We start from the raw sequence: 72,089 nt of genomic DNA, 5'->3' as shown, positions 1-72,089 counted from the left end.
GGCAATTATTGTTGGCATGTTCTCTGTGTTATTGGTGTACTTTACAATATTCCATCCTGTACCAAGGAGTTAGGAAAACAAATGCTAATTGGGGTGCAAGAAAAATGAAAATATAATTTATTGTCAGTGATTTTTTTAACTAATTTGTGTAGCTACTATGGATATCTGTGTGAAGAATTCTAAAAATGATAAAAAATGATATAATTAAGCTCTACTATACTTACAATGACACTTTACTATGCCTTGATATATGACCAAAGGAGTCAACATCATGTTAAACTGTTACTTTTGCAGCTGTGTTTATTGATGTTATTTTCACAACAGTTTGGAAATGGGTACTATCTACAATCACTTCAACCAATGAATAGAAAGAAATGTTGTAGATGTAATCTGTGGAAAATTATTCAATTGTAAATGACAGATATGAAATAATTACAAGTCAAATATTCTTAAACAGTACAGGCACAATGAAAGATTTCAAGTCTTGAAACAAATGTGTTAATTGATTAAGCCAAGTAAAGACAGTACTTTTCCAGCAAACTTTTTGAATGCCTTCTTGACCTCTTTGTTTCTCAGGCTATAGACCAGAGGATTCAACATGGGGATGATCATGGTGTAAAACACAGATGCCATTTTGTCTCTGTCCATGGAGTGACTGGAGTTGGGTTGTAAGTACATGAAGATGATTGTTCCATAGAAGAGAGAAACAGTGGTGAGGTGTGATGTACAGGTTGAGAAGGCCTTCTTTCGGCCCTCTGTTGAATGCATCCTCAAGATAGCAATGAAAATAAGTAGGTAAGAGTTCAAAATAACCAAGAGAGCAAAAACAACATCAAATGAAGCCAACATAAAGACTATAATCACATTTATGTGGGTATCAGAACATGACAGAGCAAGTATTAGGGGAATATCACAGAAAAAGTGATTAATCACATTGGAATGGCAGAAGGAGAGGTGGAAAGTAAAAGCAACATGAATGGAGGATTGGAGCAATCCATTGATGTAACAACAGGTAACAATTAGGACACATGTGGTCCTTGTCATGGAGGTTGAGTAATGTAGGGGCTTACACACTGCTGCATGACGGTCAAAAGCCATTGCAGCCAGGAGGAAGCTTTCAACAGTGGCAAAGGCTATCAAGAAGAAAATCTGAGTAGCACATGCGTTGTAGGATATGACCTTGTTTTGTGTGAGAAACCCTTCCATTACTTTGGGAGTGGCTGCTGAGGAATAAATGAAGTCCACCAGGGAGAGGTTGCTGAGGAAGAAGTACATGGGCGTGTGGAGTCGGGAGTCCAGTAGAAACAATATGATCATGCCCAGGTTCCCAGTCAGTGTGATCAAATAAATGAGAGTGAAAATGATAAATAAAGGAACCTGGAGCTCTGGGGTGTTTGTTAACCCCACAAGAATAAATTCACTCACCTTTGAAGTATTCTCCATGAAAGTAATCTGTGAGTTGATATGAAATATATCTAGGAGAAGATGTACAAATAAAATTTATATTAGCTTATTATTGTCAGATAAAAAATACAAAAAAAGTTCTTGTCTTTATATTTTTAATTTATATACAGAGCAGAATCTACATTTAAAATGATATCCTTTAACTGGGTAAGGTCAGGCATTTTGTTCATATGGAAGAGGTGCAAATGGTACTTCAAACTTTTTTGAAGGCAGTGATTGCCACAGGTGTTCTTTATTATAATTATGGGACTTAATTACATTTGCCTTGAATTTCTTTTATTTTCTTTCATTTGTCGAGACAGGGTTTCTCTGTAGCTTTTTTTTTTTTTTTGGTTCCTGTCCTGAAACTAGCTCTTCTAGACCAGGCTGGCCTCGAACTCACAGAGATCCACCTGCCTCTCCACCCCAAGTGCTGGGATTAAAGCCGCCCAGCCCTTGAATTTCTAACTATATAGTCTGCTTCTAAACTAAACTATCATAGACATGAAAACTACTTGTATTATCTACAAACATTCTTGTTTAAGATATACTTTGAAAACTTATCCAGCAAAGAACATTGTGAAGAACAGTTCATTAAGATTTGGAATTGTATAACTAATTTGAAAATATATTTCCTTCTTCACTGTATCCTTCATTATTTTAAATATAACCAATGATCTGTGACCTTCTCTTGAGATACTTGTACCTAATTTAATCTTCCCTAATTTATGAGGACCTTTGTTGGATCATTTTCTTTAAATATTGTCACCTTTAGGAAACAGTAGATCTGTTCCATACTTTCTGGGTTAAGTGTTGATATATTTATACATGTTAAAATAAAGGTATAGCGTCAGTGGTATGATATAGTAAAAGGAATCGGTGCCTCTGGTGGATGAACTGATTTGCTTGCATATTATTTTCTGACCTCACATATACCTTATGCCATGTTTGTGCACCACTAGTATACACTCAAATAAACATAATAAAAACAAAAAATAAACATAATAAAAAGGAATGAAGCAAAAACTGAGGGTTACGGCCATAGCTCAATTGTAGAGGGTTTGCCCACTTCTACAATACCCTTGGTTTAATCCCAGGAGACAAATTAAAAGAAAATTAGTAAAGGAAGAATTTTTAAAAAGATCGAAGCAAAGATTTGCTTATTTCCCTTCACATATATTTTCTTTTTTTTCTATAAAATAGTGTATCTTCTCCCAACAGCACCGATTTATTTACTTCATTTGAGTTTAAAGAATGAAAACAATAAAATGTAAAAGTCTCTCTTACACTCCCTCTATTCTTACTGTTCACAAACAAACCATATTTCAAAGTGCATCTGGCTCTATTCCCCTCCTTGGTGGATAAGGTGATTAGTGGCTGTGCTATTGTAACTGCAGTAGGAAAGGGCCTTTGGACCCTAAAGATAGCTTTGACTATTGAAATTTTGTCTTTTTTATTTTTCTACACTAATCATCCTTCTTAATCAAAGCAGGAGGCGCTGCTGCCTCACTTTCCTTTAAGGATACCTATCATCCTAGCCTTTTCAAAAGGCATCAGATTATCTGACCGTAGAAATCTGTATAATGTGGTGATATAGAATGGAATAATAAATGAGCCTGAGCCAAAAGACACCTAGAATTTGTGTGTCTGCTTGCAGGGTCTTAAAATTTCTGGACATTATTTTTCCTTTTTCCCTCATTAGTAAATTTTAGTGGTTGGATATTCTCGCTCCAACTACAAGTCTAACTTGCAAGGGAAAATTACTTATTTGCATTTTTTATAATTTAAACTTTTTTTCTGATGCTCTTGCATATATATTTTATGAATATCTTTATTCCCAGTCCCTCTTTCTACAACCCCATTAAATTTCCACTCCCCACCAATCTCTTTCTCATGTTCATTTCTATTCATTTTTTTCATGACCCACTGGGATTAATTGCAGTTAGTAGATATGTGGGTTTGCAGTAATCTCTTGAAGTTTATGGGCTAACAGTGGGTACAGAACTAAAATGTGCCAATCCTCCTTTTCCATGGTCTATCAATAGCTAGTATTTCAGAGGTATAGTTTGGTGTCCTCTAAAAACCTTCCCCTTCATTGACTTAGATTTGGTAGCCTTTTGTGGTTCAGGTGCAGGTAACTACAATTTTTGGTAGTTACCAATTTAAATAATTTTATATAGAGTCTAGAATATAAAATTTTGTATTACTTTAACCCATCTTTCTGCTCTAACAAACTTTCTGTCACTTACTCTAAAATAATCCTTGAGCCTCAGAGAAGGTATGAGTGTTTATCCTAAAGGATGCATGCTTTGAAATTACTTACCAATGTCCTAGGAACTGACAAGTGTTGGAAGAAGGGCTGCAATGGTGAAACACAGATATGTAAAACTTTCATATTTACAGTATTTATACAATGTCCACACCCAGGAAATCATCTTGTGGAGTCTTCTTCTATTCATCCAAATCTGTGAAACTTTGCTGTGAATTAAAATCTGGGTTTCAGCTTAAAAATTTCAAGTTCCGAGTGGTGAGCTTTGCAAGTATTTAGGGGAGCAATGCCATGCCAATTCTTGTTTTTAGATTCTCTTGCATATATATTTCATGAATATCATTTATTTTTAGTTCAACTCTCTAGAGGCCTATAATTCCACATTGTACATCCAAGCAAACACTTTAGAGGTCTATAAACATTTTTCTGAGAGTGTTTATGAGGGTGTTCAGGATTGGCAGTTCAGGGAATAGAGCCTACAATTATCACTTCAGATGGACTACAGACAATTTATGCAAAAAATAACAACAAGCATCATTGAAGTTTCTGAACACATCTTAGAATTATGATTTGCATTCATTATTATCATATTTTTCATCATTTAAAACAAATTTTCAGAGTTCCTCTGAGGAAGATAGTTTGTTTTCTTTTAAAAAAATTCCCACAGTGCAGGGAACCCTGACTGATCTTTGGACTGGAGAGGAAGGGGGAAGAGGATGGGGGAGTGCGAAGGGAGGGGGGAGGAATTGGAAATATTTAAGTAAAAATAAAAAATATACAAAAAATTCCAATTCAAATATATTTGATCATATTTTCATCACCTCTAATATATAGCTTTATCACAAAGCCTTGTTATGTCTCAACAAAAATTTTCTTTCAACATATATTTGTAAAGAAATAATTTAATTTTTTACCACCACAGATTATTTTGGTTTTAATTATATTCTTTTTATAAATATAAATCAATGAATTTATGTGCATTGTACAGTAAAATGACATGATATTGATATACATGATGAATAGATCATTTTGTAACTCTGATTTGCATAGTCCTTATCTTCTGCATCATTATATTTTAGCTTTCAGGTCTTTAATGTTTTTTCCACAATAGTATCCTTTGAATTCATTTAAATAATGCAACAAGATTTTAAAATTAAGCAGCAGGAATGAGTTCTTTCTTTGAAAAACTAAGAGAATTTATTGTTTTTCTGATCTCAAGTTCCATAGTGGAAGTTTCAACAGCTTTAGGTCCACAGCCCCTTAACACACTGGAATCTGCCTGGATAGTTCTTTCACAGAGATCTGTACCCAAGCAATACTGGACTTGTATCTTTGATAGAAAAATGTTTCAAGGAGAGAAAATATGATGCCCACTTAGATTTATGAAAACTAGAAAGAGAAGTTCTCTAAGAACTCTGTGTTAAGTATCGTGACAAGACAAGTGGGCATTTCTTGAAGGAGAGTAATAGTAAGGTGTATTTTTGCATTTATATAAGTGTGCACACCTATGTGTATTTATCCAAGGTTTATTTATAATGGTTACTTTAATGCTAATAGACAAGCACACTCACACCCAAAACCACCCACCCACCCATCCCCTCTTTTTTCTTCTATGCTCTCCTAAAATTTGATTTGTTTCAAGAATAAAAGTTAAAGAATTTTGTCCCAGTAAGCAAAGTTGCAAGGTGTATTTATCAGGAGTATCCTTCTCAAGAGTAGGGTTCTAGAGTTATTGGATTGCACATCATATTAACTCTTGGTAAGCACATTATTGTTGCTGTCTATGATTTCATTGATTGAAGTCTGTCTGTGAATGTATCCTTTAGATATAATGGATTTACTTGCTGCCTATCTGATAATAAGAAACACATTTAAAAAACACATTCTGAATTTGAGAGCCATTGGTCCTTAACAGTGCCATATAATGCCCCCTTACTTTTGTGAGCAGCAAAAGCAGATTAGATCATGAGACAGAACCTCTCCTATGTCTTTCAAGGTCTTTCCCCATTACTGCAATTTCCTATCTCTCTTGCTTGCCTGAGTAATTTCTTTTTTTATTAGTTACTTTTTGGCTGTTGTGATAAAGCTTCATGACCAAAAACAACTTATAGAGGAAAGAGTTCATTTGGGTTAGTAGTTCCAGGGGGTTAAAGTCCATAATGGGGGGATGGCACCAGGTAATAGGATCAGGAACATGGCTAATTACATGTCTTCCCCATGTAGAAAACATAAAACGTGAACTGGGAAAGGGTGAGGCTTTAAACTTTCAAAGCCTATCCCAAGTTCTTCACCTATACTGTCAAACCTACAGTTTCTAAGGCATCCCTAAATGTCATTACCATCTTGAGACCAGGTGTTCCAATATATGAGCCTCTGGGAAATATTTATCATTTAAACCACAGAAGGGCTTAATTGGAGTAAGATTCTTGATCTGTATGGTCAAGTAGCATAATTGTGAAACACAAATTGTGGATAGGTGTTCCTCAAGTTACTTATATCTACAGATAGATGTGTATTTGAGTGGGTATGCACAGAAGTCCAAATGAGAAGCAAACTGGGTAAAGACATTAGAATGAAAACCTATTGTAGATTCATCCATCAACATGGATAAAAATTTGAAATTTAATCCCAGATGGTTCATTGCCAGCACATTTAAAACAAAGTGCAATATGGAAAATATTCTCTGGGCAATATTAATTCCCATGATCATTCTAGCTCAAGGTGTAAAATAAAATTTAAGGAATATATACATGGGAACTTTTCAGAAGTTGGATTTGTCCGTGACAGTGGATTCTATTGCTAAAAGACCAAGAATTTAATGTGGTATCAACTGATAGCATAGATGTCAATGGGCAATAAAATACATGTGATATCTCACCTATGGATGGGTAATGGTCTAGTGAGAGAAGAGTCAGGAATAATCTGGGGAATGTGTGAGGTCTGACCCTGTAGATAAAAAAAAAGTTCACATCATTAACAACTTCTACCCTCAGCTCTCTGCATGGAATGCAGGTATTTGATTTTAACTCCTCCATTGATGAGACATCCCTGTGTGACTAACATTCCTGATTTTCTTAGTGCTTCTCTATGAGTACAAGGGAATGTATTGAAAACTCAACTATGCCATGTTTCTTCCTAACCCCATAACGGCTCCTTCAATCATGATATCTCTTTCCTTGCTCTCATATCTGTCCTTCTTCCATCTAGAGTATCCCATTCCCTCAAATTCTCCTCAACCCTCCCCTTCACCCCTTCTCTTCCCCTCTGCCCCTTCCTTCGGAGTATTTCTAATAAGAAAAGTAATGACACAAGAGTGCTTATCTCTCAACTCTTATACAATGTAAATCTTAAAGACTTACCAAAAACAATAGACATAAATGACTCCCAACAACTGTGGTAAAAATCCTAGAATTTAAAATACCTTGAGTATGTAATAGTATAAAAATCAACCAAAAATGCAACTCTTTTTCATCAGTAATAAAGAAGACATATAAGATACCAAAACGTATTTCCTTTTAATAAAAAAATAAAGAAAAAACACATAAAAATTAACATAGTCAATGTAGTGGGGAAATCTACAATGAAATTGTTGATCAATAAAGAAATAAATTATTTGGGAATTTCCCAAATAAGATATATATATATATATATATATATATATATATATATATATATCCAACGTGAAGATAATTTAAAACTTCTTTGGATATTGTCATCATGAATTAGATCAGTTAGAAACAGAGAATACTCATTAGGAGCTAGAGATAGAAACCCACATGGTAACAATAACATTACTTAGAATAAAAGAGAAGTTTACAGGCAACACAGTGTATGTTCAAAAGACTGTTGTAATATAAATATTAATCCTGATTCTAGACCCAGTTCAACCATTTATATCACACTGAAACAAAACTGTAAACATCAATAATCATCCTCTCACATCTCAGAAACAGGAGTATACTTACAAAAACTTTACAGAAACACAGTGATAGAAAATTTTGCTGTGAAAAAATATATTAGATGTGAATAAACATTTTTTAGAATGCAGGAAATGAAGAGATATTTTAAAATTGTTTTGTTTCTTGCTCTGTTAATAGTTTTCAGCATTTTATACATATTTTCTTTAAGAAAAATACTACTTAAATGTTGACAGTATTTGTATACTGCAACTTAGAACTATATAAATTATGAAGCATACAAATTAACCTACAAATTAATGTTTGTTGATTGCAGTCTGTATTTCCCCTCTAGAATTTATTATTAGTTAAATTTAGTTAATTTGCTTCTACTTCTGAAAACCCTATCACTGAAATTACTTTAACATAATGGTTAAAGATTTCTGTGTCACTAAAAACCATGTGAAATTAAGTTATTTGGGGTGAGAACTTGGAATTTGTCAGGGCAAAATCTTAAGATAAATTTTTATTTTACTAATACCCGAGAACAATATATATCATATAAATATCATGGAGCTATTTTAACTTTAATATTTATTGAAAAATGAGGTCATGAATTATAAAGAAAGGAATAAGAAGTATATACTATGAATAAAAGGAAAAACAAGATGGGAAAATTATGTAATCTACTCTAAAAAGAAGTAGTCATAATTAATAATGATAATAAAACAATTAAAAATATAACTGTTTTCATACACACATAAAGTCAAACTAAAAATATTATGTATCAAATTATGAAGTGATATTGCATGTGAAATTCTATGACATAATATTGATTTAAATATTAAAATGATATCTCATTTCTTGCTAGGTCCACCCCAATTTCACTATAAATTAGTTATATAACCAATTCATGAATTCAGATTTTGGTTTTATAAACTAACAATTCAAACCATACATACAAAATAATTACATACAAATTATTCCTCAAGGATACAGGTCCGACGTTTCACATTCTCAAGAAATACTTTATAATCAATTAACTAAATTCACTGAAGGCTTTAGTTTTCTAACAACTTTCATAAATGCATTTTTGACTTCTTTGTTTCTCAGGCTGTAGACCAAAGGGTTCAACATGGGTATGACCATGGTATAAAACACAGATGCAATTTTGTCTGTCTCCATGGTATGACTGGAGCTGGGTTGTAAGTACATGAATATAAGTGACCCAAAGAAGATGGATACAGTGATGAGGTGGGATGCACACGTAGAGAAGGCCTTCTTCTTTGCATCAGCTGAACGCATCCTCAGGATAGCAATGAAAATAAGCAGGTAAGTGTTCAATATAACCAAGAGTGTGAAAACAACATCCAATGTAGCCAAGATAAGGAGTGTGATCTCATTTGTGTAGGTGTTAGAACACGAAATGTTTAGCAAAGGAGGAATGTCACAGAAAAAGTGATTAATTATGTTAGAAAGACAGAAGGAAAGACGAAATGCAAGGGCGACATGGATGGAAGATTGCAAGATTCCACACATGTAACAGCAGGTGACTATTACAGTGCAGGTGGTACTCGTCATAATTGTAGTGTAATGCAGGGGTTTGCACACTGCTGCATGGCGGTCATAGGCCATTGAGGCCAGGATCAAACTTTCAATAGCAATAAAGGCTACAAAGAAGAACATCTGAGCAGCACAGGCATTGTAGGATATAATCTTATTTCCTGTAAGAAACCCAACCATTACTTTAGGAGTGATTGCTGAGGCATAAACACAGTCCACCAGGGAGAGATTACTGAGGAAAAAGTACATGGGAGTGTGGAGTCGTGAGTCCAGTACAATCAGCATGATCATCCCAAGATTCCCAACCAGTGTTATCAAATAAATGAGAGTGAAGACAATAGACAAAGGGACCTGCAGTTCTGGGACATCTGTTAGCCCCACAAGAATAAATTCTGTAATCTCTGAAATATTCTCCATCAGCGTCATTTGGGAATGATCATGACAGGTTCCTAGGACAAATAATAGAACATACTAGTTGAATAACAGCAGAATTCCAAACTATCATGAGATCCTTTACTCATTTATTTTTCTAGTGAATGACACTGTTCAGAAGATGGTGTACTACATGCTAGGGAACTGTGAGCCGTTTGCTCACATGAAAGTAATACAGATGGACACTGAACTTCTTCCTGCCAAAGATAGGTACTATATCTATGGAGCTCAATTACACTAAATAGGATGATGAATACTGCACCACATCATGATATTCATAATCAATACTTATAATATTTAAATGCATGTTTGTATAGAATAGACATTGGAAGTCTAAGGAGCATCAAACACTGTGAGGGCTTTTGAATATTAGCATAAGGTCTGGAAAATGAGTTTCACTGGTTTGGTATATCCTCCTATAACTGAAAGATTCATAGTAGTCTGGGAAGCAGATCTAGGCACACCCATATTTACTCTCTGACTAATGAGAACCCTTATTTAGTTCTTTTTCTCTGTACACATTAGCAATTATAGAAAATGCATGATATCTTCATATATTTAAGCATGATAAAATATAAAGAACCATATTTTCAAAATTGGTGAAGAAAATTGTACTTCATTTCTCTACATTTCAATCATGGTCATATAGACTGATGTTTATCCTTACTCATCATTCACCATATCTTTATGATTTGTGACTGGGGAGGACAGAGAGGATAATTAAAAAAAAATTGTTCTCATTCTTCCATAGAGTCTCTCTTTAGCAAGTGACAATGCATAGCATATCTGATTTACTTACCTCCGGAGTAGTTCCAATGACAGGTGGCTGCTACTGGGGAAAGTATGAAATGCCCATCACCTAAAAGAAACCCTGACTCTGAAATGTTGAGACATACTAATTCCCAGCAATAAACATCACTCTAATTCAAGGGAGAAGAAGATTTATAAGGATAGCCAAATTTAATGTGGTTTTCCATCTTTTTGGTATATCTTTTTGGTATAGCCATCACTGTAACATCTTCTAGGAGGAATCTTCTGATCTCCTGCATCAAAATAAGAATAATATAAAGCCCTGTGTTATGGTCAAAAGAGCAGTGAAGCAAAGGGTAGAAGAAAACTTGTGGTGTTTCTGTAGTATGGATATTCAAAATTTATTGTCATTACTTTTATTTTGTTTTCACTTGGAAAGTAAAAATCACTTGATTTTGTTTCGATTACAATTCTAAATTGCTATCACTGTAGATTTTAGTCCTAACCATTGTTTTGCGAACAGACAAATGTACAAAGGAAATGAGGTATGGAAAACCTCAAGCCCAGTGTTTGCCTACACCAACACACAGGAAAGCTTTGTTAAAAATGTTCTACTTTCCTGCCTGGACAAGCTTTACTGTAGAACACAACTTTGGACTGTGTTTTTAACAGTATCAAGGTATACATCTCAAGCTCCATATATGTCTCAGGAGAATCAGTCTGTGACAGTAGATATCTCAGGAGGATTGGCATCCCATGTCGGCCATTCATTCTGACCTTAAAGGTGACATAAAAACTTCTGAAGTTTAATGGAAAATCCTTGAGAAGATATGAGTAAATAGATAAATAGATTAAAGTAACTCTAATTATCAGCCCAGTACCACAAAAAATTCCACTGGAATACCAGGGCCAGGCTCCCAGCCCGGGTGTGTGGGCTTCATAACTTAGTTTTAATGATCATATTTGTTTCCCTCTATTTGGTTTTAATAAAATATCCGCTGTCTTAGCACCATAGTTCTCTTCTAAGATTTTTCATTTTTATTTATAAATTTATCACCATACACCAACTATATACATTCATCAAATTTTAAAGAAGAATGCTATTTTTTGTCACTTGTATTCATTGTGTAGCGATCAATGCGTAAATCAAGGAAATTAGCATGCTGCATATGTTATTTGTTGTTGGGAGAAAATACAAAGTTTCAATTTTTAGTTATTTAAAAATATACTATATTTCTCTTATCTTACATGATCTTATTTTGTATTATGCTTACAGTTGATTAGTAGGAGTAAGTACTTTCTTCTTGTTAAAATCAGAAACTATACTCAGAAAGTCTCACCACGACTGCCTAAATATGAACAAGGAAAACAGCAATAGCATAACAATCTGAATTAGGCAAAGACCATGAGGTGTCAACCCAATGCAAGAACTATGGATACCTAAGGAATGCTGAGAGTTGGGTAAATGGTCTTGTTCAGGAAACAGCACACAACTAGCCATCCAATACTAAGTTGCCAGCCATAAAAACATATATACAAGAAAATTAAACAGAAAAGATAATATTTTGGAATATATATCATATGCATGTAGCTACAATAAATGAAACATTGGCCATGAATTTGAAAGATAACAAGGAGTATATGGGAGGGATTAAATAAAAGAAAGCAAAGAGAAATAATATGATGATATTAAAATCTCAAATAAGAAGAAAATGATGTGTATATATTTCATTTTACATAATTACCACTGATTTGAAGTTCCATGGTAGAATTTCCTTTATTTTGTTAATGTAGTCAAGAACAGTTATCCATTTGTATTTGTCCTAGGGTTTACCTTCAAAGCATTTTCCTGTTTTCTATTGCAGTATTATCTTTACTGGCCATTAGACTCTTCCCAAGATGCAATGTCGCATTTGTGGAAAAAGTGCTAAATGGATGTCCATACTTAGTGATTTTTTTTTATTGAGAAAAGGAAAAAAAAGTATCCGCTTCCTCCCAGCCTCCCATTTCCCTCCCCCTCCTCCCACCCTTCTCCCCCTCCCTCAAACTCCTCTCCCCCTCCCTCTCCAGTCCATACAGCAGTCAGGGTTCCCTGCCCTGTGGAAAGTCCAAGGTCCGCCCCAGTCCATCCATGTCTAGGAAGGTGAACAACCAAACTGGCTAGGCTCCCACAAAGCCAGAACATGAAGTAGGGTCAAAACCCGGTGCCAATGTCCTTGGCTTCTCATCAGCCCTCATTGTTCGCCATGTTCAGAGAGTTCGGTTTTATCCCATGCTTTTTCAGTCACAGTCCAGCTGGCCTTGGTGAGCTCCCAATAAATCAGCCCCCTTGTCTCAGTGGGTGGGTGCGCCCCTCGTGGTCCTGACTTCCTTGCTCATGTTCTCCCTCCTTCCGCTCCTCATTGGGACCTTGGGAGCTCAGACCAGTGCTCCAGTGTGGGTCTCTGTCTCTATCTCCATCCATCACCAGATGAAGGTTCTATGATGATATGCAAGATATTCGTCAGTATTGCTATAGGATAGGGTCATTTCAGGTTGCCTATCCTCAGCTGCCCAAGGGACTAACTGGGGACATCACCATGGGCTCCTGGGAGCCACTCTAGGGTCAAGTCTCTTGCCAACCCTAAAGTGGCTACCTTAACTAAGAATTGTGGTTCTGTGCTCCCCTGTCCAACCTTCCTTTATCCCAATCCTCCTGTTTCCCCAAGTCCCCCCTCCTTCCCTTCTAACTTTTCTTTCCCCATCTCCCTTACCCCCATCCCACCCCACCCCCAATACAATGGAAGAAAGAAAGCATCTTCAACAAATGGTGCTGGCACAACTGGATGTCAACTTGTAGAAGAATGAAAATAGACCCATATCTATCACCATGCACAAAACTCAAGTCCAAATGGATTAAAGACCTCAATATCAGCCCGAACACAATGAACCTGATAGAAGAGAAAGTGGTAAGTACCCTACAACAGATGGGCACAGGAGATCGCTTCCTATGTATAACCCCAGCAGCACAGACATTAAGGGCAACATTGAATAAATGGGACCTACTAAAACTGAGAAGCTTCTGTAAAGCAAAAGACACTGTCACTAAGACAAAAAGGCAACCCACTGACTGGGAGAAGATCTTCACCAACCCCGCAAAAGACAAAGGTCTGATCTCCAAAATATATGGAGAACTCAAGAAACTAGACTTTAAAATGCTAATTAACCCAATTAAAAAATGGGGCACTGAACTGAACAGAGAATTCTCAACAGAAGAAGTTCGAATGGCCCAAAGACACTTAAGGTCATGCTCAACTTCCTTAGCAATCAGGGAAATGCAAATTAGTGATTTATTTTTTAAAAGAAGAGAATAAAAAGTTTTAACAAGGATGAAATGGGGAGGAAAATGTTAGGCCTAATGTTAGGCATTTCCCATAAGTACACAATAAATTAATATATAAATCCTACACTTCCTCTCTCCAAACTTTCCCCAAACACTCCAACATGTCCTCTTACTTTCTTTGAAATTTAATCACTTTAACTCCTTTGTATTTGAGTGCAGAGACATGGACCAGATCATGAGCATTGTACACTATGTTATACCCCCCAAAGAAATGATTCTCCTTTTGCCATCCATTGATGTTAACTGCCAGTATGTCTTCAATCAGGAATGAGATTACACCTATTTGTATGCCCCCATGAATGTGCATGCTCTTTTCAGGAGTGGGATGGGGGTGGTGGTTCATGTGTTACTTTGTTTGTAAGTCAGAAGACAACTTCTGCTATCAATCTCAGGAATTCTACCTACTTCCTTTGAGAAAAGAAACATCCTTCTTTCTTTGATAAATTTAATCAGATGGGAAATGATTCAAGAGGCCCAAGATTTTGTCATACGAATCAGGTATGGATCCTAGATGTTAACCCAAAATCAGTGATTCAAGTTCCTATACTTACTTGGGAGTTGATAGCAGAAATAATGAAGGAGTGAGAAAGGCATTAAGGAAGGAAATGAATGGAAATAAAGGATTTCACTAAGGAGTGGCTTATCTATGTGAACACCTGGGGCTTAATCGTAGTAGTAACCTCATAACTCATAAAAAATGTGACGTAGTGATATTAACTGATAGTAAAGACTGTTACATTTGCTCTGCTTCTTGAATTTTATTTGATAAAAGAACTAAGAAATAGTGATTACTAGTCATCTAAACTTTCTAGTAGTACATATTTAGTTACCAGAATTCAAGAATGGAAATTGAGAAAAAAAAGAAAAGGAAAAAGTCTAAGTAAAAATATTACTCAGAGAGAGTTCTGTTTTCAATGGACAAGAAGAGTCAATACAGATATGTATGCTTCAACAACGTGATATAATAAGCAACTGAGTTTTTGCACCCAATAAAGCATCTATATTAATCTCAACACCATTACATAGTTTCAGTGTATACTGTTGAAGAGGAACTATAAAAATGTAAGAACCAGATGATGGGAAGGAACGCTGTAAAATGATATCTTCTGGGTATGTCATGGCTAATATAATCATAGACTCAGAAGCTGCGACTACCTGCACAAAACCTATACAAAGCCAGTTTTGTTAGATGATATCCTTTTAGTCAGGAGCTATTGAAACAATAGTTGTTGGAGGAGAGAGAATCATTATTTTTTGAGAATGTGACATATTTCCCATTCTCTAGTGCATAGCTCCACATCCATACATATACCTCACTGAATTTAGTGGGTTATTAAAAAAATCAAAAGTAAAGGAGTGGGGAGAGTGTGTATTGAGGAAGTAATGTGGAAAGTTGGAGCATGATTTGGAAAATAGTTATGTAGATATAAAATTTTCTTGTACACATGTATTAAATTCTTCAAATTAGCAAGCAAATAAGCATTTCCAATAACTGTAAATGTATTAAACTTATTGCACACACATATGTGTGTGTGATAGTTTGACAAAAAAGGGGAGAGATAGAATGGAAGCATTATCAAGGATTTTCTATATGATTTGGACATGATAAACAAGATTTTTGTGCAGCTGAAATGTATCTTAATGAATAAAGTGTGACAAGAGTAATGAGTGCCCTCAAAGGGAATATTTACCCTGGAGAACTCTAAGTCTGCAATTTTCTCAAGATTCCTATATACTAAGGTTTGTAATCCCATCTTGATTCTATATTATATTACTTTAACTGGGCCATAGATGAAGCAGAATCCTTTTGTATTTAAGTGATTGCTAATATTTTGTCCACACAAACATCTTTCATTCTGAATTTTTATGGTGAGTCTTCAACAATGGCCAGAGGAAACTACCAAGGTATCAATTATACTGACAGATTATCATAAGATAGTGATATATTAAATTGTAAAATTTATTACTCTGTTAGATAGATTTCAACAACTATCTTTCATAAATTATTGGGGAAAATAACTTTATTTATTTTCCCATTGTGAAGAAAACATGACTAACCAAAGAAAATAACTTCTAATAATATTGAAAATATATATGGTAAATGCTATACATAAAGCAAAGCAGACTAAGTTCTTATTACGAATACTATCAATGTGTTTTATTTCTCAGAAGTCTTATAAATTTTACTGAAATATTTTTTGAGAAACAATTTCTCTAAAATGTTTGTATATTGAATCACAATTCAGTGTTGTATTATCCTTAATATTTGAGAAATAAAATATTATTTTCAATAAGAAAGCAGCAAAATTTTAATTGACATGGAAAAACTGGATCACCTAGATTGTTTACAAAATTTTGACGACTGATATGAATGATTGATTTATATATTTTTCCTGAAAGATTACAATAGTCACAGAATTTCAAAATGAAAATTATAGCAGTCCCTGAGATGCAGCGATATTTATGGAATGACAAACCTTTTCTTCTTAAAATAATCAGGTAAAACCTAAATTGGATGATGCTGTCATTGGGTTGTTGATAGATTCCTGATTTTATTGAAGCTTCCCCAGTAAGGGTGAATGGCATGTATTAAAATTCTAGAGGATCATCATTAGCACATAGAGGCCCTTATTTAATATTTGGTTTCAGATCTCCACAATTTCATTCTTCTGAGTCTTTTATTTTGCTAATTTTAGAAAATCACAAAGTGAAATGATTTTTAAATGAAAATAATTATAGATAGATTTGATATTTTTAATAAATTTTATTCTACATGTGCACTGTTAAGAGGACCCATTTCCTTAATTTTCTGAACTGTAACATGCCTACATATATATATATATATATATATATATATATATATATACATACATAAATATAAATACATGCATAAACTCATACATATATAGATTCGTACATATATCAACATTTATTTGAATATGTCTTCATACTTTTACATGTATATGTTCATATACAGTAACTCTCCTTCCTTATTTTGATAAACTTGTATATATACAACATTCTTCAAGCCCTGAATTTGAACAAGAAAGGAGAGGCAAATCTAAGATAGTTTGAAGTGAGGAAAGGGAAAGAGAAATGTTTTAACTATATTATAATCTAATTTTTAAGTAAAATAAAGCTTCACTATGTAAAAATCAATATTTATATAACACTATAACTATAAATTGGAGTGATGTGATTTCTCTGTATCAATCATCTAAATATACACACATTTTCTAATATATTGTTTCATACTTGTCTTATTGTGTCAATAGCTTGACAAATGGCCCTTCAAAAGTTCATACTCTAAGCCCAGGTACTTGTGTCTTTTCGCCTTAACTTGACTATGTAGTTGAGAGTGTTCTGGATAGTCTATATGGGACCAATGAAACAACATACATCATATATCACAGCACATATTTAATCAGAAAACATTCTTACTTTAAGCTATTCTGTGGGTGAGATACTGAAAAAATAAATAATTTAAGATCAGATATGTGGAATATAGTGCAGCTGGGACAAGAGAAGAAGAATGAAGGACAGTGCTCAAAGGGAATCTTTGAACACAAGCTAAAATATAAATTCAAATAATGAATTAGTTCAAGATAACTTGATTTTTCATTGCTCACAAGAATGACTAACATGCTCACCTATATTGGAGATGAAGGAATATTACCAAAATACTAGAAAAAGAGGAGAGATGAGAGGACATAGCATGTGGGTAATGGCAAATCATGATGCAATGTTGCCTGTTTTCAAAATTCACCTAGGTCTTGATGCCTTAGGCTCTTACCTCTCCTACCCAGGAAAAACATCATCTTCCATTCTAATAGTAATTATACAATTATTACTTATCAACCCATTCTCATTCATTATCTTATTTAAACCTTCCAAGAATCACCTAGATAGACCCAATGCAATCTATAAATTACTTATGAATAGAGAAGTTGGATGCAAACCAATATCTCTAGAAGTAAATAAAAAGGTAATAATTAAATATTTAAAACTTTTCCCTATCCTACACATTTTATATTTGATAGTATATCTTCTTTAAAGAATCATCTTTGTTGGTTGAACTGAACTGTGATGACATGATTATTTTAATAAATGTACTATTCAGATATTTGTAAAATATGCTATAATTTAGTTTAAGCATTTATCTTCGTATATCAAATGTAATAACTGAATATGAACTGCATGAACTTAAAAGCATCTAAATTCATAAATAGAACATCCTAAAAGTTAACTGCCTAACTTGTTTGGCATTCTGTACTCTCTGTGAATGAGAACTTCTATGATTCCACAAACTTCTTGATAGTATAGGTTCATATAGATATGGAAATTATATCTAACCAGCTTCACAGGATTGAAGATACTAAGTGTATCTCTGCATATAATTTTCCAGGCATTTGAGCCTTTGTTTTTATTTTTGTTCATTTCAAAGAACATTCTGTGGATCCAGAAAAACAGCCATGAACAACAACACAGAAGTGAGTGAATTCATCCTCCTGGGATTAACCAAAGCTCCGGGGTTTCACATTTTTCTCTTTATGATGTTCACATTCATCTATATCACCACTTTGGTTGGGAACCTTGCAATGATCCTTCTCATTTTGCTAGATGATCATCTCCATACCCCCATGTACTTCTTCCTCAGTAATCTGTCCTTTGTAGACTTTGGTTCTTCCTCAACAGTCACACCAAAGGTCATCACTGGACTCCTTACAGGAAACAATGTAATTTCCTACAATGCCTGTGCTGTTCAGATGTTCTTCTTTGTGTTCTTTGCCACAGTTGATAGCTACATTTTAGCTTCAATGGCCTATGATCGTTATGCTGCAGTGTGTAAACCCTTACATTATACTACCACTATGACAAAACATGTATGTACTTGCCTAGCTATTGCCTCCTATACCTTTGGCATTTTGAATGCTTCTATACAAACCGGAGACACATTCTCCCTCCATTTTTGTGTATACAATGTGATTAATCACTTTTTCTGTGATATTCCAGCAGTGAGGGTTCTAGGTTGCTCTGATAAACGCATGAATGAGATGATTCTTATTCTTATGTCTAGCTTTCACATCATGTTTGCTTTTCTTGTTATCTTGATTTCCTACCTACTCATATTTGTGAATATTTTGAAGATGCATTCAGGTGATGGATACCAGAAGGCTTTTTCTACATGTGCTTCTCACCTCATTGCAGTTTTCACATTTTATGGGACTGTCACCATAATGTACTTAAAGCCAAGTTCCAGTCATTCCATGGACACAGATAAATTTGTCTCTGTGTTTTATACTATGGTTATTCCCATGCTGAATCCTGTGGTCTACAGCCTGAGGAACAAAGAAGTTAAAAATGCAGTTAAGAGAGTTGTTCAAAGGTCAAAGTTATGTTTAGGTTTAGTACCTTACTGATGCACATTGATTAATCATTAATAGTCTTTGATTACTTAAATATTAATGATCATGTGGAAAACTTAAAAGATTTCAGAAGTATACCTAATAATCTCATTATGTCTTATAATTGATAAATATATAAGCACATAGACTTTGAGTCTGGTTGAATTTGGTGTATGATGTTTACATGTATTGCCAAGTGTTTTATAATAAAGCTTATAAAATAATAAAGGCATAAGACTAAAAATACATCATGGTTTATATATAAATTATATTTTATGAAATCCACATTTATTCATTGAACATGCAATAGATGTCAATATTGTAATAGATAAATAGGAAATGTTTAATGTATTACTGAGTTACTTGGTAATAAAATACATGATAAAATTTTGAAGTATTTGAAAAGGGTGAAATCTGAGTTATTTTATCCTTAACCTTGTAATTATTCTCTTTTCACATTTACTAAAACAAAAACAATGGAACTCCATTAAAAATAACAATAGCTTTATTATCTGGAATTTTGAAACGGTTAGTACCATTACTTTAATGGCAGTTTATGTAGACAATCTGTTAACATTGATATACATCCTACCCATTTCATTCACATTGAATCCTTTGTACTCATAGACAACTCTAGCATGCCTCTGCCTTAGAATCTTACCATCTACAGTTGTCTTTGCACAAACTAAATCCCTCATCATCTTTAGTTTGCTAATTAAATAATATCTTTTCAGAAACAGATCTTTGAGGCATCAATAAACTTCTACATGATATTCGAAATGCAAGTGCATACTTTGCCTGATGTACCTTTCATAACACCAATAATACATAATCATTGTAATTTTTGTTCATGAATTCATAACTCTTCTTAAACTGTGACAGAAGCAAGCTATGATTTGTTCAGAGTTCTATCTTCAGTACTCCCTACATTGTCTTTCACATAGATACTCAAATACTTCCTACATTAATAAATTAATTGTGGAAATTTTAGAAAATAAGTCATGTCAATTCAGGATCAATATAACTATGATTAAATATCATGTAAGTTTTATTTTAATATTAGTATAAATATGGAAATATAGTAAAAATATTTCTTTATGCCCAGTTTTATAGTAAAAGTGACATATTTTTAATATCCCACATTTTTCAATGTACTACAAAATGAGTACATTAATATACTGATATTGGAAAACATTAAATTTGCAAAAATAATATAAAACATTTGCATACTTCCCTCTCTCTTCTTTGACTATCACTTGTGTATTATACTGATTTGGTAGGTTTGTCTGTGATTCCAATACTAGTACATAAGTAATCCCAGACTGATTCTGATTTCAACTGCTTTTCTAATAATCTTCAATTTCTAGTTTAGTTGATAAAATGATCAATGAATTTCATGTTAATTTATGCTATCAATGCCACTGTTACATAAAAACTCATTTCAAGTAAAACAGTAAGCAAATATATATTGTGCTAGAGAGTGATATTTAGATAGAATTTGTGATTCATATCTAATGTGAAATTCACCATGTGTATCTTGCAATCCTACAAGATTTTATATATGCTTCACCCATAAAGTTATGAATAAATTTTTATTTTAAAAGTCATTATACTGATAATTAAATTAATTCTTGGGCTCATGATGAGATTATGATAGAACATCTGTCTAGTGTTTGCACAACCCTATCTTCAGTCTTAGTGGCAAAATTCAAAACACAAAATAGCAATTGAGGAAGTCCCTGCTTTATTAGTAAACATGTGGATATAAGGTATATAGTAAATTTTCTCCAAATATATATATATATATATATATATATGTGTGTGTGTGTGTGTGTGTGTGTGTGTGTGTGTGTGTGTGTGTGTATATATATTATACATTATTGGATATAGAACACATACATACATATACATATACTAAAGCCACAGAAAAAAGTCAACTAACAAAATGAGTTTAAGTTTTAAGAACTAGTTATAAACAAGCCTAAGCTATGGTCTGTGCTTTCGTAAGGGAGGGACATAAAAATCTATCTATACATAAATTCATAGAGACTAAGGTAGCATATATAGGCCTGCATATGTGTGAGCCATATGGAGTTCTAGAACTAAAAGAAGTAGGCACATGCCACCATCCATAACCCAGAATTTAGCTCCGATGGATAACCATTTTCAAATGAAAATTTATGTTTTACTCAAGTGAATAATATTGTGGAAAGAAATTATTATATAGTGAAAGACACATGCTCAGCAGTAGATGGCCAACATAAAATAAACTAAAGGCATCTCTGTAGGTTCCTTATCTTGTACTGTCCTGTCAGTTCTGTCTCTTTTTTGTTTTTATTTAATTTTCAAATTTTTTAATGTATTTATATTATTTATTTAACTTTTCAATCATTTTTATATACATTATGAATTCTAATTTTGTCTTTTGTGGGATTCCTAACTGTGCAAATCATTGTTTCTCTGACTGTATATCTGTTTTCTATTCCATGTCTTAGACCCTCTTCCACCTTATGGTTTATTTTATCCTAGTTCCATTTGTCTTATTTTGTGCTAGCTCTTACTTTCTAAAACACTCACTCTGTACACACAGTAAGAATTTATTTAAAGGTAACTAATTTCAGTGTTTGAAAATCAGGTTGAAGCAGTGTGATTGATCCCTAATTTAAACAAACCATGCAGGTAAAATCACAGCACTATTCTATGATATGTGCTAGGAATTTATGCTGCACAGGTAACATGCAACTCTTGTTAGAAAAAAAAAACAAACTCTACAAGTCATCACTGAATACTTAAAGCAATATTCAAAATTGTCACTGAAATGCCATAAAATGTTAAAAAAAAGTGTCATCATAGCAAACTGTATATGAAGCTTCTTTCAGAGCTGTCCAAATATATAGATTCATGGTTATAGTTGATTTTTAAAATACTATCAACATTTTGTTGACAATGAGATTACACATAAACAATTATCTATTAAAACTGCATAAATATCTTCCCATACCTATGATCATGAATACAATGTCTTTATTTTCCTATACAATGGAGTTGCAGAAATACAAGAATCTATTCAGGAATTTAATTGCATGTGGACAAAATGAGAAGCATTATTTATCTTAGAACTTTAAAAATAAATCATTATAAACTATTTTGCTATCAGCAAAATTTTTGTAAAGGCACTCTTGACTTCTTTGTTCCTCAAGCTGTAGACCAGAGGGTTCAACATAGGAATGATCATGGTGTAAAACACAGATGCGATTTTGTCAGTGTCCATGGAGTGACTAGAGCTGGGCTGCAGGTACATGAAGATGATAGTGCCATAGAAAATAGACACAGCAGTGAAGTGGGAGGCACAGGTGGATAGAGCCTTTCGATATCCAGCACTTGACTGCATCTTCAGGATAGTGATGAAAATGAATATGTAGGATATCCAGATAACCAAGAGAGCAAAAAAGATATTGAAGCTGACAACATAAACAAGAACCAACTCACTCACATGTCTGTCAGAGCAAGAGAGAACCATGACCGCTGGGATATCACAAAAAAAGTGATGGACCACATAGGCCCCACAGAAAGAAAGACTGAAAGTGTCCCCAATGTGGATGGAGGCATTCAGAAAACCACAGAAATATGAACCTATAGAAAGGCAAACATACACACTTGTAGTCATAGTGGTAGCATAGTATAGTGGCTTACACACCGCTGCATAACGATCATAGGCCATTGAGGCCAGCAGGTAATTCTCAACAGTAGCAAAGGCTACAAAAAAGAACATCTGCGCAGCACAGTCATTGTAGGAAATGACTTTGTCTCCTACAAGGAGCCCAGTCATGACTGTGGGCGTGACAGCTGAAGAGTAACAAAAATCAACAAAGGAGAGATTGCCTAAGAAAAAGTACATAGGAGTGTGGAGTCGAGAGTCCAGGACAATCAGGAGGATCATCCCCAGGTTGCCCACGAGAGTGATGGTGTAGATGAGGAAGAAGGTGATGAAAAGGGGAATCTGTAGCTCTGGCTCATCCGTGAGTCCCAGCAGGAGAAAGTGTGTCACTTCTGTCCTATTCTGCATCAGTGTCATCTTTCAATCCATAGCCACGGAAAAGAGGAGCATGATGATAAGGAAGTTGAGTAAACATACAAAAGCGTAAGTGAGGACACGTGCATTTGTGAGGAAACAACCTGTGCCTTGAGACTGTCTGGAAAAATGAATCTTTTTCCCAATCAAATCTAATGGCGGTTATTAGACAGAGGATTATATGCTACTAACTGCCATATTATACAGTAATTGCTCAGCCATCTTTTCAGTAGTGACTTATCAAAGTCAAGGGATTTGGTAAAGGCTTTTAAACCATAGTGCAAGGTTTTTGGCATAACTGCTTTGTGAATAAAGTGGCTGACTTGTTTTATAGACCACTGCTGTAACTAATTCCCTTTCTGTTACATATTTGAGGATTAATTCCAGATTTCAGAACAGTGTCCTATTGCCAAGTCTTGTTCCTCTATCCTACGTAAGCACAGAGATCTGCCTTCCTGCTATTATTTTTATCAGCAGGCATTTGATCAGAGCATCCCATTTAAAATATTCACAGATATCCAAGGGCATAGAATTACTACTCGCCCAAGATGCTGCTCTGGTTTTACATCACTTAAAAGATTCTTAGCTTCTTAAGCTCACTTTTCCCTCAGTTTACTGATTTTATGTCAGGAAATTTACTGCTTGTGTTTTACATTCAAGGACAGCAGAAGAGACCTGGCTCACAAACTCGTGTTACTCACGATCAGAAGAGCTGAAAAGAGAGTCTTGGGTCCCTTTTTTGTTTCTAATGCCTAGAGCAAAACTCCAGACCTAGGGCCATAGAAACGGAAGCTTTTGGAATGTGTTCTATCTGGTCAAGAGGCAACAGCGTCCCCCAACTGTTTACATAGGTTGCCTAGTTACCAGGTAGCCTCTATGCATTCTGGGAGAAAAGAAGCAACACATTGATTTAAACAATCCCGGCCATATTCCTAATTTCACTGAAAATAAACTCTAGCTCTTCACTAACTAGCTAAAAATGTAGTGTAGTGCACTAACCTTCCCCTCTAAAATCTCCTGATGATTTAATTCCACAAATATCTCCCTCCCTCCCTCCCTCCCTCCCTCCCTCCCTCCCTCCCTCCCTCCCTCCCTCTCTCTCTCTCTCTCTCTCTCTCTCTCTCTCTCTCTCTCCCTCTCAGTAAAAAACCCTTATCTGATCTTCTATAGGACAAAAGAATTCTGTCCCTGGAACTTGCTAGTTTTAAGAATATATATGATTGGGAATATTTGTAAGGGTGAGAACAAGATAGTACAAGGAACGCTGAGAAATGATGGATCAAATAGAGAAAGAAACATCGACAGATGATTCCCATTGTGAGTAGACTTCTTTACCCACAGATTTTTAGGTCTCCTTTAGCTCATCCTGTCATCTTTAATAGAACCCTAGACTTCAAGGCTTCCATTCGTTATATGTGCTAGATTTTAAAGATTATTAATGGAATCTTTACCAACTTTAAAATTTTGTAGTCTATACAGTTATTAATAGATGTAGACTACTTAATAATGATATAAAAGAACAATGTGTGGATGATCTTCCAATTCACCTCTGAGTTCCTTAAATCTCTCTTTCTATGTTGGTAACTTTTCAAGGATTGCTCTAGAAAAACATTTTAAATGACCACTTATTAACATTTGGTGATTATTGCTTTCATTTAAATTATGGAACACAATAAATTTAGTAATTTATACATATTACTAAAGTTTGAGATGCTAGTCTGTGTTTGAGTCTATGACTTTATTTAACTCTTGCTGATGACCAAGTTTCAGAGTGTAATCAGAATTTAAATGGAAGATAACATTAAATATAATTACATGGCTGCCTTGGCAAGAGCGCAGCACTATTTTAGTTACAGAGCTCTGATTCTATTTCAAAGCATACATTCCTGGTACAGTCTTTTGTCCTGGAACACAAAGGCCAGAAATAGGGTGCAATCTAAAATAAGTACTTTGGCTTGTCACAAAGTTCATTTCCTTTTTATCTCTATCTATTTTTTGAAAACTGTCCTATGCATACCTTTTCATAAAGTCAGGCATTTTTAGTTTTTTTATTTGAATCCTTCCTCATCTTCCTCCATGAAGCTGCCTAAAAATCACCATTGCTGAACAAAGCATATTTTATGGAAATAACCCCAAAAATATGATATTTTCTCTCCCTTTTCACCATCTCCCTCCTATCAACAGCTGCTAGATTTGAAGCTTACCTGTGCTTCTCTCAAACTCTAATAAACTGATCCTCAAACATCCTTATTAGTTTATTTCTAAAGTATTTTACTAAAGTTAAAAAAGAGTTGAAGAGGCAATACTGACTATCTAGGTAAGAAATTAGTGTATTTCTATGTGCAGTAGATATAATGGGAAAATTTAGGTGAAGGCAGCAATTTCAACTTGATTCAGTTCTGTTCTGAAATCTGGCAGCAGATAATCATAACTACAGCACACACAGAGCTTTGTTCCATTCACCATATAGGATCCATTGGTCCTTACTACCTTCCATGACCACTGAAAATTAAACAGTGTAATCACATCATCTTGAAGTACCATTATAAGAAGCCAACAAGACAGTAAAATGTTCATGTTATGACATGCAGGGAAAGTTAGCTTTCTAACTATTATTATTATTGTAAGTTAATATGCTTGGACAGGAGCGTGATCTTCTGGTTTTTTTTTTTTGAAGATTTGATTTACATAGACATTGGAAATGAGGACTTCACTGCAGGTGATATTGATCTGTCTTTCCTCATGTTGCCTTTTCTTCTGCAATAGCACCACTGAGTGCCTATGCTATCCAGTGTGCTTTTGCTTCCCCTATAAGCACTGCTTGCTGACTCTACAATTATCCCAGACCCAGTGTTTCTTGAATTCTTAATTGAAAGGCATATTTTCATTTGATGAAAATCTATATTTCATCAGCTCATACTTTCCTTCATCCTGTCACACCATATCAAAGTCACCAAGAACAAAATAAAATTGGTCATTTATGGGACATCTTTGTCTCACACATACCTTACAAATACCTTCTGTTTTGTAAAATCATTTCATATGATGGGGCTGTCACGTAACAACATTTCAGCTTCCATATTTGTTTTGTTTTCCTTGGACACTAAGCTTATTTTGACACCTAGGTTGGTTTTTAATTCCTATTGTGAAGCTATCTTCTTGCCTCAGCCTTCAGAATGCCTGCAAAGGGGCATTTTTTTTTGCTTGATCTGAAGCCTTGAAATGATATTTAACCTAAACAAATGTGTATCCCCTACCACAAATCTCATAAAATTCCAGAAATTTTAAGTGGCAAACCCACAATATGAGATGACTTTCAGAAAATACTATAATCTGCGATTAATAAGGGATTTATACAAGAATGTATAAATAAATATTATTACTATTATTTTATGCATTTTATTGAAGAAACTGAAAATTTAATAAATCACCAGCTTTTCTAAAGTTATTTCTTCATTTTGAAAAATATTCAAGTTATTTAAGACTCATATTTGCATTAAACCCATCATTTCCACAATCAGTTAGTGCAATAATTACCTGTATGTGGTTGTAGGGAAATCGTTAAAATGTGTATAGTGAACCATTCAGAGTATTTTTAAATTTTAAAAAGTACTAGCTTATGCTTTTGGTTTTTGTGCTTGCTTCTTTATCTGAAATAATAGTAACATAAATAGGAAATAAAAATCCCAACTATTCAGAATGTTTTGGTTCTTGCAAGGCTCATGCACATAATGTGCTAAAAAATACTTAAATTACATAAAATGTGACTTTTTACATTTATACCATAACCAACTCCAGTTTTTGTTTTAAGAAACTGTTTCCATCATTACTTTCACCTTCAACATAATTCACAGTAGGTGGTGCTACACAACTCCTTTTTCATGAACTATAAGTCTCACTGACATTGTTTATGTAATATATTAGCCCTTCAGTTCTTTGGAAGAAAGAACAATGAATCCAACAGTGAATGTGAGATAAAAAAGTCAGCTACAGAATATTGGTTACACAGTTCTCTCTCAGGCAGTGATCAAACACTTTTCTGTTCTCTGAAATCTTTAAAAACAGAGGAAATAACAGTAAAATGCATCAACTTCTAAAACTCTATAAATTCTTCCTTTTTCAAAAGGCCACATATAGGCCGGGTGGTGGTGGTGCATGCCTTTAATCCCAGCACTCGGGAGGCAGAGGCAGGCGGATCTCTGTGAGTTTGAGACCAGCCTGGTCTACAAGAGCTAGTTCCAGGACAAGCTCCAAAGCCACAGAGAAACCCTGTCTCGAAAAACCAAAAAAAAAAAAGCCACATATGTGCCTTACTTACAAAACAAAAATTGTTTGTAAAAAAAACATAAATTTGTCATTTATGACTAAGAAAATATGGCAGGGACACATGACATTATACCAATTTAAAGTTCGTTGATAGAGCTTTTACCTTTTAGCTTTTTTCCTTACACATGCATGAATACTGACAGAAAATCTTCATTCAAGAAGTGGCCAAAAATAGATAACAGTGAATACAATTCAAATGCATAAATAAATTTTTCTGAAACACGACATTAAGCATGTTATTTAAGAAGCTAATGCATGAGAAAAGGAAAATCTATGTAGATATGGGCAGCCCTAGAGATTAGATTTCCTTTATGGGAATACCAGTAGCTCTCAGTCTCCTTTCTAGGAAAAAAGCAATTAAAACCATGGTTACCCATATGCCTATGGAAAGTGCTTCTGATTGGACTCAGAGGGTTATTAATGACAGTGAAGTGAGGAAGTCATACTCTTGGGAGAACAGTTGAGAGATAATGGGCTATGTGGGAGGGGGATAGTGGTGGACGGATAAGTTCAAGATACATTGTATCAGTATATAAAATGATCATATTATGAATTAAACATTATTTAAAAACTTAGAAAATGGTTATTCTCATTGTGCACTTGTGTTCAAAGTACTTGCTATGTGTCTTTTAGAGCTATTTCAATTGATGCTTAACATCTAAGTACTAGAGTTCACACACTGTGGTGTCGATTTTTGGGTAGTGTGCATTGGATATGTTCTACACACTATCTAGACCAATATATCTGAGATTTTCTTATATAAATTGTAAAAAACTCAAACATAGCTCAAGACCAAAACTTAGTCTTTTAATAGAATTGACAAGTAAAAACGTTTAAAACGGAGATATAAGGAACCTTTAAAGATAGTCCTTGTTTCTACAGAAATGTTCTACCACTATTACCCTCCCACATCTCCAAACGTCGCTCAACTTTTCTTCCAAGTTCATCACTTCCATATTTCACTGTCATTGATAACCCTCTGAGTAATCTAGTTCATTAGTCTAAATGAAGAGTCTGAAAAGCATCTCAAATACATGTACTGTGCATTTTGAATATGATTAAGTATTATTTATCTTTTAAAGATCAGAATTCAAAAGGCTAGAGAGATTGCTCAGTAATTAAGAGTATATATTGCTTTTGCAGAGGATCAAAGTTTTTTTCCCAGCACCATGTAGGAGGCAGAGAACTTCCTGTAACTCTACCTCTTGGGGAATCTGATGACTTTGGTCTCTACAGGCACCTGAACTTTATGTAACACACATAACAATACATATATGTGAGCAAATACTTAACTAAAATACTAAAATAATCTTTAAAAAACAAACTGAGTTTAAAATAAAAATTAAAATATGATTTAAGAATTTTGATGAAAATAACTACAAAGATCAATTTAAAAACAAGTAATATACTTTTAGTTTGAAAATTTTTCTATGTAGTTCAAATAATAGATAAGACATTATTATTATCCTGTTAGTGTCAATAAAATACATAGAGATATTGTTCATAACCAAAGAGTATAAAGTGGTAAGATACACCTGTGAAAGAGGAGCTAGTATCTAGTTTGGTTACTACTGAAGTTTCTTTGTAGTTCTTCAGTTTTCAACAACATTGACTTTCCTCAGTCTGGAGCATTCTTTGGCTAACTCGCACATGTGAAATTTTCATATTCCATAGCCAGAAAAGCCAATTATTTACAGCAAATTAATAAATATTCCATTGGTTTTTGTTTCTGTTTATATCCCTATGTAACCAGAATTTCACTTTGAGATTGTGATTTAAGGAGCATATTTCTAGAGATTACTCATTCCAGACTGTTTCTGGTGTTTATGGTCTTGGCATTCTAAAGCATACCAAGCATTAATGAGTTCATCAGGAAAGAGAGTATGGCAAAACAAAATGTTATTTGGCAATAATAAAGCATAATACATAATCATTGGACACTACAAATAAAGCATGTAAATAAGATGTAGTGTATAAAGAAATTTGTGCTAAATTTTGTAATCATATATCAGCTTAGAAATCATGTGTTGTAGCCTAAGACCCAAGGTGAATTCATTAATAAATGAGGCTTTCAGGGGAGATACATAGTAATTGAAGCTGCCCTTAGTGTGGTAGGCAGTGTATGTCAGTCTCACAGGAGACAATGAATCCCTTTCCACTTCATCATGGATCAGTGAACATGGGCTTTTAGGAAGGCCCTATCATACAACAAAAGTATATGCTCAACGATGTTCATAGCAGCATTGTTTGTAATAGCCAGAACCTGGAAACAACTTAGATGCCCTTCAATGGAAGAATGGATGAAGAAAGTATGGAATATAAACATACTAGAGTACTATTGAGCAGTAAAAAACAATGACATCTTGAATTTTGCATACAAATGAACGGAAATAGAAAACACTATCCTGAGTGAAGTAAGCCAGACCCAAAAAGAGGAACATGGGATGTACTCACTCATAATTGGTTTCTAGCCATAAACAAAGGACATTAAGCCTATAATTCGTAATCCTAGAGAAGCTAAATAAGAAGGTGAACCCAAAGACAAACTTATAGTCATCCTCCTGGATATTAACCTTCATCAGGCGATGAAAGGAGACAGAGACAGAGTCCCACATTGGAGCACCGGACTACAACCCCGAGGTCCAAATCAGGAACAGAAGGAGAGAGAGCACGAGCAGGGAACTCAGGACCGCGAGGGGTGCACCCACACACTGAGACAATGGGGATGTTCTATCGGGAACTCACTAAGGCCAGCTGGCCTGGGTCTGAAAAAGCATGGGATAAAACCGGACTCGCTGAACATAGTGGACAATGAGGACTGCTGAGAACTCAAAAACAATGGCACTGGGTTTTGATCCTACTGCTCATACTGGCTTTTTGGGAGCCTAGGCTGTTTGGATGCTCACCTTACTAGACCTGGAAGGATGTGGAAGGTCCTTGGACTTTTCACAGGGCAGGGAACCCAGTCTGCTCTTCAGGCTGATGAGAGGGGGGAGTTGATTGGGAGAGGGGCGGATATGGGAGGTGGTGGCGGGGAAGAGACAGAAATCTTAAATAAATAAATAAAAAATAAATAAGAAAAAAAGAGAAATGAGTGGTTATTACAGGTCTCCCATTTGGGAATGAGCAATCACTTCTCTGCACATAGAGCTGTTGTGGTTCTCTAATAACCTCTACTCAGAAAAATATCTTCTTTGATGAGAAGTTTAAAGACATACTAATACATGGGGATAAAGAAAAGTATTTAGCTCTCAGTTGAAATATTACACAGTTGTGTGGTTTTTCAAATATGTATATAAATTATTTATATATTTAACATAATAACATTTTAAGATGGCATTTAAGTTATGTGCTATATGCAACTAAACATGACATCTATTCTTAGTAAAACTTATTAGAGGGCTTGATGTAATAACCAAGAGACTGTGGCCTACCAATAAAGTTCTGATAAGGTTCCACGATCTGTCTCCTTTGGCAAGGCATCTCTTTGACTCTGCCTACTCCTTCTCTCTCTCTCTCTCTCTCTCTCTCTCTCTCTCTCTCTCTCTCTCTCCCCCCCCTCTCTCTCTTGTAGTAATAAGGGCAGCGGGGCTGCGTCCCCAACACCCCAGCCGCCTGCCCGGCTAGCTTTACCCCGAAATAATTACACGGACACTGTATTCTTTTAAACACTGCTTTGGCCCATTTCTACCTAGCCTCTTCTAGGCTAACTCTCGCACCTGGACTAGCCCATTTCTTATCATCTGTATAGCACAGGTCTTACCGGGAAGATTCTAGCCTAAGTCCATCCTGGGTCGGAGCTTCATAGCGTGCATCTGCCTGGGAACTGGGCATGGCGTCTCTGCTGAGGCTTCTGCTCCGGAGAGGAGAGCTGTCGAGTCTGACCTCACTTCCTCTTCCTCCCAGCGTTTTGTTCTGTTTACTCCTCCCACCTATCTCCTAGCCAATGAGAGCCAAGCAGTTTCTTTTTATTTAACCAATGACCTTCCTCCATCATTTCCCCTTTTTCGGTTTAAACAAAAAAAAAAAGGCTTTAACTTTAACATAGCAAAATTACATATAACGAAACAGTTATCAAGTAAAAGTTACAATAATCTTTACCATAACTAAGGAAAACTATAACTAACTATTCTTAACTCCATCAAAGACTCCAGAAAGATACAATACTACCTAAGCAAACACGAAAAAAGCAACTTTTAAAACTCTAGAAATGACCGAGACATTTCGCTGCCTGGACAGTCACCCAAAGTTCCTCTGTACCGTTGGGGCATCCATCTTCAGCCTTCAGGCCCATGGTATCCAGCAGACATTTCCATAAAGCAGGAAAATTCAAAGTCAGTCACTATCTGCTTGTCCTGAAGAATGTCTTGCAGACTCTTTCATGAATCAGGAAACCCGAAAGATCATCTCACCTTAGGCAAGTTCAGTAGTCCTCTCTCTGCGGGTTCTCTGTGTCCAGGTTATGCAATAGTCCAGGCAAGAGCAGTTTCTTGCCCAAATGGCTATCAAACTCCATAAGGATCCTCTTCGATGCCCATCTTCCTCTTGAAGTAGATTGGTGCTGCCAGGAGCAGAGTGTCTCATTGTCATGAAAAGTCCTAAGTTATTAAAACATTAAATGTCCTATTCTGTAATCTTTGAAAACATGAAGAATGTCTATCTAAAATATATCTCTATATATCTAGAAAATCTAACTAACATGACTACAAGCTTTACTATTATCGATGATTATCCATTAACAACCTATATTTTTTAATTATACAGTACATATTTAAATGAACTACACAATCACAATACCTTAATCAAAACCAGAAACACTTATACATATAACAAAATTGACCATAAATCTCTATCAATAAAGCAAAATCTATACTAATGCAAATTATTCATACCTATATCATATCCCCCTTTAATTGTAAAAGAACTTATAAACCATATTTGGAAACATGGGCGCAGTTTTTTCTCTCCAAACTGCTTCCTGCTGAATGGGGGCGTCGTTAATGATTTTAGGGTATAACCTGTGTGCCAGGTTTATCTCAGTTGGCAGTTGAGTGAAGTAATTTCTTGAACGTGTTCACAGGAACTTTTCAGGAGGTCATGGTCTATCATACCAAATCAGAATAGAAGAAATGAACAGGGTCTCATCCTCTGTGAAAACAAAATAAGAAACTCCTTTCCAAAGCATCATATCCTTAGATCCAAATTTTGAAATCATACCCTCATGATATCCGTTCTGGTTCTACTTGGCAGCCCATATAATGAAATGTCTCTCTGTACTTAGCTCCTTCACAGTCAAAAATTTTAAAGAAAACACAATAATACAAAGAGTCCAGACTCTCTGTGAATTTTCCATTTTTACGCAGCTTAATTTTATTTATATCTATAACTATCTGTACTCTGTCTCTTTAAAGACTTTACCTTTTTTTTAAAACTATTAACTTTATTCTCTATATTCTTTTTCTTCTCTCTCCCAAGCCTACGTACATTCATCCAGCAGTGTGACTCATTTAGTGGTCTGAATCTGTCCTATTGTGAATCTGCAATTTTTTACTATCCAGGAGCACTTTTGATTTGCACCTTTAAATCACTAGGTGCTTAAGAATCTAAGCTGTGACATTCCTAGGTTAACTTTTTGCTTTTTGAGCGTATATCTTTGACCTGGAATAGCTCTGTGGACCAGGCTGTCTTTGAACTCTCAGAGATCCACCTGTCTCTGCCTCCCAGGCATTGGGATTAAAGGTGTTTGCTACTACACCTTGAACTCACAGAGATCTGTTTGTCTCTGCCTTTTAGGCACTGGGATTAAAGGCGTGTGCCACCACACCTTGAAGTCACAGAGGTCTATCTCCCTCTGCCTCCCAAGTGTTGGGATTAAAGGTGTGTACACACAACAACTCTCTTCCTTTTTTTGTTTTTTGCTTTAAGAACTTCAACTTTCAGCTTGCACTTTAAACCATTCAGAAATTTTCTCTGTCTTTGAATCTCTCTTTACTGTATATCTCTCTTTTTATGACCACATGAGTCTTTAATTTACCAAGCAATCTCAGTAGGACTAAAGGCGTGGCTTTGCGGGCTAGATGTAGCCCATTCCTTAGCTTTCCAGCCTCATGGCGGATATACAGGCTGCAGCCATATTTATAGCCACACCTCTATGGCGTTTCAAGGTCCCTGCCAGCCAGCAAGCTACAACAGACAACACTCAAATCCTCTCTCGGTAGCCGGCCCTCCTGCCTCAAATAGTCAGAGTGTGCCCTAGCAGGATGGCCCAGAAAGCCGGCATTTTTTAACGCGCAGCTTTTTTCCTGCTACGGCTGAAAACCGAAAAGTGTGCGTTCAGCTTTTCATCAACACCATTTAAGTGTTTCGTGGCAGGACCTCTTAATGAGCTGCAGGGTTTTGCAGCTAAAGCTGAGTCAGGAAAGCCTCTCTTAGATTAGAGCGCTTGCTTGCCTCTAGCAAGCAGAGTAGACCAGAGAAATTGTTGCTATAAGAAACATGCTTTACTCTATTCTTTTCCAAGCTTTCTCAGGCTTTCTGTGGACTCAGTTAGCCACACGTCTGGGCGTCATTTGTAGTAATATGAGCGGCGGGGCTGCGTCCCCAACACCCCAGCCGCCTGCCCGGCTAGCTTATGGCCCCAAAATAATTACACAGACACTGTATTCTTTTAATCACTGCTTGGCCCTTAGCTCTAGCCCTTACTGGCTAATTCTGATATCCCAATCAACCCATCTCTAATAATCTGTGAGCACCGGTCTTACCGGGAAGATTCTAGGTCGGAGCTTCATCGCGTGTGTCTGCCCGGGAGCGGGGCATGGCGTCTCTGCTGAGGCGTCTGCTCCCCAGAGAAGAGCTGTGGAGTCTGCCCTCACTTCCTCTTCCTCCCAGCGTTTTGTTCTGTTTACTCCTCCCACCTATCTCCTAACCAATGAGAGCCAAGCAGTTTCGTTTTATTTAACCAATGACCTTCCTCCATCACTCTCTCTCTCTCTCTCTCTCTCTCTCTCTCTGTATACACACACACACACACATATGTGTGTGGGTGTGGGGGGTGTGCGTGGGGGTGGGTGTGTGCTCAGATTTTAATCTACTTAACCATTAGCCAAAAGCAGTTTTATTCATAATTCAGTAAAACAACACATATGCAGAAGGACATCCCACATCATTACATGTGACTCACTATTATAATGGATGACTCAAGGGTTCAAAATATGTATTAAACTATTTGTAATTGTGCATATGTGGGAAAGTAGAAATATATTCCAACAAAATACGTGAAGGAAATAATTTTGGTCCCATGAACTTTATATTCCACATGAGCAAAATGACTAGGTATTAATAATTCAAGTACATGGTTGGTGAAGAGTGACAAATGGTTAAGAATGACAAGAAGGGGCAGGGCACGAGGTGAGTGAAGTACCCTATAACACAGTAACATTTGTGCAAAGGCCTAAAAGTAATGAGATACATTCTCAATGGGAAGAACAAAGGTCCTGAAGTAAGATTCTCATTGTAACCAAAAAGAACAAGCAACAATAATACTGGAGATATGGAAGCAAGAATGAACCTCAACCAATGTAGAAAAGGAATAGCCAGCTCTTTCAGAAAGAAAAGTACACATTGCTACTCTCTTTGTTATAGGAGTCTAAAATATTTAATAACATATGAAAACATTAATTTTTAAAGCTTTATTATGTTTGTACATACTTTGAAAAGTTACCCTTCTAAAAATTAAAATGTTAACATACTGCCTATATAAAAGGACATTATCAAGAAGTACTGATCCATAGGAGACATCATAACAACTTTTTTTTCCAGTAAAATATACAAAAGTAACTTTCATTGTCATATAATAATGAATCTTCTGAAATGGGACTACTAGAATGGCAATAGACAAATAAGTAATATGAAACATTTGCATCATAATATCCAAGTTAAATATTAAATTATCAGCAATAAATGCTGGTGAACATTTTCTGTGTTTACAAGTGAAGCAGAAACAAAACTGCATTATGTAAACATACAAATTTATGAGCATGGTTTCATGTGAGAGTGGAATGTGTAAAAACCCCTAACATATTAAATGAAGTCTAGGGAATAAAGAAACTATGTAGTCAATTCAGTCTAAATTCAACATCCTAGGAAAAAAAAGACTTCTGGGTACTGTAGAGCTTGAAGCTCAGACAGGAGTTCTGACATCCAACAATGAAAAAGATATATGTATTAGTTAAAGAGGCAAAAAATGAGAAGATGGCAAGAGAGAGGGAAGGAAGAAAAGAAAAATGGAAGAAGAAAGGGAAGAAGAAGAAGAAAGAAGAAAAGAGAATGGGAGAGAAGATAAGACAAAAGTAGGGAACCAACTGCACAGTGAGAGAAAGAACTGGGACGTTTTCTGATTTCTGTTCTATTCAGAGGAGCCCACAATGTATGAGATACTGAACACAAACACTTATGAGGGCAAATTTTTTAAATCCACTGCTGCAAGTATAAGAGTTTTAGAGAACACTTTTTATGCACAATTGGGAAATTGTCTGATCTTTTCCAGGGTTAATCTGAATCTCCTCAAAGGAAGAGATAATGACTCCCAAAAAGCCATGTACAATCTACCTCTAAAAATTACTCATATCCATGAGAGCTTTTCATCCCAAGTATCCCATGTGCATGTCTCTGTTCACAAGCTTCCTTCTAAACCTATGGGCTTTCATATTAACATGCTACTGCAAAATGAAGAAAAATGAATGAATTCATCAAGATCCTGGCTGAAGATTTGTGTAAGCAACCCCTGATGTTTTAGGCATCCTAATTTAGGTATATGTTTCTGGAAATAATTTTCCTGTTTGTTTCTAAAAAACAATGTGTATTGGAACATTTACAAAAGGTAAATTTTAAATATAATTCCATAAGTAGTAATATGAGAAGAGAATGAATTCAAGTATTATGGGCATATGAAATGTAAAACTAAAGTTACAAAGACTTTGCCTCCAAAACTATTTTTTTGAATGCACTCTTGACCTCTTTGTTCCTCAGGCTGTAGACCAGAGGATTCAGCATGGGGATGACCATGGTGTAGAACACAGAGGCAATTTTGTCTGTGTCCATGGAGTGACTGGAACTGGGCTGTACATACATAAAAATAGCAGTCCCATAGAAAATGGAGACTGCAGTGAAGTGGGAGGCACAGGTGGACATAGCCTTGTGATGTCCTGCAGCTGAGTGCATCTTTAGGATGGTGACAAAAATGAATGTGTAGGATATCCAAATAACTATGAAGGCAAAAAACATGTGGAAGCTCACTATAGAGACAAGAACCAGTTCACTGACCTGTCTGTCAGAACAAGAGAGAACCATGACTGCTGGAATATCACAGAAAAAGTGATGGACCACATTAGATCCACAGAAATAGAGCTGAAATGTGTCTCCAGTATGGATGGAGGCATTCACAAAACCAATGATATAAGAACCAATGATCAGTGATGTGCACACACTTGTAGTCATGGTAGTGGCATAGTGTAGGGGCTTACATACTGCTGCATAGCGATCATAGGCCATTGAGGCCAGCAGGTAATTTTCCACACTACCAAAGGCTACAAAAAAGAACATTTGTGCAGCACACTCATTGTAGGAAATGACCTTGTCTCCTACAAGAAAACCAGCCATGACTTTTGGAGTGACTGCTGAAGAATAAAAGAGGTCTGCCAGAGAGAGGTGACCTAGAAAAAAGTACATGGGAGTGTGGAGCCGAAAGTCCATGAAAATCAACAGGATCATCCCAAGGTTCCCCACCAGGGTGATGATGTAGATGAGGAGGAAGGTAATGAAGAGGGGAAGCTGTAGGCTTGGATCGTCAGTGAGTCCCAGCAGGAGGAAGTGAGTCACCTCAGTCCTGTTCTCCATCATGTTGTCCAATCTCTGCAGCAATGAAAAAAAGACATGCAATGTAATAAAGAAATGTAATCAGATGGCATGAGTATGGTATGTACTCTGCCATTGTAGCTATACATTTCATCTCAAGATTGTCCAAAAGAATGTATAAACTTAACAACCAAATTTAATATATCAATTTTTTACTGGGTTTCATAGCATCAAATCTAGACCATCTACATAATTTGAAGATTTTATCAATTTATAGGTAGACATATAGACAATATAATAATTTGATAAAATTATTAGTGTAGATGAACCTATTAGACAGCTCATTTTTTCTAATTACAATAAAGCTGACACATTTGATTCCATGTAAAAATTGCTATAAAAATATTGTACTTGTACAATATCCTATCATCAATGTTACTTGTTACACATTTGTAAATATTAAGCACACAAAAGTGTGTTTTTCATCCATACTAATATAATACTTAATTGAAATATTGTCTGTGTGACCAACTGAAATTCAAACTCAGACTGAATGGTTCATCTAAAGTAGATTGAATTAAATTAAAATTAAACCCTGGATTCAATGTAACAGAATTAGTATCTAGTTTCAGGTGAAATTCACAATACTATAAGATTTAGTGGGAGTAAAATCAATATAATAGAATCCTGAAGTATGCACTGAATCCTGTTTTAATAACAAAAATGCCTGCAATTATTACTGATAGTTATTTGACTTGTAACTTTTTTCTGCACTAGCTTATGATTGTTACCACCTGTACATACATGCATACTTATGTTTTTAAGCTAAGGTTAAAGGTGAGTTTACATACTAAATCCTATCACATCTCCAATGACTAAATCATTGGAGAATTAGGGAATAATAAAGGCAAGTTCAAGCAGCAATGAAAACTCAACGTGATGTATATAGCATTATGTGCAGCAGAGAATTTGGGTTCTTCAAACAGAAGTCTTCCATTTATATCCAAACATCATTTTTCCATCAGAAAAAAATAGGATTACAAAAAAAAGGTCTACTTTCCATTAACATTCTTAGAAGCAAATCAGGTAGTATATAAACAAAAGTCAATTTTAAGTGTTTATGACAAATGAGAAGTCTGTCATGTTGTGATTAAGATGGGATAACGTGCAGCATGCTTTGTTCAGTATTTGTAATACAGAACTTTCTTTTATATGAGGGAAGTATTGTTAGTTCCCTGTCAAATTTTCTTTCTCTTAAACACTGATGTCAGTGAGTGTTTACACCTTCCAGTATTTATCTTTCTTTACTCCCAACATATAACTTCTGCTTCTGTAACACCATTTAAGCAATATATTTTGAAAAATTACTTTCATGAAATTTTCGTTTTTATCTAGGTGAAAGAGTCTATCCACTCTTAGTACACATTTTTCCTTGAAGACATTCATATCACAACCAAATATTATACAGACTGGGAGTGGAAAAAGTCCCACATTGATGTCTATATTTAGTTCTCATGCCACTTTTGTTGGACCATTCCATCTTCTAAAAGAATAATTTGAAATTTTCTAGTGTAGCAACCACTTTTAAAGCTTCCTTATGTGAGTTATAGCCTTTGCCTGGCAGATATGCCATAGATGTTTTGGCTTCTTTATGGTAAACCAATAGAAATTCTAGTTCATGAACCTGACCCTTAAAGATATTATGCTGTTACTCATACATATTAGATTTTATTGGAATGATATAGAAATCAAAACTATTCTCCTTTTATCGGTAGGGGAAAGATGTATTTGAGAAACTATGTGAAATTTAAAATTATAGAAGCAGCAAAAAGAAATACCCAAGATGGTCAGTGAATCTGGGTTAGGATGTGTGTGTGTGTTTGTGTGTGTGGTCTGTCTGTTTTCAAACCTTCAATGAAATGCAAACATACAGTGCACCAGAAAATCATTACCTCATTTAGTCAAAATATCATTTTTTTCTCACTGCTACTCACATTTTATAAGAAAAAATGACTTGTAAAATTATATATATATATATATATATATATATATATATATATATATATATATATATATATATATATTCCAGTCTCACCTCAGTTTACTAGTAAGTATTTTGAAAACATCTCTATCCTCAAAGAACCCATCATGTAGAAAGGGTTCCAACTACTGTTGTATAATTATACTTCTCACTTTAATATTTGTGGAACATGTAAACTTAGTATTCAGCGTTGTTAGAAGAGGTGGAATGTTCAATTTAGAAAGTGATTTTGAAGTCATAAAACCAGTTATACTATTTTTAGCAAATACTATTAGATGACATCTCTCAAGAACGGATCAAAATATTCTAACATCTGTATTGCAGGGGAGAATGGTGAAAAGGATAGCAACACACATCAAATTTTGGATGAATATTATGTTCTTTCTGTATCCTTTGAAGAGTCACTCACCTTTTTATTTGCAAAAGACACATTACATTTATCTCACAATGCATAAAGTATGTCTACAAACAACAGGTAAAAGAGGGCTACAAATATATGAAGAGTTCGTCATTGAAAAGTACATATTTTTTTCTTCTTAATTCCATCTCTCACCATGGTTGAAGCCAACAGCACATCATCAGGTCAGAAAAAGACTATTATGTTCTCACAGTGATTATTATTCAAACAAATAAAGGATATCCAATGAAACATGGCATATACTGTACTCCTTATAAAATACATGATGCTGAATCACTTTGGGTAATACATGGAAAACTGGAATAAATACAGAGAGTTGGAAATCTCTAGAGATTTCCCTCCAGAGAATATGTAACTCATGCATCCACACTTCCCACACAAGAGGTAATTAACTCACCTCTAGGGATCAAGATGACTATTAATTCTACAAAAATTAAAATGTATCCTTTGATTAATAAGTAAAACCAATTATAAATATATATATATATATCATAAAGCATTATACAATGAGCTATTTTTACAAATTCATAAATTATCTCATATTTAAATAAGGCTAAATATATCTTTCTCCAACATTCATTGGATCTATATAATGAAGATTAAAATGTGCTTCTTTTCTGAAACCCATTGTCCTTCAATGTTATCTATAGTTACCCTGCTGTGTAATATCCCATAAAAGCCTCTGATCATAGTTAATAACTACTGTCCTACCCTTGCTGATACCCTTTTACCCTATTGTCTGTAATGTCTTGTCATCACCATTAAATTCTCTACCTCTGTGAGACCTACTATTAAAGGTGCCACATGTGAATGTAATCAGTCAGCAATTGTTTGTCAGTCTAACTATTGCATCTAGACATGTATACTTGCAGTTTCATCCAATGAAGGAGCCAGAATATGTCTCTATTTTAGTTGCATAACAATCCATAATTGTAAATAATGATCTAAGCCTGATTCCAGAAAATCCCTTAACAAAGTTTAGCCAATCAATTAAAAAGGCTAAACCTGGCCTTATAAGGTAGAGATACCCAAAGTTACAGGATACAGATGTTGCTAACCATACGTGGCTAAAAGACTCATAATGAATAAGACTAACACTAGTCCCATCCAATCAACATGTGCCCCATGTAACTGCTCCCAATTACTTTCCAATTAGAATAGAGATACTTAGAATTCCATCCTGATTAGAACAGAGATATTTAGAATTATAACAGAGATACTTAAAATTCCTCCTTAAAAGGACCCGAATGCCTTTTTCATGGGTCGTCATCATCATTTCGTACTTTAGTCCAAGAGAACCATCTTCTAGGATACAAGAAAGTTTCAGAGAAAAGAATATCTAAAGTGTTGTGAACTTCTGAGGGATTCCAGGGCAAAGGAACAAAATAACATGCTTTCTGTCATGAGGGACTCAGCCATTCTGCCATTCTGCCAGTTTCTGTCAGTAACTTCCGGTTCTCCTTGTTCTTCACTGCTGTACGCACTCCTTTAGAGAATAGTCTTTAAGATATCAGCCACTTGGGCATGGTCTCTTCATGCGCTATAAATGCAACCACATAGCTTGCACAAGCTCTCTCAGTTGCAGTATTCGATTCCTGCTCCCCACTCATGCAGAGGACTGTGAACTGTGAGTGTACCATTAAATAAAGAACCATTTGTTATACTCATTTCTGAGCTAGTGTAGGGACTACTTTATATTATTCATCTCCATCGGGTGCCCATGTGAATTCCAACTCCATGACTACCAGAACCAGCCCAAAAGGCCCAAAAGGTCTGTGGCCCACAAGGTCTCACACCCTCACCCACCTGGCTTGATGTCACCTACTAAATGTTTTTTTTTTCCCAAAAACCCACCACGTCAGAGCTACTGTCAATTTCCTGGGCTCACACACACACACACACATACACACACACACACACACACACCACACACTGCTCTCCCTGCTGTACAGCGACATGTAAAGCTTCTGTTTTGTGATCTCTGCTTGTGAAGCTCTGGCTTCCTTGATATTCTGGCCACCAAAAAGCTCTCTCCGTGTATGGAATTGATTTAATTGCTCTTAATTTGTCAAGCAAAGCATATTTGTCAGTATTTGGGCAGGTGTCAATATGGAACCAAGTGGGACTGTTCATGCCACTGCTGGTTTTATCTCTCCTCAATCAGTTGCTTCTCTACGCCACTGCTGTTCATGTCTCTATGCCATGTGGCTACGACTTTGACACCTGATGGTCAATAAAGATTATTGCACCTAAAAAAATTTCTCATAATAAAGGTAACTTTATTTGATTAACAAATAAAGCAATAAATTTTAAAGTTATATAGTGACAGATACTATCACCAAGATTTTAGTAGCCTTTTTTTTCTTATACTATGGGCGGTATTCTTCAAGGCTTATGGTTTTTCTGATACATAGATTTATTGGATATTGAGACTTGGTTTTGTTTTCATATTATGTTTGTAAAAGAAAACTGATAACAGAGACAAGAATCAGGCACTTTTAGAAATGATACAGTCTTTACAGACTAATAATGAAAAGCTAGCTGACAGGATTAATACCACCAAAAATTAAAAGTTAGCTATATAAATTAATACCATTGAAAATGGTAACATTAATTTTACAGACAAAATTCAATCCATGTCAAAGGGTACTGAGAAATTAGCAAAAAGGATTCTTGCTGTTGAATTTGACAATCAAAATCTGCTAAAAATGTTATGTTAGCAGATAGAGTATCTCTCCAGGAAGCCAATCTGCATACCATCCAAATGATATACAAGGCTGAGAAGTTATCCTAATGGAAATAATTCATACCTTGTAATCATATGTGCAGAAAGAGGACCAAAGGCTAAGTGACTCAATGACATCATTAGAAATATTCATAGGTCAAAAGATTTGGGCTGCATCATAATGTCACGGCTTAATTTAAAGATCTACAGGTGAAATAAGGCATAAGTGTAAATTCAGTGGTATAATGATATTTGCTAGCAGGAATTTCTGAGCTCAGTGTAACTATGTTCTCCCCATTAAGGTGCAGTACTGTATTCATCTTTACCGAGAGTACACTTATCGCCAAAGAATATAAAAAGCACTATCAAATGTATTAGTACCAGAAACAATATGGTAACATTAGAAGATAAAACTTTAATATTCTACATCTGTCGCTGTTACCTGTTTTATAACATTATGATGCAGCTCTGAGTCCTGAGTACTCAATGTAGTTACTGATTTGCAATACGCAGAAAGAGTTGGTTTGCAGAATGAAACTGCCGAATTTATATGAGATAATACAGAATTGACTTCATTATTTTATTCAGGTTCAAATTTTAAACAGGAATAGGCTTTGTCCCATATACATAACACACATCTGGTCACATACTGGTCTGTCAGGTCCTCTAGCACAAGGTACTGCGAATTGATCAATTATTAACTGGAAATATGCTAAAGGCCTCAGATTTCATTAAAAAATCATGTTAATAGCTAAGATTTACAGAAAGAGTTTTCTATTACATAGCAACACGCTAAGAAGATTATAAAAAGATGTCCTACTTGTTGTTTCTATAACCAAACACTACTGCCTGCAAGGAGTAACCCAAAAGGTACTCAAAGAAATAAAATCTGGCAGATGGGTGTGTTCCATTTTATAGTATTTGTCAAATTAAGAATGTGTGCACCACACCGTTGACACTTTTACATATTTTCAAAGGGCAAGTGCTTTGAGTTTGGAAAAGGGTAATTCAGTATTCATACATTTATTAGAATTTATGGACATTATAAGTATGTCTTCACAAACAAAGACAGATAATGGTCCAGCATATGTCTCTAAGAAAATGAAACAGTTTTTTGCTTATTATATTATAAAGCATGTTATAGGTATACCAAACAATCCTACTGGATTTAGATCTGGTTTGTTCTTCTTTCACCAATGATTTACAGTGCTTTATTAATCCACTTATTTGCTCTCTTTCCGATTTTTTTTATAAAATTAACGCTTATTTCTTTGTCCCCTTTTATTATCAGTCAATTCTTTTATGACATATTTTGTTTAGAGTTGTCCCTATTACTATTTACCTCACTGTTTCTCCCCACTTCCGTACTGATTACTGTCTCTCATTAGAAAATAATAGGCTTCTAAATGATAACAAAACATAAAATATAAGGTAAAATGAAAGCCATCAGATCAACATTGGACAAGACAAACCAACAGAAGGAAAACCCCCAAGGGAATCCATGAGAATCAGAGACCCACTCCTTTCCACATGCAGGAACTCAGAAACCCTCTAAAATAATAAATTGAAATTTTATTGTATGTGCAAAGGACCTGGTGCTGACATATGAAGGACCTGTATTTGCTGCCTCAGTCTTTTTGAGTTCCTATGAGCTTTGCTTGTGCTGATTTAGACAACCTTGTTTTCCCAGAGTTCTCCATCTTTTCTGTATCTTACACTCTTCTGGTTTTGACTTACTTGATGTTCTCTAAGCTCTGAGAGGAGGAATTTGATGGAGACATACCATTTAGTGTGTTCTAAGGTCTCACTCTCAGCATCATCTCTGACTATGGATATCTATATTTGTTCACATCTGGTGAAGGAGGAAGATTCTCTGATAATGAGTGAATAAATCACAAATCTATGAGTATAGCAGAATATCATTAGAAGTCACTTATCACTAATATTTAAGACCAGGAGTATTTAGTTTTACCATAGGTCTGTGGGTCATCTAGTCTCTGGTTTTGGTCACTAAGCTCTATTGAGCATGAGTTCCATCTCATGGCCTTAAGGTGAATCAGATAGAAGTTGGCTACTCCTGTAAGTTCTGTGCCAGCATTTCCCTACTACCATCTTTTACAGGGAGGATAGATTGTAGATCAAAGGTGCTGTGGCTCAGTTGGTATTTCTATTTCTTTTTCAGTAGCCTGCAGATTACCTTTTCATACCAAGTACACTACAATGTAGGAGTAAAGTTTCTATATAGGCATTATCTAGAATGAAAATTTAGGCATATAGAGTTATATATTTCCCTCATGGGACTTCTTTATAGGTGTCCTAATGGTTTTATTGTTTTTTTTAATTTTATTTAGTTTCAAGATTTTATTTTAAAAACTTTTTTATGATTTTCTTCTGTGACTCAATTATTCAGTAATGAATTGTTTAATTTCTATGAGTTTGTGTATTTACTTGACTTTTGTATACTGTCACATTTTGACATTGTGATCAGATAGGATGCAAACAGTGATTTCAATCCTTTTTTATTAGTAAAGAATTGTCTTGTGTCCCAGGATATTTTCTATATTAGAAAAGCTTTCTATGTACTACTGAAGACAATGTATATTCTTTGGTATTTAAGTGGGATATTCTGTAGATACCTCTTAAGTTTATTTGATGTATGATGTATAATTCTGACAAATAAAATAGCGTGTTGAAATCAGCTACTATTAATGAGTTGATATTAATCTGTGTCTTTAAATACATTTGTAGAATTTTTGTTATTTATTTATTTATTAAAGATTTCTGCCTCCTCCCCGCCACCGCCTCCCATTTCCCTCCCCTTCCCCCAATCAAGTCCCCCTCCCTCGTCAGCCCAAAGAGCAATCAGGGTTCCCTGCCCTGTGGGAAGTCCAAGGACCTCCCACCTCCATTTAGGTCTAGTAAGGTGAGCATCCAAACGGCCTAGGCTCCCACAAAGCCAGTACGTGCAGTAGGATCAAAAACCCATTGCCATTGTTCTTGAGTTCTCAGTAGTCCTCATTGTCCACTATGTTCAGCGAGTCCGGTTTTATCCTATGCTTTTTCAGACCCAGGCCAGCTGGCCTTGGTGAGTTCCCAATAGAACATCCCCATTGTCTCAGTGTGTGGGTGCACCCCTCGCGGTCCTGAGTTCCTTGCTCGTGCTCTCTCTCCTTCTGCTCCTGATTTGGACCTTGAGATTTCAGTCCGGTGCTCCAATGACATTTGTAGAATTTTTAAAGGAAATTCAATTACTAAGAATTGGGTGTAGATATTTTTAGGATAGAAATACCTTCTTGGTTGACTATTGGTTGAATAAAATCAACTTTTACTCTTTACCCTTTCAAAATAGTTTTATTCTGAAGTCTGTTTTGTCAAATATTAGGAAAATGATGTATCTTACTTCCTGGTCCCACTTTTGGCTTCATCCTTTTATCTTGACATTTTCTGTCTTTAGAACTAAGAGGTGTTTCTTGTAGACAAACTATAGATGGATTTTGTTTTTTGATATATTTAGTCACTACGTGTCTTTATTTGGAGAATGTAATAATAATAATTGATATTTAAAATTATAAGTGCTAATTTCATTTATTGTGTCACTGATTTGTCTTCTCAATTATACCTATTGTGTTTGCAACCATGGATCTACAGTTCTTTTCACAATATCTCTGCCATGCTCATTTCTCCTACCCAAAGTATTATTCCCTGTAATATATATATATATATATATATATATATATATATATATATATATATTCTCTATACGATTCTCTATTCCCCATTCTCCCTCCAAAGTCCCTTAAATACACACCCCTGATTTTCTCCAGGTCATGACATTATATTTTTATTCATTGGTGTTTTATTTATGTATTTACATTTTCCTGAATAAAACTTGCTCAGTCTGTATAATTTATTTGTATGTATATATTCAAGACTGAACATGTGGTATTGATAACCCTTTGGTGTGTTATTCCACATGAAAGATTAATTATTTTTACTCTGCAAATTTCTTAGTTGCCTAATTACAGACCTATGAGCTTTTCCTCATTTACTTTGGCATGACTATATATAATGTCCTATTCAGTTCATGTATGGGAAGGAAAGTTTGTAGAACTATGTGTGTCTGGATTTTACATTACTAGGCAGCACATTTTCATGGCTCTCATGGTCTTTTCACACACACACACACATACATACACACTGTTCCTTGAGTCAGAGAGATGTCTGTGTACTTTCTCATCTCATTTGTTTGAAGTATTTTGTTCATCCTGAATATGATAATATAGTCAATTATTTTTTTCATCAACTTGACATAATGTTATCTTAAACAATTTATTTGGGTTTCACTCAAAGATGTTATGTTTTTGACAGTCAACACATTATTACTGAGGCAAAACTGTCACTTTAAATTCTTGAATGCAGTGAAGGGTAGGTAAATGGGATTTGGTATAAATGTTAAAATGAAAGGAATGAATTTAAAAAGTTTTGTAACTGAAGACGTTAAAATCATAGCTATAAAGATTATTTTGACTTTAATACAATCTTTGTGAATGCACTCTTCACCTCCTTATTCCTTAAGCTGTAGACAAGAGGGTTCAGCATTGGAATGACCATCGTATAAAACACAGATGAAATTTTGTCTATGTCCATGGAGTGACTAGAGCTGGGCTGCACATACATGAATGTGACTGTCCCGTAGAAAATGGAGACAGCTGTGAAATGGGACGCACAAGTAGAGAGAGCTTTGCAATATCCTGAAGCAGAGCGCATCTTTAGTATATTGGTGAAAATGAACATGTAGGATATTAAGATGAATATAAGAGCACAAAAGATATTGAGGCTGGCTGCATAAATAAGAACTAGCTCATTGACACGTCTTTCAGAACAAGATACAATCATAACAGCTAGAACATCACAGAAAAAATGGTGGACCACATTGGACTCACAGAAAGAGAGACTTAATGCATCCGCAGTGCAGATGGATGCATTCAGGATACCACAGATATAACAGCCAATGATGAGACATGTACACACACTAGTTGTCATGTTGGTGGCGTAGTGCAGAGGCTTACACACTGCTACATAGCGATCATAGGCCATTGAGACCAAAAGGTAGTTCTCTGCATTGGCAAATGTTGAAAAAAAGAACATCTGAGAGGCACAGGCATTGTAAGACATGATCTTGTCTCTTGTAAGGAATCCAGCTATGACCTTTGGAGTAATTGTTGAAGAGTAACAAAAGTCCACTAAGGACAAATTACTGAGAAAAATGTACATGGGAGTATGAAGCCGAGAGTCCAAAAGAATCAACAGAAACATCCCCAGGTTTCCAACCAGGGTAATGGTGTAGATAAGAAGGAAGGTGATGAAGAGAGGAAGCTGCAGATGTGGGTTATCAGTGAGTCCCAACAAGATGAACCGTATCACTTCTGTTCTGTTCTCCATTAATGATATCATTTAACCAACAGAAGACCTTAAACAATATTTCAAAAATATAGGATAAGTGTCTGGAGAGATGGCTAAGCAGGTAGAAGCACTGATTTTCTGTTCCAATAGACTCAGCATATACATGGCAGCTCAGCTCACAACTATGTGTACCTTCAGTACCAGGAGATCTAGCACTGTCTTACAGCCTCTATAAGCGTGAGGCACACATTATGCACAGACATACATGGAAGTAAATCACTCATACACATAGGGTTAATTTTTAAGGTTTTTTGCCAACACTTATTTATCTATGTATATTTATGTACATAAGTGCTCTGAATTCATACACATAACAAGAGGTCAACCAACCCCATTATAGATGGTTGTGAAACACTATGTGGTTGCTGAGAACTGAACTCATCAGCTAGTGCTCTTAACCTCTGAGCTATATCTCCAGACCTAGGATTAATATTTCTTAAACTTTTAAGAATAGGGTAAATAAAAGAATAGATATCTATGGAATCTTAACTGATTTTCTATCAAAAATAAAAAGTACATATATTTGTTATCTACATGCAGACAGTTTTGCTACTGTGTAAAATGTTTTTTAAATATATCTATGTGCCAATTCACATTTTCTGGCCTCTATTAAACTAAATTGTGTGCTTCTACCAAAAGTTACTATGAAATTAGCCTGTTCTCTGTCAATAGCATAATGACGTTGATAATGTACTACATATAAGTAAATTTTGAGGCACAAGAGATAGAAATTTTGTGCACATTTAAATAACATAATTAGAAGTTTCTGTTCTGGAGCTGGGCAAACTTTTCACTCATTTCAAGCTAATGATATAAACTAATATATCTTAATTGTAATGAATAATTGTATTCTTTTGTTAAATCACAGTGAACTGAGTGGTACAGTGTGTGGTAATTTCATCTTGGTCACAGTTATAACTGTTCTCATTAATGATCAAGCAAACGGGTAATCCCTTAATGTGAAATGTTTTTTTTTACTGAATACTAGAAGGTTGTTAATGAAGTAATAAGATTAAAGTGCATGTTAATTCTTTCCACTTATATTCTCATGATTTCAATACAGCACAACTAGTACACTAATAAGGATATACCCAGAAATATGAAGTTATGATTAGCTCAAAGAAGGTTTTATCTTGAGTAAATATTGTTCAATATTTTACATACTAGATTTGTTGAGCTTAAAAGTATTTGAGGATCCTATTCAATCACATAAGCGGTTTGGAATGAAATCTATCATTAATTAAAACACAGAGAACTAAAGTTCTTGAAAGATATACATAACAGATCATCCAGACTACCTAAAAAGAACTTAACTCTTCTAAAAACCAAATTAAGACAGTAATGAGGCTTACTTAGGATATTATTGTGAAAATAAGGTAGTATATCAGAGGCAAGAAAATAATGGCTGTTAAACATGCCTCACTACTAATCTTGTCATTACTATGTGATAATAGCATGAAGAACTTTAGTTATCATTAAGTCTTGAAAATTCTCTATCCAAACTACCATTTCTACATTTGGGGCCCCTGTGCCTGTGTCTTCTCATGAATCTTGGTTTGTTTTTATTCTGAAGATATTAATACTAATCGTACAATCTCATGTGCACCATTGTTTTCAAATTTTTCCATCTTATAACCCATTATTTGAGACAAAATATTTCTCTTTTCTAAATTTTTAGTTTTACTTTCTCAGCATATTATCCCACAGCAATAACAGAGACCCTGGAGACAAAACTTCCAATTTCTGGGCTTCATGTTATTTCATAAATGTTCTTATAGTCTAAGGATACTTTAACATTTTGTTTTGCTTGGCATATTTGGAAGGATATCTACTCTGTTATTTCCTATAATCATTTTCTTTATATTTTTGGTCACTTCAATTATCTACATATATAATAGAAATATTTTAGTTGCCAATTTTACATCATATGATAATCCTCAGTGTTTGACATATTATTTACAAATGGAGTGTGTGCATAAATTATAATTGAAAATATTATTTCTTACTTTATTAGTAGGACAACTTAATATCTAATTGTTTACATAGGAATCTCAATATTTGAAGCAATATAAAAAACACTCAAGTTGTATAAATTAAGATTACATCCAACAATGAGCCTGATCTCATGGCATAAGTATTGAAATGTGGTTGAGAGAATATTCATTTATTTCTAAGGATTTATCAGTATAAAGAAATATTATTTTGCCTTTCAGGTATGTTTGGGTCTTTTGTGATGTTTTTATCTCCAAGTAAATCAAACATTCAGTGAACAAAATAAAATTACAACAGCAAAATTACATTTCATATTCTTTCTAAGAAGAAAAACTTATTATATGAATAATTAAATCTCTAGTAGTATTTTGACATCTTTGTCTAGACTCTACATTTCCAAATTGGTTTTATAAGAGTAACCTTTAGCCTCTGAACTGTTTTATCCCTCAAAACTTTTTTTAAACAACTGTTGTCAAGAAACTCAGAGTAACTATACATGGACCACTGCTTTTCTGGGAGTTTTACTTCTCACTATTATGGTTATGCAATGTAGGTGACCAGTTTCTAGTAGGGATGTATTTTATATGGTATGGTCACTCTAAAACATTAAAAATCCACTATGCAATATTTCACAAACCCTCTTATAGGACCATGGTAGAGAGTGACCAGTATTTCAATCTTATCTACAGAAAGAGGGGAGGACAGAACTTCTGCAGAGAGCAAGTTCTGAATTCATCATGCATTTCACCCATTCCCTTGGAAGAGTCACTTACCTCCTTATTAGGAACACATACTACAAGAAACAAGACAAGATTGTTTCTCTTCCAGAGTTCACAGGTTGTATCTGTATATAAAAAACAGAAGTCTGTAAGGAAACCCATGAAAATTTTGCCAGATAATAGTTAATCAATCAGATGCTTATCTTTGAATTTTTCCTCCCCTTACTTGGAGGCCCATAGCTGATTTTCAGGTTAGTTAAAAGGGCAGCACGTGTGTAAAATAAATAACTTCTAATGGATAAAATTATGCAATATGTCCCTTGGCGTGCCACATTGGGATTTCAGAGGCCAGTGCATAGAGATGTAGAAAGAATTATAGACACACACAGACCTCTGGAGATGTCCCCCAGAGTGAATCTGAAGATCCTCATCCTGTCTTCTTAGGGAAGCGTAATTAACAGGCCTAGGAGACCAAACTGGTTTCTGTTTCTTAGAAGGTAATTTTTTTTAAAAAAAATGGATAAATAAAAACACAAAATCTGTACATATTAATTATATACCATGCAATGTCTCTATACATGATGTATATTATAAAAGTTAAGAATACCGTTTCTTCACAATAAAAACTTTCAAAATTACCCTTCTAGCATTTTTGTTTTTACATTTCTTCTGGTCTTTCCAAAAATATAATACATTATTGTTATCTATAATAAACCTTGTGCCCAATAGTACATTGTCTGAATTTCTTTTGTGTCTGTAGTTATGTCTCCCCTATCATTTCTGATCTTGTTAATTTGTGTGTTCTCTCTCTGCTGTTTGATTAGTTTTGATAGGGGTTTGTCAATCTTGTTGATTTTCTCCAAGAACCAGCTTCTTGTTTCATTGTTTCTTTGGATTGTTTTTCTGTGTTTCTATTTTGTTGATTTCAGCCCTCAATTTGATTATTTCCAGTCTTCTACTCCTCCTGGGTGAATCTGCTTCTTTTTTTTTCTAGAGCTTTCAGGTATGCTGTTAAGTCTCTATTGTGTGCTTTCTCTGTTTTCTTTATGTGGGCACTTAGTGCTATGAACTTTCCTCTTAGCACTGTGATGGAGGAAGGTCATTGGTTAAATAAAAAGAAACTGCTTAGTCCTCATTGGTTAGAACATAGGTAGGTGGAGTAAACAGAACAGAATGCTGGGAGGAAGAGGAAGTGAACTCAGACTCCACAGCTCTCCTCTTGGGAGCAGACACCTCAGAGAGAGATGCCATTCCTCGCTCCTGGGCAGACACACGCGATGAAGCAAGCCGCTAGGTTAGATATGCTGAATCTTTCCCGGTAAGACCGGTGCTCACAGATTATTAGAGATGGGTTGATTGGGATGTGAGAATTAGCCTGTAAGGGCTAGAGCTAAAGGGCCAGGCAGTGTTTAAATGAATACAGTTTGTGTGTTGTTATTTCAGGCATGAGCTAGCCGAGCAGGTGGCGTCCCCAGCACCCCGCTGCCCGCAAGGCTAGCTTTACCCGAAATAATTACACGGACACTGCATTCTTTTAATCACTGCTTGGTCCTTTAGCTCTAGCCCTTACTGGCTAATTCTGATATACCGATCAACCCATCTCTAATAATCTGAGCACCGGTCTTACCAGGAAGATTCTAGGTCGGAGCTTCATTGTGTGTGTCTTCCCTGGAGTGGGGCATGGCGTCTCTCTGAGGCGTCTGCTCCCGAGAGGAGAGCTGTGGAGTCTGAGCTCACTTCCTCTTCCTCCCAGCGTTCTGTTCTGTTTACTCCACCTACCTATGTTCTAACCAATGAGGACCAAGCAGTTTCTTTTTATTTAACCAATGACCTTCCTCCATAGTGTCCCATAGGTTTGAGTATGTTGTGTTTTATTTTTATTTAATTCAAGGAAGACTTTAATTTCTTTCTTTAATTCTTCCTTGACCCAGGGTGGTTCAGTAGTTGACTGTTAAGTTTCCATGAGATTGTAGGCTTTGTGGGCTTAGAATTGTTGTTGAATTCTAACTTTATTCCATGGTGATCCAATAGTACACAGGTGGTTACTACAATTTCTTTGTATCTATGCATGTTTGCTTTGTTACCAATTATGTGATCACTTTTTGAGAAGGTTCCATGAGATTCTGAGAAGGTATATTATTTTCTGTTTGAGTGGAATGTTCTATAGATGTCTGTATAGTCCATTTGGTTCATCACATCTGTTAGTTCTCTTATTTCTCTGTTAAGTTTCTGTCTGGTTGACCTGTACATTGATGAGAGAGGAGTGTTGAAATCTCCTACTAGTAGAGTGTGGGGTTTTATGGGTGCTTTGAGTTCTTGTAATGTTTACTTTACATATGTGGGTGCTTTTATATTAGGGGTGTAAATATTCAGGATTGTGACTTCCTTCTGATAAATTGTTCTTGTTTTGAGTATAAAGTGTCTTTGTCTGTCTCTTCTGATTGAGTTTAGTTTGAAATCAATTTTGTTAGATATTAGTATAGCCACACCCGCTTGTTTCTTTGGTCCAATTGATTGGAAAACCTTTTTCCAACCCTTTACTCTAAGGTAGTGTCTGTCTTTGAGTTTGAGGTGTGTTTCTTGTAAACAGAAGAATGTTGGATCCTGTTTTCGTATCCATTCTCTTAACCTGTGCCTTTTTATAGGTGAATTGAGTACATTGATATTAAGTGATATTAATGACCAGTGGTTATTAACTCTGGTTATGTTTTTCTGGTGGTAGTGTTTGTGTGTTTCTCTTTTTTGAGTTGTGCTGGTGGAGGGTTGTCAGATGCTTGCGTTATTATCTTTGCTACATATGGCTTTAATTTCCCTACCTATCCTTATGATTTGAACACCCCTTTAATTTGCTTTACTTGAGATAAGGTTTCATTCACGACAAGTTGAATATTTATTTCCTGAAGAAGGCCAATCTAAATGCAAAAAAGTTGATATAGTTATTGTTTCATTTATGCCTGTATCTAGTAAAACTTTAATTACATTGCCATTTATTCAAATTTTTAGCTTTGGTTCTTGATCATTTATCAAAGTTTGCCAAAATACTTGTTCTATGTGTCTCTCCTAAGACTTTTCCTAATAGCAAAGGGTTACATTGTCTGTCTCTTGTCAATCAGAATTCATTAGTTCAGTGCTGGTTTTTGACATCCTTTATGCATATTCCAGAAGGATGGGACATTTTGTTTAAATTACCACCAGAGAAAACATTGTTTCTAGGAATGCCTTGCCTCCAACCCTTTTTCTGATGCCCTAGTTTACCACAATTAATTCTGAGCACTATATAATTTTGGCAAACATCTCTGACCTCTCTCTTTATTCTTTAACCCTGTTCCAAAGCTGTCATACAGCATACACCCAAGATATGATCATCAAATATAATCTGTCTTTTCAAAGCAGCAACCTGGGCTTCACCAGAAGTTGTTCTTGAGAAAATTTCTTACCCCTAGCCCTACTTCATTGTTTTAAGACTGCAATTTCCTCTCATCATGTTTTCCACTGTATCTGAAGACTACAACTTACCTTATGGTTATTTCCTAAGTCTCGGAACACATAATTGAAAGAGTTACACTAGGCAAAGGTAATAATTACCTTGTTCACATAACTTTTCTGGAAGTTGCTAGAACTGTATCTATATAGCAAGTGTTAATGCATAAGCAATATAATATCCCTAGAAGATTACAGAAGTTGGTGACACAATTAAGGTCTTAAAAGATGGATAGTTATGTCACACCTCCCACGTATTATTGAACTCATCCTATTAGCCTCTACAGAAAGACAATGGCCCTTGGAATTTAACAAAGAATTGCTAGGCATGTTTACTCAGCAGTTGACTCAAATTACACCTATTATGTGAGCTATAACTTCATTTTTCTAGCAGTTACCACTGATTCTTGTACTTGCTTCACAGATACATTGATAACAAATTATTTGTTTCATTCTTGTCAAGGAATATTAGGAAAAGTTATTTTGATTTCTCCACTAAACATTTACACTTGGGCGATTAAGTTTCAGGAAACTTTATCATTTTCCCAATGCAAAAAAAAATTGCACAGTTCTATTGCATTTTGAAAGTTTGATAAATTAACTTAGTGATAAAAATGAAAAAAAATTCAGTAGACTTATAAGTAAGACACACATAATGCCATGTACAAATGTATAAATAATTTAGAAAGTCAATTCAAGAAATTTTAAAAGGTCTTCAATCTCAATGCATTTTCTAGAAATACAATAGTATGGAGCATATTGACATAGTTCTTCCATTGTTAAGAATAAATTGTTGCATCTGTCCTTTCATTCAAAACAAAAGGTTCATAACACCTGTGTGTTCTTCAGATTGTGTGGGACAATATAATCTTCATTTAAGTTTTTTTCATTGAGACCATTTATCTAATGATCTGAACTTTTAATTCTGAGTTAGAAGCAATAACAGCAAATCACTCTATAGCAGAATATTCCAAACAACCTACAAAGCATCTTGTTGTATAACAGAAAAGAGTATAAATTCGTGAATGTATGCACATTAAATTAACAAAAATAACTTCAGAAAAGATAAAAATACAGAAATCAAATTAGTAATGAAAAATATTCAAATAAAAACAATTCCAGAGATAGGAAATATTAGTGCTAAATCCTCCCAATACATAGCTCATAGTAATATCTGAATTGAAAGGAAAAGATAAGCTAATGATTTGCATTAGATTCTTAGGGCTGCTGCAACAAAACACAGGAAACATGGAAACATCGTAGCTCACATCCTGAAAGGTATATTTTAATGGACATAACAAACGCAGTCAATTTGACAGTAAAGATTAACTATCACACTCTACCAGAAAGAGAAATAATTGAGTATATCAATAATGGTAAAAAAGTGTTTGGCAAATCACCTTAAAAATTAAAAATTATGCTTTTAAATATAATATTCCTTGATTCCCAAGACAAAATAATATCCAGATACATGAATAAGAACTCAGATCTTGAACTAGTATGTTTAAAATACAACACAGTACATCAGAAGATCTGACAAGAATGAATTTTAATATTGTATATCACAAAAAATGTAATGTTGTAACCATAATGATTATTTTTCCTTTAGAAACATTTTTATGAATGCACTCTTGACCTCTTTGTTTCTCAGGCTGTAAACTAGAGGATTCAGCATAGGGATGATCATGGTGTAGAACACAGATACAATTTTGTCAGTGTCCATTGCATGCTTAGAGCTGGGCTGCAAATACATGAAGATGATAGTTCCATAGAAAATAGAAACTGCAGTGAAGTGGGAGGCACAGGTGGAAAGAGCCTTCTGATACCCTGCTCCTGAATGCATCTTTAATATCGTTATAATAATTATAGTGTAGGATACTAATATTATTATGAGAGCAAAAAAGATAGTGAAGCTGGCTAGACAAATAAGGACCAACTCATTAAAATGTTTATCAGAGCAAGAGAGAGCCATGACTGCAGGCATATCGCAGAAAAAATGATGAACCACATGGGATCCACAGAAGGAGAGACTGAGTGTGTTTCCAGTATAGATACAGGCACTCAAAAAGCCACAGGCATAGCACCCTGCAATCAGCCTTATACAAAAACCTGTAGTCATGTTACTGGCATAGTGTAGGGGCTTGCACACTGCTGCATAGCGATCATAGGCCATTGAGGCCAACAGATAATTTTCCACAGTAGCAAAAGCTGCAAAAGAAAACATCTGAGCAGCACAGTTATTGTAAGACATAATCTTGTCTCCTACTAGGAGACCAGCCATGACTTTGGGAGTGATAGCTGAAGAATAACCAAGATCAACAAGAGAAAGATTACCCAGGAAAAAATACATGGGGGTGTGAAGCCGAGAGTCGAAGAGAATCAACAGGAACATTCCCAAGTTTCCCACCAAAGTGAACGTGTAGATGATGAAGAAGGTGATAAAGAGGGGAAGCTGAAGGCCTTGGGCATCGGTGAGTCCTGTGAGGAAGAACTGTGTTACTTCTGTCACGTTCTTCATCATTATCATCTGACTGCTTATGAATGCTCTCTGAAAATTAGAAAGAAAAATAATACAATAATAATAAACATGAAATTGATAAGTTTAAACATAATATATAGACATTCATTGTGCTAACAATTTCTCTGGAAAGATTTTTTTTTACAAAAGTCTGGACTTTAACTGCCTATTTAATATGTTACCTACAAATTTAACCTCGTGCTATTAAATATCAAGAGATCTGATGAAGAACACATTCAGTATAAAAGTGGTCTACATCAGTGGGCAAAGAGTGAAAGACCTTGGAGCACCTTATCCTAAATGGGATGTCCCAAGCAAAACTCCTCCTTACAGTGCTCAAAGGATTATGTAGAAGAGGATGTGGAAAGACTGTAAGAGTTAGAGACAATGTATGACTCCATAGAAACAGCATCTTCCAGATTCAGCGGGACTGATATACATGTCAACTCACAGAGGCTAAATCAGCATGCATAAATTCAAGTCAGATGGGTCTCAATATGGAGAGGGGAAATAGACATATGCTAAAACTTGTAACCAAGTAGCTATCTGTAAGTGATGTGCACTGGCAAAGATAAAATCATGTTTTTCAATACAGTCTTATTGAGTATTTCAGCCACACTCCAGAACGGTTACCATAAATAGGAGTACTTGACCTTTACAAAAGGAACTCCATGGGTTTCTATAATTTTTGTTAACTAGGGGATAAATTTAGCATTTTTGTCCTTTTGGTTTTTTGTTTAATTGTTTTGGTTTACCCTTTGTATGTTTTTTAGAGGAAGATAGAAATAGAGAAAACATAAAGTTGGGGGGGTAATGATGGGTTCAGAAGGAGTTAAGGGGAGAGAAAAAGATGATCACAATATATTGCATGAAAAATTTAAATTAGAGAGAAAAATGTTTTGTCCATATGCAAGCTAGTTTTTAAACAATTTAATAAATAGACAACAAATAAATATATCTTTCAATTCACTTCTAAACTCAATAAAGCTTGACAATTCCACATTTGCCCCCTGCCAAGAACTGATTTCAACAGTTAGAGTGTATTCACTGTCTCCTCTCAATGATAGGAATTTAAAGAAAATGATAAAACAAAGGATCTCTCTGGTAATTTATTCAGGGTCATTTTAACATTTAAACAAGGATCGTAACCTTTTCTTCATTACATATATGTATTATGCTGTCTGTTTATTTTACAGCCTTCTATGATAGACAAACATATTTTAAATATACATCATCAACTTATCTGTCAGTATTATTCCTCTCAGTTTTAACCTTAGCTTTGCACAGTATATGAGGACATTAAGTAAATTACCTATGGTGAAAATTTCTGTAGGTATACCTCAGTTAGGACTTGTTTGTGGAAACAATGGAAAACAATATTTTCATGTTTCAGTAAGTCACAGTTGGTGCATTTATTCCTGAATGACAGAATTAAACTTCTTACTGTATACTCATCATTAACAGGTATCTTGAAAATGAAAATTTGTTTACACAGCTCACTCAATCTGACATTAAATCACCAAAGGAATATAGCCTAAATGTGATTACAGACACATGCTCTCTTAGATGCATTCAACAGATTCTTAGTCCTCTGCAGAAAAAAAAGAATTAGATTTAACATGTATTAATGTCCTCGTTGACCATAATTTCTCTCTTCTTTATCAGTAACATCACATTTGCCACATATTTTACAGATTCTAGCTGTCAGGCTAATTAAGAGACATCAGTGAAGATCTCAAGACAAAGTTAACAATCTAAAAGTATATCAACCTAAAGCTTATCTTTGAATTTAAAAGTATAAGAGTGTAATATTTATCTTTGTGTATTTTATATCACCATGGTTGAGGGTCCTAGTTAATCCTCTGGTCCGAAGGCTTCATGGTTAATTATTACCACTGAAATAAAAACATTGAACAACTAAGTAAACTGTGAACTTCTTTCCTTCAAAACCATAGCATAAAATTGTATTTGTGATTCAGAAACTCCTGTACGCAGATCTGGAGCAAATTATATAGACCTAGCAAGCACTGGAGACTTCCCTCAGGAGTGTACCTTCAGTTTCTGCCCCGACATTGTGGGGAAAAAGAATTAAATGACCCATGAGAATCACATTGGTAACTTTAATGTAAACACATTTTTTGCATTAATATTAATTGATTTTGAAATTGAAGATTTATAATGGCACTTTATGCTCATTTGCAGACATTTTATAACATTTTTCAAGAAATAGCATTCTATTCTTAATGGATATTTTATTTTGTTTTTATAGAAAATAAATTTTTCTCTCATACAATACATCCTGACCCAATTTCTACTACACTTTAAAACTGTGTGCAATAAATGTGCTTTTTATTAGGGCATTTTGATACTTTGATTTTGTTGGTTCTCCTCCATAGTCCATTATTTTATCTCACTGAGGTTGTATTTTTCTATTAAACATCAATGGTGTAATAATTTCTGGTGGATTTTTCAACATTCATAACTACATGGAGTTAATTTCAAACAACAAATGTCTCCTCTCTGACTCTCTGTCTTTCTGATATCTGTCTACACACACACACAAGCACACACATATTGACACATACACACATATACCCCAACTCCACACTTTTTATTTCTTTAATTTTGGAGTGACAACCATTGATATAACCAAGAAGATTAATATGCAAATGAGGTATGACTCAATAGATAAATAGAGAAAAAAATTTAAATAAACTGTAGTATAATATATATATATATTTAATTTTCATTAGGATGCAAGTTATTAGAATTTATAGTTCAATTTCCAAGGTATGTTTTACTTGCTCAATTTTTCCAGAGACACTGCTTTGTTTCCAATCAATGTTCAGGATTTTTTTATTGATTTTTATTGAGATCTACATTTTTCTCTGCTCCCCTCCCTGCCTTTTCCCTCCCCTCTTAAGCCCACCCCCAAGGTCCTCATGCTCCCATTTTACTCAGGAGATCTTGTCTTTTCTACTTTCCATGTAGATTAGATCTATGTAAGTGTCTCTTAGTTTGCTCATTGTTGTCTAAATTCTCTGGAATTGTGGTTTGTAGGCAGGTTTTCTTTGCTTTATGTTTAAAACCACCTTTGGGTGAGTACATGTGATAATTATCTTTCTGTGTCTGGGTTACCTCACTCAAAATAATGTTTACTAGCTCCATCCATTTCCTACAAAATTCAAGATGTCATTATTTGTTTCTGCTGTGTAGTACTCTATTGTGTAAACGTACCCAATTTTCCTTATCCATTATTCTGTCAAGGGGAATTCTGATTGTTCCCAGATTCTAGCTATGACAAAGCTGCAATGAACATAGCTGAGCACTTGTCATTGTGGCACGATGGAGCATCCTTTGGATATATTCCCAAAAGTGGTATTACTGGGTCTTGAGGAATGTTGTTTCCTAATTTACTGAGAAATAATCACAGTGACATCCAAAAGGGCTGTACCAGCTTGCATTCCCACCAGCAGTGCAGGAGTGTTCCCTTTTCCCCACAACCTCTCCAGCATAAGTTGTCATCAGATTTTTTATCTTGGCCATTCTTACAGGTGCAAGATGGAATCTCAGAGTTGTTTTGATTTGCAGTTCTCTGATGACTAAGGATGTTGAACATTTCCCTAAGTGTCTTTCAGCCATTTTAGATTCCTCTGTTGAGAGTTCTCTGTTTAGGTCTGTACTCCATTTTTATTTGATTATGTGTTCTTTTGATGACCAATTTCTTGAGTTCTTTGTATATTTTGGAGATCAGACCTTGTCTGATGTGGGGTTAGTGAAGATCTTTCCCATTCTGTAGGCTGTTGTTTTGTTTTGTTGACCATGTCCTTTGCTTTACAGAAGCTTTTCAGTTTCAGAAGGTCCCATTTATTAATTGTTTCTCTCGGTGTCTGTGCTGCTGTTAGGAATCCATAAAAGCACTAAGCTAAAATAAGAATCGTAACACATATATATGTATATATATATACACACACACACACACACACATATATATATATATACAACATAGCACCAGCTCTTGCAGGTTCTGTGATTTTTGCATTAGTCTTTTTAACCCACTATGAGTTCTACATTTAAGTATGTGGGCTGGGTTTTCCTGGTATCTTAGAAATATCTGATTCCGAGAATACTTCCTCTTCCTCTTCCTCTTCCACAGAGTTCCCATAGCTCTAACTCAGGAAGACTTAGGAAGATCTACAATTTGGGCTATTTTTCGAACTCTTTCAGTCTTTTGATCTGCTCCCATCAGCTTGAGAAAGAAGCCTTTTTGATGACAACTAGGCTAGGTACCTATCTATGAGTAAATAAGAATATAATTAGCAATCTTTTTATTGATTTTTTTATGTCTCTCTGGGTCTATCCAGATCTCTGAGATATTCAGCGTTTTGTTCCTGGATCCAGGCCATCTCAAAAATAGGCTTGCTTTCATAGTATAGGCCTCAAGATAGATCTGCCACTGACTGGCCACTCCCAAAAGTTCTCTACCTATCTTGCCCCATCACATCTTTCAAGCAAGGATAGATAATAATTTGAAGGCTTTGTAGCTGGTTTGTGCTCCATTCCCAATTCTAGACTCATTCCCTTATTAAAGAGGATGGCTGGATCAGGCCTTGATTACTCCATTATTAGGAATCCTCACTATGATCACCCTTATAGAACTCTGAGAGTTCTCTACTGGACTAGGTTCCCATATAACTCCCCAAATGTCCTCAATTTCTAGTCATTTCCCTCCATGCTCTGTCACTCCATCCCTCCACACACCTTATCCCTCTTTTTTGCATTCACACCCACCCCTGTTCACTCACAAAATCTATTCTATTTTCCCCTTCCAAGGAGATCCATGTCTGACACTTAGAGTACTATTTGTTACTTAGCATGTCTGGGTCTGTAGCATATGATTGTTTAACATGATTATCATTGAAGTAATAGGTGATGTCTATTTATAAATGAACACATATAATGTTTATATTTCAGGGTCTTAGTTTCCTCCATCAAGATGATTTTTTTTAGTCCCATCCACTTCCCTGATAATTTCATGATTTCGTCATTTTTGACAGCTGAGTAATATTCCACTGTGTAAATGTACCACATCTTTATCCATTCATTGAATGTTTTCGGGTTCTGGATATTCAAATAACTGCTTTGTATATAACTGAGCAAGTATGCTGATGTAACAGAAAAATGTTGAATAAAATGTTTGAATGTGATAATATTGTCAATTAGCATTTTCATAAGCTGGCCTTAAGTTATCATAGACTGTTGAGTAAGATTTCTGTTCTGCCCAGTCCCACAGCCATTCAGTCCCAAAGAAAACACACAGAGGTCTACATTAATCATAATCTGGTTGGCCTTAATAGTCTTAATAGACCCAGGCTTGTTATTAACTCTTATAACTTATATTAGCCCATAATTCGTCTTTGTGTTATCCATGTGCCTTGGTACCTTTATCAGTAAAGCATCTTCATCTTGCTTCCTCTACAGCTGAGTCTCGAATATAGACTCACTCTTTCCTCATCCCAGAATTCTGTTCTTGTTATACTGCCTCTACTTCTTGCCTGATCACCCCACCTATACGTTCTGCCTAGTTACTGGCTTATCAGGGTTTTATTAAAATACAAGTAACAAATCTTTACAATGTACAAGACCATAGTTCCACAGCAATAGACATACTATTTATGTTTCACTCTTCTAAAGAAGACGTTAACTTTTTCACAAACAGTACACTATTACTGAGCTAAAGAAGCCAAGTCAAGTTCTTGAAGCCAATGTAGAGTAGGAAAATATGATTCAGTGTAGAATTAAGATAAAAGGAATGAATCCAGATGTTTTGTAACCCAAAGAATTACAATCAAAGCTATAAACATTATCTTGACTTTAATACAATCTTTGTGAATGCATTCTTTACCTCCTTATTCCTTAAGCTGTATACCAGAGGGTTCAACATAGGAATGAACATGGTGTAGAAAATAGATGCTATTTTGTCTGTGTCCATTGAGTGACTGGAGCTGGGCTGTAAGTACATAAATATGAGTGTCCCATAGAAAATGGAGACAGCTGTGAAATGGGAGGTACAAGTGGAGAGAGCTTTGCGATATCCCGCAACAGAGTTCATCTTTAGAATGTTTATAAAAATGAACATGTAGGATATTAAGATAAGTATAAGAGCAAAAAAGATATTAAAGCTGGCTAAATAAATAAGAACCAGTTCATTGACATGTCGGTCAGAGCAAGATACAATCATGACTGCTAGAACATCACAGAAAAAATGGTGGATCACATTAGACTCACAGAAAGAGAGACTTAATGCATCCACAGTATAGATGGAAGCATTCAGGAAACCACAGATATAACAGCCAATGATGAGACATGTACACACACTAGTTGTCATGGTAGTGGCATAGTGTAGGGGCTTACATACTGCTACATAGCGGTCATAGGCCATTGAGACCAAAAAGTAGTTCTCCAAATCGGCAAAGGTTGCAAAAAAGAACATCTGCGAGGCACAAGCATTGTAGGACATGATCTTGTCTCCTGTAAGGAATCCAGCTATGACCTTTGGAGTGACTGTTGATGAATAACAAAAGTCCACAAAGGACAAGTTGCAGAGAAAAATGTACATGGGGGTGTGAAGCCGAGAGTCCAAAAGAATCAACAGAAACATCCCCAGGTTCCCAACCAGGGTGATGGTATAGATGAGGAGGAAAATGATGAAGAGGGGAAGCTGCAAATTTGGGTCATTTGTGATTCCCATGAGGATAAACTGTGTCACTCCTGTCCTGTTCTCCATCAATGATATCTGTTAATCAACAGAAGGCCTGAAACAATTAAATAGAATATAATAAGAGATTGGAGAGCAGTCAAATTCACTGGCTTTCTATTCCAAAAGGCTTAGCACCTAACTGACAGATTATGACTGCCTATAACTCCAGTACCAAGGGATCTAAATCTGCAAGTAGGAGGCAAATGTTGTGCACAAACATATATGAAGAAATATAATGTATATTCATAGAATTCAATCCTTAAGTTTTGTTCCAAGATTTACTTATGTATGTATTTTTATGTACATGAGTGTTCTGTCTGCATGCACATGAGAAAAGGGCATGCACTCACGTTACTAATGGTTATGAGCCAACAAGTGAAAATTGAACACAGGACCTCTCAGAAAGGAGGTAGTGCTCTTACTAGATGAGCCATCTATCTGGTCATAAGTTAATGTTTAATTTTAAAAAAAAATTCTGTGAGAATGGAGTAATGAAGGAATTGCAATCTGTGGAACTTCACTGATTTTCTACCAAAAATCAAAAGTATATAAATATTTTCACTATATATAGACTGTTTAGTAACTGTGTTAAAATGGTTGGTTTTAGTATATCTATGTGCCAGTTAACATTCCCCGGGATCTATAAAACTAAGACTACTGTGCTTCCCTGCCAAAATGTACTATAGAAATAGTCTGCTTTCTGTCACTAAGTCTTTGATAAATTATTACATCCACGTAAATTGTGAGGCACAAGAGATATAAGAATTATGCATATTTAAATAACCTAATTATTAGTTTCTCTTCTAAATCCAAGGAAACTCCTTGCCCACTGCAACCCTATGATCTAAAATAATTAATCTTAATTATAATAAAGAATTATTTTTTATGTTTAACCAGAGTGAACTGAGTGGCATACTGTGTAATAATTTCATCTTGGTCACTATTTACCTGTTCTCATTAAAGATTAAAGAAGTGATTAATACCTAACTGTATAATGTGTCTACTGAGTATTTAAAGTTATGAATGAAGTAATGAGCTTTAAACATTTTAAGTCTTCTTTCCACACACATTGTAATGATTTTAATACAGCACATCACGATATATTGATACACTAGAAGCAAGAAGTTATGATTAGCTCAAGGACAGGTTTATCTTGAATCAATATCACTAAATGCTGTACATACTAGATTTGTTGGGCATACATATATGTTGAGAGAATGTTCCATCTCAGAGGCAGTTTGGAATGAAGAAATATTGCTAACAAAAACTCAGAGAGGTCAAGTTCTTCGAAGAGGTACATACTGAGCTCATCTGATGACTACCTAGTGAGCACCTAGCTCCTCTAAACTCCATATAGTTATGTACAAAATGAAGACATTACTGAGGTCTACTTGGGATATTATTGGGAGAATAAAGTAGTATAACAAAGGAAAAAAATGCTTGTTGCTAAGGACAGTTTGGTGAGTACTACTGACCTTGTTATAGCTATGTGACAATAGCTACAGGATTTTAGTTCTGGGTAAGTTTAAATCTTGAGAAGTAATTTTCCAAATTGCCTTTTCCACAATTGGTCCCTAGGGATTGTCTTTGCCTTGTTATCAATCACAGTTTGATTTTATTCTATGAATATTAGTGTTGGTCTTGTAATCTCATGTGCATCATTGTTTTCAAACGTTTAATTCTTATAATTCATAATTTTAAATAAAATATTTCTCTTTTCTTAATTTTTAGTTTTTCTTTTCTCGGGATATCTTCCTTCAGAAAGAACAGAGATCCTGGATCCCAAGTTCCTTGATTATGGACTTTTTTTTATCTCATAGATATAGTGTTCTTATAGTCTAATGATACTTAAACTATGTTTGACTTGTAATATTTAGAAAGATATGAACTCTAACACTTATTTCCTATCATTATTTTCTTGATCCTTTGGTCACTTTAATTATATATGTATTCACTGAAAAAAAATTTAGTTCCCTATCTTACCTTGTGTAGTAACTTTGATCACTTGCTATATTATCTACAAAGGATCAAAAGATGTGCTTGTCTGGGTTTATGTGTATGTGAATCTCTGTGTGTGTGTGTGTGTTTGTGTGTGTGTGTTTGTGTGCGTGTAAAGTAGAACAGGAAGTATGTGTATGTATATAAAGTAGAACAGGAAGTATTATTTCTTATTTTATTAGGAAAATTTAAAATGTATGAAGTTACATGGTAATCTCAATATTATAAGTTGTATCAGAAACACTCAAGGTACAACAGTTACAAATTTATTTCATCAGTAAGATTGACCTCATGGCATGAGGGTTGAAATGTGGTTGAATGAATACTTATTTATTTCTAACCCTTCACCAGTGAGCAGAAAGATTGTTTTATTTAGTAATATATTATTTGTATTTTAATAAATATATCTTGCCTGAAGACCGGAGGCAAAGCTAAAGTTACTAGAAGTCAGGCAATGGTGACACACACCTTTAATCTCAGGATTGGGGAGACAGAAGCAAATAGACGAATGTGAGTTCAAGGCCACCCTGGGATACACAAAATCAATGTATAAAAAATTCCAGATGGTGGTGGTCTACACGTTTAAGTCCAGTGCTAGTGAGTCATACACATTTAATCCCAGCACTAGAGAGGATATGAAATGAGAGGACAGATAGCTTTAGTCTGGTCACTATGTGATTGCCCAGCTTTGGTAGAGGTCAGACTTCTCTCGAGGCCTGTCTGCTTACTTTTCTGGTCTTCAGGCAAAATTTATATATTAAAATATAAATATTATACTATTACAATTCTATATTCTGGGTTTGTATTTTGTGATTTCTTTTATCTCCAAATAGTGAACATATAGTGAACAAAATAAAGTTACAGGAACCAAATTGCATTTTATATTCTTTCTGAGAATAATTTATTATATAAATCATCAAATCACCTGTAGTATTTTGACGTTCATACCTAGACTCAGAATTACAAAAATAGTTTTAGAATAACTCCTAGCCTTTGACCAGTTTCAGCTCTCAAAATTATTTTTAAACATCTGTTCTCAATAAACTCATAGTTGGTATACACATCCCACTTACTTTCTTAGAAATATACTTCACAGTAGTAGTTTTATGAAATGTAGGCAGCCAGTTTTAAGTAGAAGAATATTTTGCAGGGAATATTCATTCTAAAATTTTAAAAACTCACTATGCAATATTTCACAAACCCTTTTCCAGAAGCTTGCTCTTAGAAAGTGGTCAGCTTCCAACTCATCTAAAGCAAGAGGGAAGCACAGAACTTATGCACAGATTAAGTTCTGGATTCACCGTGCAGTTCTCCTCTCCCCTTGGCAGAATCACTTACCTCCTTATAAGGAATACGTACTACTTCAAAACTATACAAGGTTACTTCTCTCCCATTGTTCACAGGTTGTGTACGTATACAAAGAACTGAACTCTGTAAAAAGACCCAGGAAGAACTTGCCAAATACAGTCAATAGGATACTTTCTCTGACTGTTTTACTTCGGCTTGCTTGAAGGCCCATTGCTAATCTTCAGATTAGCTAGAAAAGTTGCATTTTTAACAATGAGTGCATGTGTTAACAATAACTGCCATTCAGAAAATAAATGGCATCTAATGGTAATGGCATGCAGCTTTTCCTCTATTGTGGCACATTGGAACTTCAGAGGCTATTGCATTGAGATGTAGAGGGAAATATAGATACTCAGAGAGCTCTGGAGAGTTCCCAGAGAGTTTATCTCAAGATCATCACCCAGTCTTCTTAGGGAAAAAGCAATTAATCAGCCTTGGGGAGCAAACTAGTTCCTTTTTCTTAGAAGTTTAATTTACTTCTTAATGGGCAAATGAAAAAACAAAAGTCATAAATATTAATGAGATACCTTGCAATGTTTCTATGTGCAATGTTTATTGGAAAATTTAAGTTGGGTTAAGAATGCCTGTCTTCTCAAACACTATTTCTTTGTGGTAAAAAAAAAAAACTTTCTGAATCCTTCCTTCTAGAATTTCCCTTTTATTTCTTTCTACATTTTATTTTCATTCATTCTAGTATTTCCAAAAGCATAATACATTATTGCTATCTATAGTAAGGCTTGTGCCCAATAGTGTATCTCAGGTTCTTGTTTCCAGCTAACTGTACTTTCCTTTAATATTCAATGACCTTTGATGAATCTTTTACATGCTATCCCTTATAGTACTCTAGAGGATGGTGTGTGTCACATTTTACAAATGTGTCTACTTATTTCTATTGGCAACTAATTAAATATTTTATTTTCTATTATACTTATGTGTTATTTGTGTATTCATTCATTCATTTATTGTATTTGTGTGCAGAAGGTAGGATTACATGAAGAAATCATCTCTCTCCTTTCCTCATGTGGGTTTCAGGGTTTGAACACAAATCATAGGCTTGGAAACAAGCTCCTTTAACCACTGGTCCTTATCATCAGTGTCTGTGTATTAATTATTTATAATTAAGTTTAATATTTTTTATTAATAAAAGGAGAATAAAGAAAAACAAATTTCCACCTCCTCCCAGCCTCCCATTTCCCTCCCCCTCCTCCCACTCTTCTCCCCCTCCTCCCACCCTTCTCCCCCTCCTCCCACCCCTCTCCCCTTCCCCCCACTCCTCTCCCCCTCCCTCTCCAGTCCAAAGAGCAGTCAGGGTTCCCTGCCCTGTGGTAAGTCCTAGGTCCTCCCCCCTCCGACCATATCTAGGAAGGTAAACATCCAAACTGGCTAGGCTCCCACCAAGCCAGCACATTAAGTAGGATCAAAACCCCGTGCCATTGTCCTTGACGTCTCATCAACCCTCATTGTTCGCCATGTTCAGAGAGTCCAGTTTTATCCCATACTTTTTCAGTCACAGTCCAGCTGGCCTTGGTGAGCTCCCAGTATATCAGCTCCACTGTCTCAGTGGGTGGGTGCACCCCTCGTGGTCCCGACTTCTTTGCTCATGTTCTCCCTCCTTCTGCTCCTCACTGGGACCTTGGGAGCTCAGTCCAGTGCTCCAGTGTGGGTCTCTGTCTCTATCTCCATCCATCACCAGATGGAGGTTCTATGATGATATGCAAGATATTCGTCAGTATTGCTCTAGGGTAGGGTCATTTCAGGTTCCCTATCCTCAGCTGCCCAAGGAACTAACTGGGGACCTCAGCTTGGGCACCTGGGAGCCCCTCTAGGGTCAAGTCTCTTGCCCACCCTAAAGTGGCTCCCTTAACTAAGAATTGTGGCTCCGTGCTCCCCTATCCAACCTTCCTTTATCCCGATCCTCCTGTTTCCCCATGTCCCCCCCTCCTTCCCTTCTACCTTTTCTCTCCCCATCTCCCCTTACCCCCATCCCACCCCACCCCCAAGATCCCAATTTTCTCCCCGGCAATTTTGTCTACTTCCCTTAGCCAAGAGGATAACTATATGTTTTTCCTTGGGTTCACCTTCTTACTTAGCTTCTTTAGGTTCACCTATTGTAGACTGCGTGACCCTTATTTATGGCTAGAAACCAATTATGAGTGAGTACATCCCATGTTCATCTTTTTGTGTCTGGGATACCTCACTCAGGATAGTGTTTTCTATTTCCATCCATTTGCATGCAAAATTCGAGAAGTCGTTGTTTTTTACCGCAGCGTAGTACTCTAGTGTGTATATATAAACTGTAAAATAACCCCTTTTTAGATGGTCAAGTTTGGCTGTTTCTTATTTTGTATGTTGATATTATTCTAGACACTATTTTCTTTGCCAAGAAGATTTTTTTTTACCTTGAGACAACCATATTTTTATTTTTTTGCTCTTGTTTATCTTTTCTGTGTGATTATTCATGAAACAAAACAAGAAATAAATTCCACCGATTGCAATAAATGTCATCAAGTGTGTCCCCTATGTTTTCCTCTAGTATTTTTATAGTTTTTCTCTTGCATTTAAGTCTTTCATTTATTTTGAAGATAGTCTTGCAGCTGGAAAGCTGATGTGTATGTAGTTTTCTTCTTCTTGTGCATATCTGGGTTTCCCAATATCATTGTCCCTTGTTCCAGTGAATTTGCTTGGGACATTTTTAAGCACAACTTGGCTATGGATATATGACTTTAATTCTAGAATGTTTGCTTTATTAATTTTGGAACAGGTTGCATTTGGTCATGGTAAACATTTTTCTAATATACTTCTTGATTTATGTTCTAAGCACCTTGTTGGGGACTTTTTTGTATACACTTATGAAAGATATTGAACATCTACTTTCCTATTAGTGATACCCTGTCTTGGTTTTATTTTCTGTTGTTATAATAAAATGTTCTACCCAAAGCAACATAAAAGTTAGTTAACTTGGGTCTTAATTCCAGGTTATAGACCATCATTGCTGGGAACTCAAGGCTACAGAAACCTGAAGGAGCATCTCCCAGTAATGAAAGTCAGGAACAGAGGACAGAGGAAATAATTCTACACGCTAATGCTTTATCCACTTTCTCCACTCTTACGAAATTTAGGATCCCCTTCCCAGAGAAAGATGCCACCCACAGTGCACAGGTCTTCCAATAAATCAAGACAGTCCCCCACAGATATTCATAATCCAGCCTAATCTAGATAATCCCTCACTCAGACATCATTCACAGGTGACTCCGGATTCTGTCAAGTTACTGAAACTAACCACTATATATTCTTATCTGACTTTGTTAACAAGCTAAAGCTAATTTCATAGGCTGTTTTTGAAATAACCTTTTCCTTATCTATAGTGTTTTTATTTAATAAAAATTAACAAACATTAAAATAGAAAAAATACAATTGTATTAAATTCCCCTTTTCTTTTTCTCTCCCTCATGATACACCCTAAATTCAAATGATCAAAGACCCAACACAAAAAGATAAGCACTGACTCTGATAGAAGAGAAAGTATGGGTTACCCTTGAACTTGTTGGTCCAGAAGACAATTTCCTGAACAGGACAAAGATTGTGTAGACACTAATTCTAACAATTAATAAATGGGAACTCATGGAACTGAAAAGTTTCAGCATGGCAAACCACACTGTTTTATGACAAAACAGAAACCTAAAGAATGGAAAAAATCTTTACCAGTTCCATATCAGATATATGGCCAGTATACATAATATATAAGAAACTCAACATATTTTAAAAAAACAAGTTATCCAGCTAAAATTTGGGTAGATATTTAAACAAAGAATATTTAGTAGAGGAAGTTCAAATGTCTGAGTAACAAATAAATGTTCAATATTTGTACGCCTCAAGGAAATAAAAATTGAAACAATTAAAGATTCTGTTTTATTTTTTTTAATTTATTTATTTATTAAAGATTTCTGTCTCTTCCCCACCACCGCCTCCCATTTCCCTCCCCCTCCCCCAATTAAGTCTCCCCCCAGCCCGAAAAGCAATCAGGGTTCCCTGTCCTGTGGGAAGTCCAAGGAACCCCCACCTCCATCCAGGTCTAGTAAGGTGAGCATCCAAACTGCCTAGGCTCCCACAAAGCCAGTGCGTGCAGTAGGATCAGAAACCCATTGCCATTGTTCTTGAGTTCTCAGTAGTCCTCATTGTCCGCTATGTTCAGAGAGTCCGGTTTTATCCCAGGCTTTTCCAGACCCAGGCCAGCTGGCCTTGGTGAGTTCCCAATAGAACATCCCCATTGTCTCAGTGTGTGGGTGCACCCCTCGCGGTCCTGAGTTCCATGCTCGTGCTCTCTCTCCTTCTGCTCCTGATTTGGACCTTGAGATTTCAGTCCTGTGCTCCAATTTGAGTCTCTGTCTCTGTCTCCTTTCATCGCTTGCTGAAGGTTAATATTCAGGAGGATGCCTATATGTTTTTCTTTGGGTTCTCCTTATTTAGCTTCTCTAGGATCACTAATTATAAGCTCAATGTCCTTAGTTTATGGCTAGAAACCAAATATGAGTGAGTACATCCCATGTTCCTCTTCTTGGGTCTGGCTTACCTCACTCAGGATAGTGTTTTCTATTTCCATCCATTTGTATGCAAAATTCATGAAGTCCTTGTTTTTTATTGCTGAGTAGTACTCTAATATGTATAAATTCCATACTTTCTTCATCCATTCTTCCATTGAAGGGCATCTAGGTTGTTTCCCGGTTCTGGCTATCACAAACAATGCTGCTATGAACATTGTAGAGCATATACTTTTGTTGTATGATAAGGCCTCTCTTGGGTATATTCCCAAGAGTGGTATTGCTGGGTCCAGGGGTAAGTTGATCCCGAATTTCCTGAGAAACCGCCATACTGCCTTCCAAAGTGGTTGCACAAGTTTGCATTCCCACCAGCAATGGATGAGTGTACCCCTTTCTCCACAACCTCTCCAACAAAGGCTATCATTGGTATTTTTGATTTTAGCCATTCTGACAGGTGTAAGATGGTATCTTAAAGTTGTCTTGATTTGCATTTCCCTGATCGCTAAGGAAGTTGAGCATGAAAACAGCTTGGTATTGGCATAAAAACAGAGAAGTCGACCAACGGAATCGAATAGAAGACCCTGACATTAACCCACAAACCTATGAACACCTGATTTTCGATAAAGGAGCTAAAAGTATACAATGGAAAAAAGAGAGCATCTTCAACAAATTGTGCTGGCAAAACTGGATGTCAACCTGT

At 35.4% G+C, this 72,089-nt stretch overlaps 8 protein-coding genes across 9 annotated transcripts; 1 reads left to right on the top strand and 7 right to left on the bottom strand.

Moving 5' to 3' along the window:
* Positions 1–498: 498 nt before the first annotated feature.
* LOC142851127 (olfactory receptor 5B12-like) lies at positions 499–1,446 on the bottom strand. Its single transcript, XM_075975035.1, has one exon. The coding sequence runs from the start codon at positions 1,441–1,443 to the stop codon at positions 499–501; it is 945 nt and encodes a 314-aa protein (XP_075831150.1). The 5' UTR covers positions 1,444–1,446.
* Positions 1,447–8,643: 7,197 nt separating this feature from the next.
* LOC142851126 (olfactory receptor 5B12-like) lies at positions 8,644–9,597 on the bottom strand. Its single transcript, XM_075975034.1, has one exon. The coding sequence runs from the start codon at positions 9,595–9,597 to the stop codon at positions 8,644–8,646; it is 954 nt and encodes a 317-aa protein (XP_075831149.1).
* Positions 9,598–18,207: 8,610 nt separating this feature from the next.
* LOC142851395 (olfactory receptor 5B17-like) lies at positions 18,208–19,155 on the top strand. The gene has a single exon (XM_075975247.1). It carries the CDS (start codon positions 18,208–18,210, stop codon positions 19,153–19,155), a length of 948 nt encoding a protein of 315 aa, XP_075831362.1.
* A 3,127-nt stretch (positions 19,156–22,282) lies between these two features.
* Positions 22,283–23,215, bottom strand: LOC142851124 (olfactory receptor 5B3-like). Its single transcript, XM_075975033.1, has one exon. The coding sequence runs from the start codon at positions 23,213–23,215 to the stop codon at positions 22,283–22,285; it is 933 nt and encodes a 310-aa protein (XP_075831148.1).
* A 13,287-nt stretch (positions 23,216–36,502) lies between these two features.
* LOC142851123 (olfactory receptor 5B3-like) lies at positions 36,503–37,435 on the bottom strand. The gene has a single exon (XM_075975032.1). The coding sequence runs from the start codon at positions 37,433–37,435 to the stop codon at positions 36,503–36,505; it is 933 nt and encodes a 310-aa protein (XP_075831147.1).
* A 9,657-nt stretch (positions 37,436–47,092) lies between these two features.
* On the bottom strand, positions 47,093–48,019 carry LOC142851122 (olfactory receptor 5B3-like). The gene has a single exon (XM_075975031.1). The coding sequence runs from the start codon at positions 48,014–48,016 to the stop codon at positions 47,093–47,095; it is 924 nt and encodes a 307-aa protein (XP_075831146.1). The 5' UTR covers positions 48,017–48,019.
* Positions 48,020–55,822: 7,803 nt separating this feature from the next.
* On the bottom strand, positions 55,823–56,755 carry LOC142851121 (olfactory receptor 5B3-like). The gene has a single exon (XM_075975030.1). It carries the CDS (start codon positions 56,753–56,755, stop codon positions 55,823–55,825), a length of 933 nt encoding a protein of 310 aa, XP_075831145.1.
* A 5,378-nt stretch (positions 56,756–62,133) lies between these two features.
* LOC142851120 (olfactory receptor 5B3-like) lies at positions 62,134–63,536 on the bottom strand. Of its 2 annotated transcripts, XM_075975028.1 has the most exons (2): positions 62,628–63,533; positions 62,134–62,139 (listed from the first exon to the last, which is right to left on the bottom strand). In XM_075975028.1, exons 1-2 carry the CDS (start codon positions 63,531–63,533, stop codon positions 62,134–62,136), a joined length of 912 nt encoding a protein of 303 aa, XP_075831143.1. The 2 variants fall into 2 exon arrangements, with proteins under 2 accessions (XP_075831143.1, XP_075831144.1); XM_075975029.1 differs by lacking the exon at positions 62,134–62,139 and having other exon boundaries at positions 62,610–63,536.
* Between the last annotated feature and the right edge of the window lie 8,553 nt (positions 63,537–72,089).

Source organism: Microtus pennsylvanicus, chromosome 5, assembly GCF_037038515.1.
Source record: "Microtus pennsylvanicus isolate mMicPen1 chromosome 5, mMicPen1.hap1, whole genome shotgun sequence".
Taxonomy (NCBI): domain Eukaryota; kingdom Metazoa; phylum Chordata; class Mammalia; order Rodentia; family Cricetidae; genus Microtus; species Microtus pennsylvanicus.
This window is presented reverse-complemented; position numbering and strand designations above follow the sequence as displayed.

What these genes read in the sequence shown, in the direction of transcription:
- LOC142851122 (XM_075975031.1), bottom strand. Translation starts at nt 48,016, where the DNA reads ATGGAGAACAGAACAGAAGTGATACGGTTCATCTTGTTGGGACTCACT.
- LOC142851121 (XM_075975030.1), bottom strand. Translation starts at nt 56,755, where the DNA reads ATGATAATGATGAAGAACGTGACAGAAGTAACACAGTTCTTCCTCACA.
- LOC142851120 (XM_075975029.1), bottom strand. Translation starts at nt 63,533, where the DNA reads ATGGAGAACAGGACAGGAGTGACACAGTTTATCCTCATGGGAATCACA.
- LOC142851124 (XM_075975033.1), bottom strand. Translation starts at nt 23,215, where the DNA reads ATGACACTGATGCAGAATAGGACAGAAGTGACACACTTTCTCCTGCTG.
- LOC142851395 (XM_075975247.1), top strand. Translation starts at nt 18,208, where the DNA reads ATGAACAACAACACAGAAGTGAGTGAATTCATCCTCCTGGGATTAACC.
- LOC142851127 (XM_075975035.1), bottom strand. Translation starts at nt 1,443, where the DNA reads ATGGAGAATACTTCAAAGGTGAGTGAATTTATTCTTGTGGGGTTAACA.
- LOC142851123 (XM_075975032.1), bottom strand. Translation starts at nt 37,435, where the DNA reads ATGATGGAGAACAGGACTGAGGTGACTCACTTCCTCCTGCTGGGACTC.
- LOC142851126 (XM_075975034.1), bottom strand. Translation starts at nt 9,597, where the DNA reads ATGACGCTGATGGAGAATATTTCAGAGATTACAGAATTTATTCTTGTG.